At 44.9% G+C, this 56,726-nt stretch overlaps 1 protein-coding gene and 1 long non-coding RNA gene across 3 annotated transcripts; one reads left to right on the top strand and one right to left on the bottom strand.

Annotated features, from left to right (window-relative positions):
* Positions 1 to 1,313: 1,313 nt before the first annotated feature.
* On the bottom strand, positions 1,314 to 1,965 carry Epcip (exosomal polycystin 1 interacting protein). Its single transcript, XM_034515633.2, has one exon. The coding sequence runs from the start codon at positions 1,941 to 1,943 to the stop codon at positions 1,314 to 1,316; it is 630 nt and encodes a 209-aa protein (XP_034371524.1). The 5' UTR covers positions 1,944 to 1,965.
* Positions 1,966 to 15,921: 13,956 nt separating this feature from the next.
* Positions 15,922 to 28,861, top strand: LOC143444091 (uncharacterized). 2 transcript variants are annotated; one of them, XR_013113645.1, is made up of 4 exons: positions 15,924 to 16,150; positions 23,696 to 23,969; positions 24,738 to 27,393; positions 28,746 to 28,861. It is a non-coding gene; the product is annotated as an uncharacterized LOC143444091 (long non-coding RNA). The 2 variants fall into 2 exon arrangements; XR_013113644.1 differs by having other exon boundaries at positions 15,922 to 16,150; positions 23,696 to 27,393.
* Positions 28,862 to 56,726: the final 27,865 nt, after the last annotated feature.

Consider the following 56,726-nt stretch of genomic DNA (forward strand, 5'->3'; position numbering starts at 1 on the left):
CAGGAGTCGGGGATGGAGGGCACAAAGATGCTGAGCAGATGCAGAGGAAATGAAAGGGAAGGCCCAAAGAGCCTTGCCAGTGTCTCTGAAAGTGAAGAGGGACCAGAAAAGAACTCCCCGCAGAACAGTGCTGTGTGCATGAATTTGAGGTTAAATGCATGGGCATGTGTTTTCACTCATGTACCTCTCTCTTGGATCATGCACCCCTCTCTCAGAACCCTAATGCCTTCAGGTAGTGTTAAGGTCCCACACAACCTTCCCAAGTTCATAAACACACTTTCAAATTCCAGTTTCTCAATGCATTTGTTCTTCACAACTATCTGGAAAATATCAGACTGGGCAAACCTGTTGTTTAGAGGAGTTTAGGTCCCCAAACTTCTGAAATCTGTCATTTTTTGAATCAGAATTCTAGACTTACATCACAAAATGAAAAAGAAAAAAAAAGGGGGGGGGCACCATGGTCCACGCTGTGCAGTTTTATTTATAAGTTAGAAGTTTTAAACTTCAAGTTGTTCTGGGGAGTGTGAAGAATGTGGTCCTGCCTGATTCTACCTGGGACAGAATCATCTGCTTGCCAGTCCTATAAACACCAAATACACTACCAGCCATCCGCCCCCAGTGACTGGTCTCTGTTATCAGACTGACCGCTGGGATTGCCACGTTACGATCCAAGAAACCCGTGTTTTATTCTGTAGTAGCCATCGTGTGGAAAGTAGCAATGCTGAAAATGTTTCTATGCCAAAGAGCCTCGTCATGGGAAGGGCAAGCACAAGTAATAGTGTAATTGTAAGCAAGCGTGTTTGCACAAGTTTCTTACAGTATGTTACAGTTTTTCTTAATCCCATAGTGATCTTAATTTATAAGTTAGATTTTATCAAAAGTCTCTATAGGAAAACTACAGTATGCATAGGGTTTTGTCTTGTTTGCTCATTCAGGTGTCCTGGGGTCTTGGAGTGCATGCACACAGGTAAGGAAGAATTACTGCATTCTGAAAGAAGATCCTTGGGGCTATGACTGTACTGAGCTCCAATAAACAGTCCCTGGAACGGACTACTCTCTGCCCCTCTAACCAGACAGCTCTTCCCGGGGACCAGTCGCAAAGACCTAGCGTCTAGCTGACCCTTGGGACATAGTTCAGGAGTCAGATTGCTCTTAAGTGGGACAGAGAGAACCGGCTGCTCATAGGTGTGGCTTTGTCATAAATGGAGGCTAGGAGAAGGAACAGGGACAACTGTCTTAGGACCTTATTCCCAGATTCCTGTTCAAGTGCTCTATTTTTTTTTTCAGAGTTCCTGGTGGATGGACACAGGATGCTAGTAAATAACCGTGACAACATAGCTGCTGTTGTTTGGCACTGGGAACGTTTTAAAGTAAGAAAAATCAGGGAAGTCACTGGTGAGGCTAGAAATATTGTCAATACTGTATGACTTTAAAGATGAGGCCCTGTTGAAAAGAGCCGTATCTAAGAGTGAGATGAGCACACATGTTTGCCAGCCTTTGTACAAGCCTTCCCTTCTGTTGTGGATGAGCAAACTCTGCTCCGGCGAGGAATGCTTGGCCTCAGTATTGATGCGAAGCCTCTTCAGCCCATAGATAGCCAGGTACTCGGTGGGGAAGGTGTTGGAACCACATAGGGAAAGCTTCAAGTCTTGGACCAGAGCGAACTTCAGCAGGTGGCCCAATGTGGCTATATCTGTGAACCAGATGGTCAGATGGCCATGATAGCTGGTTTGTTCCAAGTCAAAAGGCGGGACAGATTTACAGCTGCACACCAGGTTGGCCAAACTGTAGTCACAGTCCCTGATGTCTACGGGGCAGCTGCAGTTCTGAATGGTATTTCCCTTTGTGAAAATCAGTGTGCTCTGACCTTTTGTGAAGTGGCCAAGTGCAAAGATGCCTAGGGCTCCGAGCAGGAGAAGGCAGAAGCTGGGAGGTGGTGTCATTCTTGTCTAGCGTGGACTGGTGTGGTCCTGTTTGTCCCTCATGAGCCAGTCCATTGTAGGTCACCTGAAAGGAAACCGGACGCTTTATCACCACTGCCTCCTTAGAAGCACGCACCCAGTCTCAACGCTGTCAGAGCAGCATTGTCAGCATCCCTGTCTTGCATTTCTAATCAGGCAGGCAGGACTTTAATCTTGGCACTTCATGAGAAGCAGCAGCAAGACTTCTGAACTCTGCTCAGTTGAGACATAAAACTTCCAGTGCTCTGTGCTGACAGTGAGGCTAACCTGCCAAGAGAGAGAGCTGGGGCGATGCCAGCAATGGGGCCACCACATCCTATCCACCCTCAGGGACTTGGAGTCACTTCAGTAAGCACGCCCTGCCAACATGCAGTTACTGCCTACCTGAACATGTACAACCCCCGAGCAAGCACACGCCCTCCTCCCGCTCTGTATCTGACTTCTTGGAATCCAAAGACAAGCAGTTCCTTGTAGGAGTCAGCTAGCCACCTACGCAGGCTGGCTAACCTGCAAAGTGCAAGCAGCAGTGAAGCATTAATGGTAAACCTCCTTACCAGACAAACCCCCTCTTCTCCCCACCCCTCCACACAGTACTGCTTTCTCTGCTCCTACAAACACACTTTTGTACCAGAGTCAGTCGTAACTCTTACAGGATGATGAAAGGACTAGCACCCTACATTTTAATCTGTTATCTGAATGTATCTGCCTCTATCCCACAACAAATTTTATGAACCAATTTTCTCAGGTTTACTGTGAGACCCCCAAACTAAGCAATATATAAGCACTGAAAAACACACTGTAGTGGGAAAATGGGAAGCACAGAGTAACTGGGGGGAAAGACTGGCTGGCTGGCCAGGCATATAACAGACGAGCTGTCCCCTTTTGTGGCTCACAGGGAAACAAACATTGTGGCAGAAGCCATCAGATTTCAGTTTAGCAAAAACACTTGAAGTTTCTCCTGACTTACCTGATGATTAAAGACAAACCAAACATCTGTGTTTATGGAACACCATAGGGATCGGGAGACACTTGGCACGAGCCTGTGTCTGGGATGGTCAGGGTTATGGGCAGGACCACCGTGAGAAGGGATGGGCAAGCAAGAGGAGTATTCTGAGATGTTTGATATATGTGCAAAGATTAAGACGACAGCAGAAAGGACACACTGAGTTGCAAGGTGAGGAGGCCACAGGCACCAAGAAACGGGAAGGAGGCAGAGCTGAAAATGCTTAGACAAGCACATGTCCCGGGAAGGATAAAAACATGTGCTGTGTGCTGCGTGCTGCTGCCATCCAAGCTTCATCTCAGTGGAAGGTGAGTAGGGCTGAAGCGAGACTAGCTACACAGGGTAGAGTACACAGGATGCTCACAGAGATGCAGGAGAAAGATGGGCTGAGTTACTGGAGGGCTGGATAAGCTTTATATAGCGCCTTGCGTTTGCTTTGAAGCAGACACATGAGACTCTTAAAGAGATTATTAACAGGTATATTTTGTAAGAAAAGAGGGCTTTGTGAAGCTTGGGGGTGGGGCGGTGTGCTTTGTGAATAAGAGGTTTGTTTTAAATGGCACTAGAAGGCAGAGATGACCAGCTCCCTCACTTTGTAAGGAACAGGAGGGGGTTTATCAACTACAGGATAATTCTAGACAATCAGTTGTCCCAGATTCTATCAGGTTTCTGGGACTTTATGTCCCAGTGGCCAACACTAGGGATATTGTGAATGTCATTAGCTCTCTCTGACACCCTGCCTAAAAGAGAAAGTGATGGAGACCAGTGAGGAGAGAGTGGCACCGGCCTAGACATGGGAGGCAGTGGCAGCCTCTGTCTGCAGGTACCGGTAGTGTTCAGGGCATGCAGGAAAAAGGAGAGGCAGGAAGGAAAGCATGTTGTTTGCTGGAATGAGGACACCAGAAGTTTCCAAAGAGATTTGACAGCCTCTTCCCAATAGTCAAAGCCCTTACTAGGAATCAGTCACTACCCACTGACATCAAGGAGCCCCAAAGCCAGACTTAAGGAGGCCAGGTGCTAGAAGCTTCACGAAGGGGCTACAGGTTGGGACAAATGTCCCGCTAGTCATTTCATTCAATTTCAACATTTTTCCCTTCAGTTTGCCATGACTTTCTCTCTGCAGGTCTGTTACACATAGACCTCGCACGCCCGGCTATGCTCTAAACAGGATGGGCACACATGAGCTATGTTGCCTATGCTTCATAGTAGTGGCAGAGAGACAAATGTTCCACCATGGGGCACAGGAAGAGGTGGGACCCTGAGAGAAAGATGGGTCCTGTCAAGGTAGGCTGAAGGTTCCAGACCAACAGGACCTCTGGCTTCTCCCTTCCCTCTCCATCCCTTAACACACAGGCTCAGTCTGCTCTGTCCTCTTTGAGGTTTTTCCAAATTCTATCCTGATTATATGGGTATTTTATCCTCTCCCTACTTTAGAAATATCCCCTCCTCAGAATCTGAGGGAATAGGAAGGAACAAGGGAGGTTTGTAAAAAACAACAAAAACAAAAACGAGTGTGCGTGTGCTGGCGCATGCTCGTGCATGTCATAAGCCCATTAAGTATAATTCATATGTATCATGATTTGTTTATTTGTTTTTCTTGCTGTTGTTTTGTTTTGTTGAGACAGGGTTTCTCTGTGTAGCCCTGGCTGTCCTGAACCAGACTGACCTGGAACTTGTAGACATCTGCCTGCCTCTTCCTCCCAAGTGCTAGGACTAAAGGTATACACCACCACGCCCAACTACTGCCCGACTTATAAAACAACACAATTACATTAGGAAAACATTACCATTTAAATGACTTCTTTTAGATTTATGGGGATTACATATGCACAATATTAAGAGTAGCATGTCTCAGGAGATTTTTTTTTTTAAAGAAAAGAAGAAATAGTCCTTTCCTCAAATATTCTTTAGTGAAGCTTGACACCTTCAAACCCAAAGTGTAGTTTAGGCACAGATTTAATGTGGTACACAAATAGTCACTGAAGGAACTGTGGCAAGCTACTGTGATTCCTGCTTAAAGGTATTTTCCAGTGGGAGATGAAGCCGGACCCGATGGGGGGTTCTTGACTGGCCTTGTGCTTTGTTTTTAGTAAGGTGCTTTACTCAAGGTGCAGTAACTCAACCAGTTCTATTGATTGAGCTTAAAAGCACAGCTCAGCAAAGGTCAGCCACAGGAAGTCAGCTCAGACTACCATCTTGAGCACAAGGTAATTGGCTTAATATCTGAAGAATCATGCTGAAAAAAGATAGGCTACAGGCTGACTCTTTTTTTTTTTCTTAAGTCTTCTTCCTCAGTGGGCTGGGTTCTCAGACAAGTTCATACCTTCCAAGATGAGCTTGGTCTAGACAGGTTTTCTCCCAGCTGAGCAACCTTCAGAGAAATTTGTACTTTAGCCTCCAAACCATAAGTTAAAGAAACTTGCCCCCACCACACTTTTTTTTTTTTTTTTTTTTTTTTTTTTTTTTTTTTTTGGTTTCTCCAGACAGGGTTTCTCTGTATAGCCTTGGCTGTCCTGGAACTCACTCTGTAGAGCAGGCTGGCTTCGAACAGAAATCTGCCTGCCTCTGCCTCCCAAGTGCTGGGATTAAAGGCATGTGCCACCTCCGCCCGGCCCCACCACACTTTTTTCCAGTTTACCAATAGATAGAGGCAAAAATGTGTTGCTTTCTTGAGTCAGACACTTAGCCCTGGACCAAGAGTAGGACAAGGGACTCAGGAGGCAGTAGACTGTGTGTGTGTGTGTGGGGGGGGGGTGTTTGCACAAGAGGAAAGCAAAGAACAGCACCAGAGGAAGGCAAGGTAGGCAGAGCCTGTATGCCCTCAAAGCTCATGTGTAAGCTGACCTCCTCACCCCCAAACTCCCAGCAAGCACCGAGAGAATGTGCTGCCATAGTACGCACAAATGTGCTCTATTCAGTGGTTCACCTCGAAGAGTTCATGTCTCAGAAGCTGGGGCTGCAGTGTGGTGATGTTAGAGATGATGGGACCTCTTACAGGCAGAACCAAGATCATTGGGCCACCAAGGGGGTTGCTCTTGGATATCGATGCAGTTCTTGTAGGATTCTGGTTGGTTCCGGTGAGGGGGTTGTTGAGGAAGAACAAGTCTGACCCTCCTAAGTTCTGGCTTTCTTTCTCAGCATAATTTATTTCTCCCACATGCTTCCACCATGGTGCCAAGTTGCCACTGGGCCCTCAGAAGAACTAGTGCAGTGCTGTTTGTACTTTTAGCCTTCCAAACTGTAAGGTAAAGAAACCTTTTTTTTTTTCCTATATAAACCTCTCATCCTCAGATACGTCATTACAATAATAGAAAAAACTGATATATCACCCTTGTGGGGTACACTTAGTATCCTCTTTACTGCATGGCCCTTCATTTCCTCCTCAGAGTCTTGGGTGCTGTGCTTGTGACAGACTCCTTTGCTAGCTCCCCAGATACTGGCTTCAGAATGTGTTTGGGGTGGGAGCTGGGCTGCCTGCTTTCTGCCCTTCCCATCAGTACCACAGCCCAGGCTTAGATCTGACACTGCTCACTTCTTACCCGGGCCCTTATCACCGCTAGCTCTTGTGTTCCCTGTTTTCTTTACTGGAGTCATTTCCCTAATTGCTTTTCCATTTTTGAATAAAAATCCCTTCTGACTTCTAATTTAATAACTTCTGAATTAAAATTTAAAATCACATTTGATTTTTAATTGCCGCAATGATCTGAAGACTGCTACATTTCTCTGGTCACATTTTTGTCCTCTGCATTAAGTTTACAGAATTCAAAACATCATTGTTTATGACATTTCAAGTGTCTTTGGGGTGCAATGTCCAAACGCTCTCCTCTCTCGGCCACAGTATCTCCCCATGAACACTGTCTTCTTACAAACACAGCTCATCCAGTTTGGGACAGTCTTTTTGGAGCCAAGTATAACCATGCTGTAACGGTTGGGTATAACCCTAGAGTGAGAAGGAATCTGTGGAGTTTGTGTATCTGTGTGTGTTTGTGTGTGTGTTTGTGTATCTGTGTGTGTTTGTGTGTCTGTGTGTGTAGCTGTGTGTGTGTTTGTGTATTTGTGTGTGTGTATTTGTGTATTTGTGTGTGTGTTTGTGTATCTGTGTGTGTTTGTATATTTGTGTGTGTGTTTGTGTATTTGTGTGTATGTGTGTGTGTAATGTATCTTTCTGTTTTCTGACTCCTAGCTCCAAACTCTAGTTAGATGTATTCCATGCCTGGCATTCCATTCCTGAGGGGTAGACAGCCCAAGAAAGCAGGGTTTAGGAGGAAGCCTGAAGACAAGGCTCCTCTCTCCTGTGGGTGTGTACTTGATACACCTACCTGAATCCCTCAAAGGGAACCAGTAGTATAGGAAGCAAGAGAAGAAAGGCCTGACTCCCTCCCAGGTAGGTGTGATCCTGAGGGACCCCCATGGTGTGGCCCAGGTCTGTTTTGTGACTGGAAATAACATCTTGAGAATCCTTCTGTCCAAAGGCCTTGCCCTGATCTCCCTGAGGACCTCTGCCATTGGATTAAGAAAGCAGTTGCTGTCTGAAAGCACCTTGAGAGGAACAGAAAGGAGAAGGAGGCTAAGTTCCGCCTGATTCTGATAACAGAATTCACCTGTAGACTCGATACTATAAGATTAAGCGGGTGCTCCTGCCCAACTGGAAACATGAGTCGTCCACAGCCTGTGCTCCAGTGTCATAAATGCTGTTGTGTACACATGCAATAAAATCACTCTGAGAAAAAAAAGGAAGCAAGAGATTCCAAATGGGGATTGGAAGCCACTCATTTTCTCGCTCTTAATATCTCAATATAACTTGTCTAGAAAGTCACATGTCCTGGTTACACATGGCCAAAAGAAGGGCAGAACTCAATTCTCAGAGACAGGAGGCTCTGGGAAGTTTGTAGAATGGGCAGCAAGCCAAGCTGTTAGTGAGGACCAGCTATTGACAAGTAACACATCTCTCCCACCCTGCTCTCGCCTGCTGTTCCGTAAGCATCCCTCACCTATCCTTCCCAGGTACCCAGCGCTGAGAACCCACTCTCAGACAGTGTACAGGACCAACTTTTGGTAGGAACTGAAACTAAATAAAATATTTGTGTCCAAAGGCACTTGCAAGTTACACTTTATCCCTGCCTTGACCCTATTAGAGGGTTAGCAGGGGTTCAGTGGAGAATATTGGAGGGATGAGGGATGAAGACACTATCCTTAGGCTCTCAAAACAAGTGGCCACCTGCCTCAGGTCTGCTTTCCTATGTTCCCATGACTGCCCTTACCCTTTTCCGATGGACTGTGAGGGAAGGCTGGGTATGCTGTCATGTGACTGTTGTATAACACTGCTCTCTGAGCAGAACAGGCACCCCCATCCTCATCAGAAGCAATTCCCAGTGCTCACAAGACCCTCAGGTTTGGGCCCATTGCTGTGCTTTTATTGAAGGAGTGTGTAGGCTCGACCATCAGACCTCACCTGAGAGTTCAGGCAGGCCAGCTACGTACAGTTCTGCCTGAGCTGCTCAGAGAGCACAGTCTTGGGAGGTACCAGAGTACAGAGTGTGGAAGGCTAGGAGGAGGGGGGAGTCCATCTATGCAGCTTTGGGGCGTTATACATTGCTGGTGTGGGACTTTTCGGTGGTGCTGCTCCTTATAGGTAACTTCTTGGAACCCGTGCTCTCTGTGAACGAGTCTCTGGGAAGAACTACACTCTGCCCTGAACCTTCCACAAGGCTGATTAACTGATTAGCTCTTTCACTGTGGCTTACCAAGTTCACAGTGAGGTGCACCCACATGCACCAAGAGCACATCAATGACCGTGAAGAGATTGCAGTGACGCAGGTTCAGAGCCCAATTACAATTCATCTTGGGCTATTTTCAGCCTCCTTAGTAGATTTCTTGTCTGTGTCTGTATCTGACCTAGCATCCTGTGACTAGCAGGTAAAACCTTTGGGATGTGGTAACAGATCACTAACTTCCACCACCAAGATGCTAAGAGTGTCATCAGATAGCATCTGAGGCCTGTGGCAGAGATTTCCACTTTGCTGTCACCACCTGTTGAGTGTCTCCAAGGAACCTGAAAACTCCCTTGATGCATGACCGTCTCTGTTCTGTCACTATAAAGCTCCATCACACCGTGGCCACATTAAACATGGAAGTTGGGGTAACCTAACTCTGTTCCCAGGCCATGGTCCCTCAGATCTGGCTCCAGAATAAATGCTTATCCCATGTGAAACCTGAGTTGTGTCTTTGTGACACCTGTGAGCCAGCCCAGTAGGCTCCATGCTTTACCAAGATGGCCTCAGGTAAGGTGTTTCGAACCGCACTAGTCCCACGTTAGGGGGCCAAAAATGTTGGGGCCCAGGCTGCCCCACTTTGGGCGGCCTAAAATGTTGCGGCCCTCTCCACTCCGCGCTTGGCGGCCACTGTATCCCGGCCCAAGCTGCCGCTCCGGTCCTCGGGTGGGGTTCAGCAAGAGAGATAGTGAGGATGGACTCGAAGAATGGAGACCAGACAGAGTGTGTTTCAATCCTGTTTATTCTTCAGTCTCTCTTCCTAGTCCAAGTCCCAAGTCTTGAGTTCCTAGTTCCTAGTTCCTAGTTGTACTCCTCCTAGTTCCTAATTGTACTCAATCTGTTCTCTTCCAAGTGTCTAATGTCTACTCCTACTCCTAGTGTCTGAATCTCTGTTACTCCAAATTGTTCTCTACTCTCCTGTCTGCCTCTCACCTTTATATGTCTCACTTCTAAGCCATGCCTCTAAGTCGCGCCTTTAAGTCATGCCCTTAGGTCTTGTCTCTAAATCTGATCTCTAAATCACACCTTTAAGTCACACACCTTTGATCTCACACACCTTTAATGTCACACACCCAAGGAAAGTCCTGGGTATCTAAAGCAAGATGTTATCAGAGTGTGCTCAGCTGTTGTAGGCTATTGTAATCCAAGTCTCATGTCAGGGTATATGGCTCAAGATGGCTGCAAAGCTGATAGCCGCTTTCTGCTAAAAGTCAGCTCCCAACAGTAAGGTGGTACTTTGTGTCATTGGTGCTCTATTGGGGTGAGTAGACGTATTTCATGTCTCCCCACACAACACACAGGAAGTTCTCAGAGCTTTAGTGAGGAATCTGAAGCCTTTGAGGTCTTAGCACTTTTCTTTCCTTTGGCTGTGTTCCAGGACTACACTGCAGGGGGGCGGGTGAGAGATGAACAGGGTGTAAAGATATTAAAGGGGGTGATGTCCTCGTTGCTAATATGTCGGAGCTCACAAAGCGGAGAGCTGGTGAACGTGGGCGCTCCTGATGTTTTCCTGATGTGCCAAGTGCTGTCCGCTCCTCTTCATATCCCACAGCAGCACACGGGACGAGCCACTGGATTCTCACTCGGCTCTCCAAGTGCCCGACACTGAGTCACCCCTCTGTGGGTGAAGATCATGCATCTCTCTTTCACTGTGGCTTACAGAATTCACAGTAAAGCAGGCCCCAAGTGCACCATCGTTCTGATGCAGTCTGCATCTGTCTGCCATCATCTCACAAACTTCTTGGTGTGGAAAAAGGAAAGTAAAAAAAAAAAAAATTGTATGTCTCAGAAATTAGAATTTGGGCAAAATTAGCCTCAAGCATACAATTCGAGTCATTACTGAACTCAATTTAAAATGTCTTTGTGACCGGTCATGTTCATCTTCTTATTTATGCTTGGGCCAGCTCGAGAGCCATTCTGAGTTCCATGTCTCTCGGCATCATAACAGATGATAATCTTTCCACACAGGATAGAGGCCGAGCAAAGTAAATGCATCTGTCCTATTCATAAGCACCATTACTGCTGTGTACAAGTTCATTATATGAAGTAAATGCATTCTACCACTAAGCTCTGCTTACCGACTGCAAAGTTTCCCAGTGCCAGAACCACCATGGTATCAGGACGGTATCCGCATGCCCTGTCAGAACATATCCGGGAGCCACTTCAGAGTAACTGGTTCATTTGCTGCACCTTGGACCAACATTTTGATTCAAGAACAGACTCGGTGGCCTAAAGCTTCCCTCTTTGATATTTTTCTATAACAGGTCAAGTCAGATTTACAACCAACTGTGGCAATGGGGAGTTCTGACATGATCAGTGAGCTAACCTTGGAACTGATGGGGTTCATTGTCCAGTTCCCATATCTACTAAAGCAGATGTGTGTGGAATGGTTAAGGGAATTGTGAAAGCACAGACATAACATGGCATTTCTTCTTGGCTTTACCTTGAGTTATTCAGTGTGTGGGGATGTGGATGCCCACTACACAGTGAGTGTGTAGAGGTCAGAGAATAACTTGGGAGGACTGGTTCTCCTCTTCTACCGTGTGGGTCCTGAGGATGGAACTCAATGTGTTTGGCTTGGTGGCAAACACCTTTAACCACTGAGCCATCTCACCAGTTCCAAACACACGATTTCTGATTTCCTGTTTCCACCACAATGATAGGCAGACTGCATAGTAGCCCCTAAAACTGCCTCTGTCCCCAGTCCCTCCCATGTTTATAAATCAGTAAGAATAATTTTGTGAAAACAACCAGTTTGTCAAACGCAATCTACAGATTCAACATAATCCCAACAAAACAAAAATACCTTACAGAGATTGAAAAATGTGTAACTGAGAAAATTTATATTTTATATGGAAATACTAAAGATCTAGGATATCCAATCCTGAGCTGTGGGGAGCCGACAGAAGGCAGCTATCATTCTTGCAGCCATGTTGAGCCATATACTCTGACAAGAGACTTGATTACAATAGCCTACAACAGCTGAGCACACTCTGATAACATCTTGTTTTAGATACCCAGGATTTTCCCTTGGATGTGTGAGACTTAAAGGTGTGTGACTTAAGGGCGTGACTTAGAGATCAGATTTAGAGACAAGACCTAAGGGCATGACTTAAAGGTGTGGCTTAGAAGTGAGACATATAAAAGGTGAGAGGCAGACAGAAGAAATTATTATTAAGGATTAGATACTTGGAAAGGGCACTTGGAAGGGAGCTTGGAAAGAAGCTTGGAACTTGGAGGCACTAGGGACTAAGAACTAGGGACTAGGAACTCAAGACTTGGGACTTGGAGAGAAGAAGAGAGACTGAAGAATAAATTGAATCACACTCTGTCTGGTCTCCATTCTTCACATCTGTCCTCTCTCTCTTGCTGAACCCCGACCAGCGGACTGGAGCAGCTTGGAGCATTGTGGGCTCTAACAATTTAGTCCCCAAGGCTTTTGGCAGAGCAGGTTCCAACACTGACTGAGCTGTCCACGACATTTTGGCCCCCAAACGTGGAGTAGTTCGGCTATCAACATTTTGGCCCCCAACATGGGGCAGCTTGGGCCGGGACACTGAGCGATCAAGAAAAACTCTTGTAGTTACTACCACCCCAGATTTTCAGTTATACTACAGACCTATAGTAATTTAAAATAGCATGGTACTGGCATACAAACAGACACCTTGATCAATGTAATAATACTGAGGGCTCACAGATAGGTCCATATTCCTATAGACAACTGATTTTTAACCAAAAGTTGACTAATTACAATGGGAAAGAGACAGCATCTCCAATAAATGCTGCTGGTTAAATTGGGTAGCTCCATGAAATTGGATCTTTGTCTCTAACCCTTCATAAAACCCAATTCTAAGTGGGTGGAACACTTCAGTGTAAGACCTGCCACCCTGGAGCTGACAGAGGAGACAGTAGACAGTGTGCTTGAACCTATTGACCAAACAGACTCCTAATGATTTCTTATACATGTGGATTAGTGCATCGGCCAAGCCTCGTCAGAGAAGCTTCTATTTGTAGTAGATGGCAGTTGACACAGAGACCCACAATTGGTCAAACTGTAGAGAATAAGTGCGGAATGTTGCTCAGCCCTAAGTGGAACATCTGTCTCACATCTGTATCATACCCCCTCTTCCCAAGACTCAGTAGACCATTGCAGAGGAGGGGCCAGAAAGATTCTACCAGTTAGAGGCAGCGGATGACTGCAAGGGAACAATGCTTTTCAGATACATCAGGGCCGTTGCACATACGACTCACAAGGGTTGTAACACTGTGTACAAGATCTTTGCAAGCTCAAGCCAGACACAATCCCAGCATGGAGAGAGGGGATAGGCACAAACCCACTCTTAGCTGAGGAGCTCTTGGCAATTGGTAGCTGATGGGAGAGGGAGGGAGGGAGGAAGGGTCAGTGTAGCCCCTGGTCTGTCAACCATGCTCCAGTGGAAGACATGCCTTGTAGTATACATGGGCAGCACCAATTAGAATTTCCTTTTTTAAAGAGTACAAAGTTAGATGGGTAGGGAAGAAGGTGGATCTGGGAGGAACTCAGAGAAGAGCGGAAATATGATCAAGGCATATTGTAAGAAATTCTCAGAGAAATAATGAACACAACAAGAAGAGCAAACACCAACAGCTACAAAGGGGAAAGTGGGCATCAACAGTGGGCAATGCCCTCTACCAAGTGAAAGCCTCTGCCATACTAATGGTGACTGAGATCAGGTCAGACATTCTTTGTGTACTTTATTCATGGAATTGTTGGGTTTTATTTTTAGAATAGGTCTCACTATGTTGCTCTGGCTGGTCTTGAGCTCCTGAACTCAAGCGATCCTTCCACAGGAGCAGCTGGCACCACAGGCACACACCTGGCCTTCCACAGGTGCACCTGGCACCACACACACACACCTGGCCTTCCATAGGTGCAGCTGGCACCACAGGCACACACCTGGCCTTCCACAGGTGCAGCTGGCACCACAGGCACACACCTGGCCTTCCACAGGTGCAGCTGGCACCACACACACACACCTGACCTTCCACAGGTGCAGCTGGCACCACAGGCACACACCTGGCCTTCCACAGGTGCAGCTGGCACCACAGGCACGCACCTGGCCTTCCACAGGTGCAGCTGGCACCGCAGGCACACACCTGGCCTTACTTAGTAATGTGAACATGGAATGGGTACATCTTTGTGGCAGATGCTATTCCTGATCCTGAATAACCCTAAAAGCAGTCCCACTCTCATATTAAACAAAATGGAGACAGAGAATAACTTGTCAAAGATCCCAGATCTAGTTAGTAATGGCTCAGACTTTAAACCAAGCATTCCATAAGGAGCCTCAGGGGAAATGCAGACTCCATTGATGTCCCACACCTTATAACCCACTGCTAGACTACAAGGCCTCTAACTGAGCTGTCTATGGAAATCTTACACTTAATGAGATAAATTAAGTGGGTTCTGTTACACATAAACCCTTCAGAAACAGTCTTTGAAAAGGAAACGGGTATAAATGAGTTCAAAGAGAAGCTAACGGAAGCTGAGTGCTGCTTCAGTTAACACAGGTGTGGAACGTGATACGAAAACTAGTGAGAGAGAGAGCCCCAGGAGTCCCTGACTAAGCTTGGTGGTTACCTCTCCTTCCTCTGGACACAGAAAATCTGGCAATGAGCAAGTTTCTTCCTGAAGAGACCTGGAATCCACTGAGGTGATTTACTCACTGGTATTTGAACCCGTGGCTTTGCCCAGCTGCCAACTAAGCAATGTCCCCCAAGTCACACTGACTCCTAACTGCTTACTTGTCTCTTAAAGGCACAGACACCCGCCACTGGGCACCAGATTCTCAAGGCTGATCACGTGCCAGTTTTAAGCAATGAAAAACTGGTGTGGAAAAGAAAGTTGGAAACTACGAGTTAGCTGTTGAAAAGCACCAATTTCCATAAACACGTTACAGAAACTATTAGTCTCTGCCCTATTTCTGTCAGAAAAAAATTAATGAAAAAAATTTGTTTCCCCTCCAAACATATTGCAATATTCATTCTAAAAAAAAAAAAGGTTAAAAACTTAAGAATCACTCTTTTCACACACACACATACACACACACAATTGAAGTCTGGCTTTTCAGTACTTTATAAGGATTTTTCCCCCATAAATATCACATACAGTGTTTTGAAACACTCTCCCCCACCCGAGTATACCAACATATTTTTACTAAAATCTGCCCTAGGATATGTTTACAAAACAATAAAATTGATATAGGAATGTGTACAGACTACTGGGCTTGTATTAAAACACCCATCTTGTCTTAGTTTATCACACTTTTATTATTTATCACACTTTATTTTATTCTTTATCACACTTTTCCCTTCTTTGCATAAAAGCATCGACTTTTTAAAGTCAGCTATCCGATCCGCCTTTTGACACTTATTTAAAAAGTTTACTGTTTGTTTTTCATTTCGAGTTTTCTGAGGAGTAACCGCTGTGACCCCTGGCATGCAAATGGGCTACAGACACCCACTGAAAAGAAAATCAAGGCCCCAAGACATCGTAGGCAATGCTACTTCAGAGTCCTTGATTTTCTTTGTGATTCACTACAGAGACAGGCTCTGCTTGATTCCATTGTTATTAGGTATTAAAGATGAGCAGAAGAGACTAACCAACTGTTTAAAAATAGAAACAAGTTCAGATCCCTATCTATTTGGGATCTAAATGAAAAGACCATTCCACTCTTTGCTTAGTGCCCTGAAAAGTGTGTCCTTTTCCAGGCAGAGGAGGATAGAAAGCTTTCCAGTTGCCTGGAAGCCCAATTTTTGGTGGCACCCACCACCCTTCAGTAACATAGTCAGGAAATGTGGCAGTTCCAGAAGATCACCCTGATAGAACTCCTCCAGTCGTCCCAGAACTTTCTGGCCATACAGCAGAAAGTCTGTTGAGCTGACAGGCGTTTTAAAGAGAGCAGGGGCACTACTTACATCTTGCAGCCCCACAGCAGGGCTTTGCCTGTCCAATCTGCAGACCACGGAGCTCTTCCCTGGCCACCGCGCCTTCGCCCTGGCTTGACAGCTGCTTTAGTCTGCAAGCCGGGTGGAATGCGTGGTCTCGTGGTCTCTCACTTGCTGTTCTTTTCCGTTTCCAGAGGGCCAGTGGCCTGGTGGTTTCCGTGGCAACCGGAAGGAAGCTGGCTGGCCTACCAGTTTTATTAACCAGTAGGAGAGAACCTGTCTCTTTGGGGCTGTAAGCCGGGAAATTTCCAGAAGAAACCGAGGATACTGCTGCTGTAGACTGACCACAAAGGAGAGACACAAATGGAAGAGATTCTACAGCAGCCAGAAATTGGATGGATTGATTGTGGACTGTGGAGACGCCTCGACGACACTTTTATGTCCATGATTTGCTCCACTTTCCTTGGTCTGATGAATTGTTGCTTATGGTAAGTTCCTCAGGTGGTGTAAAACAACGTTTGACTGTGATTGTTCCAAAGAGAACAGGAATTCTTTGCACTTTCTGAGATGTAGTCTCAGGTTTTCTCCTCTTATGAACTCATCTTTAAATGCTAGAGCCAGAAAATAAGTGAACATGAAAAAAAAAAAATCTGTGTCCTTAAATGGTTCAGTCTATTTGGGGCTGCTACAAAATGTCCTAAACTGGGCGACTTAAAAACAACATTTCTTAGTCTTCTGGAGCCAGGGAAATCTAAGGCTCTAGTCTTCTATTCAATGTCAGATGAGAAGGGGCACGTCCTGGCTCATGGACAGTCCCATCCAGGCATGTCCTCACAGCCCCTTCTATGGCTACTAATTTCATTTAGGAAGGTTCCAATCTTGTGACCTAACATCCAGTCTTTAGTGACTGATGAAGACTTGTCGGGGACGCAAAGAATGGAGACCAGTCAGAGTGTGATTCAGTCCCGTTTATTCTCAAGTCTCTCTTCTCTCTTTCCCAATTCCTTGTTCCTAGTCCATGTGCCAAGTCTCGAGTTCCTAGTCCCTAGTGCCTCCAAGTTCCAAGTTTCCAGTCCCTCTTCTGTCTGCCTCTTGCCTTTTATAAGTCTCACTTCTTAAGTCACACCTTTAAGTCACGCCTTTAAGTCTTGTCTCTAAGTCACACCTTTAAGTTACACCTTTAAGTCACACCTTTAAGCCACATACATCCAAGGGAAAATCCTGGGTATCTAAAACAAGATGTTATCAGAGTGTGCTCAGCTGTTGTAGGCTGTTGAAAACAAGTCTCTTGTCAGGGTATATGGCTCAAGATGGCTGCAAGGGTGATAGCTGCCTTCTGTCAGCTCCCCATAAAAACTTACTAGGTATGGGGGGAATCTGCTGGATGGAGTAGGGTCTCACTAATGTGAAGCATTATGGGACCAGAGAAATGTAGGTATAGTCACTTGGATATAGGGTAACACTATTCCAAAAAGAATTCACCTTAGTCTGGGTATCCAACCACCCATCCGACCACCCACTCATCTGCCCACAGGTCCTTGACACACACAAGCACTGTGCCAGGAGTGTCTTGAAGGACACAGAGGTAAACAGGAATGGAAACAGGAGTGACCGTGGAAAACCATGTAAAGGAGGGAACAAAAATAATACACACACATCTTAGAGATGGTTAACCTGCTAGAGCAAAGGTTCAGAGACAGCAGAGTCCCAGAAGGGCCTAGTGAGTGGCTCTGAAAACCATCAAGTCACAGTTAAGACAAAGGGACCTGACAGGAAGTTACTCTTGGTTTGTATTCCTGTTGAAGGTAGTTTCCTCACAACAGAAACACCTCCCTCAGGAGGGAAGGGAGACTTGGGAAGTAAAGGGAAGGCCATGCATCTGGAAGAACAGGAACTTGGAAGATGCTCCAGGGCACCTCCCAGCAGGGCAGAAGCACCGGACAACCATTGGGGAGCAACTGACCAGCCTGTGGAGCTGCAACTTGTGCAGAGCCTCGGTTACGGCTTCCACACCCACTGTGCTGGTCTGGGCTTTTCTGTGATGCAGGTCCTTTTGTGTCACCCCTGTGCCTCATAAGTACCCCTCACCTCTATTCCTGTCAGTAACCCTGGTAAAAAAAAAAAAAAAAATAAATAAATAAATAAATAAAAAGAAAGAAAGAAAGAAAGAAAGAAAACAAAATGAAACAACAACAAAAAAACCCTTCACTGGTTTGCCATTGGATACCGGTATAATTGTTACTTGGGGGTCTGTATGGGTTCTCTTTCTGGAGTAAGTAGTCAGGTGTGAAGTATAACTTTTCATGAAGTCTGTCACACAAATCTCAGCAAAGCGAGCACACACTATTATACAAGCATAGTGGAGCATCACCTCTTTAGACAGTTTTGAAAACTTCATTTGCTCCTTCTGACTCACAGGATGGGGAAGCCATGGGGCAGGAGTGGAAGCCATGATAGCTGGAGTGGGAACCATGGTGTCAGGAGTGGGAGCCATGGTGGCTGGAGTGGGAGCCATGGTGACAAGGGTAGGAGCCATGATAGCGGAAGTGGGAACCATGGTGACAGGGGTAGGAGCCATGGTGACAGGAGTGGGAGCCATGGTGACAGGGGTAGGAGCCATGGTGACAGGAGTGGGAGCCATGGTGTCAGGAGTGGGAGCCATGGTGTCAGGAGTGGGAGCCATGGTGACAGGGGTAGGAGCCATGGCGACAGGAGCCAGTTCCTCACACTCCACCTTCAGGCAGGAAGCAGAGATGCTTAGCTCGCTTTCTCCTTTCTTCCCTGTTATTCATGAGGCTGAGACGTCAGCTGGTGGAATGGCTCCCCCCTCACTGACGGTGGCTTTTCCTCCTATGTTGTCTTTTTATTGACACCCTTCCTAGCCATACCCAGAGGTGATTCCATTGTGATTCCAAATCCATGTTGGCAAAGAAGAAAGATCACATTTCATATATGTTTTACTTAAATGTTAAAATGTTTGTATTATATTTCTCTCTGTGTCTCCCAGTCTCCTTGTCTCCTTGTCTCCCTCTCCCTGTTTCTCTGTCTCTCTGTCTCTCTCTCTCTCTCTTTGTGCGTGTGTGTGTGTGTGTGTGTGTGTGTGCCACAACACATGCTTGGAGGTCATAGAACACTTTGGGAGTTGGTTGTCTCCTACCACGTGGGATCTAGGGATGAACTCAGGGTGACAAGCACCTTTACCCACCAAGTCTTCTTGCTGGCCCAATTTTTTTCTTTTGAGACAGGGTCTCACTATGTAGCCCTGACTGGTCTCAAACTCACAGAGATCTGTCTGCCTCTGCCTCCTGAATACAGGGATTAACCGTGTGTGGAGCATGCAGGGCCAGACTTCATTTAATTTGTAAACTTTTCTCAGTCCTTTGATTAATGGAACTTCAAAACCCACAAAATCCATATGTAGCTTTTTTGGGGAGGGGGATCACCTAAGGATGCCTCTCTGAACACTCACTCAGGCTTAAGTCTGATTCTCTGGTTTCTCCTTAACAAACCAGGTTCTGCTTCATGCTGACTTGTCCTGCAATTCTTTCCCATATTGTGGTCAAGGTCACCTTCACTTGAGTGGAGGTGTCTAAATGGGTGTGTCTTGGGCATGGGAGGCAGCATGGGGCTGTGTCTCTCCCCCTGTTCCTTGTCACATGCAAATGGCTTGGCGTTGCCACATACTCCTTACTATGATACATTGTGGGCCTCAGACCTCACTTTGATACACTGTTTGTCGCAGACCTCACTATGATACATTGTTCACCGCAGACATCACTATGATACATTGTTCACCACAGACCTCACTATGATACATTGTTCACCGCAGACCTCACTATGATACATTGTTCACCGCAGACCTCAAAGGTCAAGGGCCAATAGCCACGAACAGAAACCTCCAACACTGAACAAAAAGCCAACTTTCCCTTTTATAAGTTGTCTCAGGTATTTGTTACAGTACTGTGAGACTAACATAATGCCCCAGCTCAAGCACAGAACAGTACTGTGAGACTAACATAATGACCCAGCTCAAGCACAGAACACAAACCTGTGCCCCCTTCGCCAGCTAGCTATTAGTTTATGAACCCCAACTGTGCAAAAGGCCCAGTTTGTAAACATTTGTCCAAGGCCGAGGGGGCCAGTAGGAGATCTGAGAGACAAACTGCCCAGTCATTAGCCAATCAGTGTAACGGAATAAACAGAGTCACCTACGGAAGGCCAGCAACTGGGCAGGCCACTGAGCTGGATTCCTGAAAATTGACCAGATTGTACGTTCAGTTAGGTGTGGTGTGTTCTGGGGCTGAGTGACCAGGCCCCTGGTCACCCGCAAAGATGAGCAGCAAGAACTGAGTTAGTGATAAGATCAAAATGTATCATGTGCCTGTGTGAAAATGTCAGAATGAAACTCCATCTCCCAAGAGAGTAAGAACAGCCGTGGTTGTGGGAACTGCACCTCCCACTTAAAGCCCCCCATTCCCAGTTGTCTTTATGTCTCGCCTAGTTAAATATCCACATCCTGATAGTTGCCAACCTACCTGGACCATGAATATCATCTCAGATTCTGCTTCAAACCTCTGTGTGTGTGTGTGTGTGTGTGTCCGGTAACATGCCTAGGTCCCAGCCCCAGAGGGACTGTGAATTTCTGACCAAGTCTGCCACCTGCTGGCGATACTTGATTCTCCTGTCAGACCAAACCCCCACTATATATATATATATATATATATATATATATATATATATATATATATATATATATATATATATATATACACACACATACGTATGTATGAATAAAAATGTAACAGATATTTAAAATAAAAAGAATAGCTCTTACCCCCCATGCTGGCTAAGCTTCATGGTGCCAGAGGGTGCATTCAAGCTAAGAATTTGTCATTTAAGTTTTCTACAGGTGTGCACACTATAGGCAATTACACTGGCCAGCCAGTTAAGATGAGCCTGTTGGTACAAGTGTCAAATCTGCCATGGGGCTGCTTGTCACTGGGGAGGTCACAGGCCCTGGTGTGGAAGCTGCTGCTGCTGGTTTGCTAAACGGATGTGATGCACCCGTCCAATTGCCCTTCAAATAGCCATGCTTCTGCCAATAGGTTGATACTGCTTCCAGCTTTACTCAGAGAAGCTTTGGCATCTGCCAGCTGTGATTGCAGAGCCTCATAACTGGCAGGTGCATTGAGAATAAATCACCATTTAATACCATTCCTTAATGGGACACCCGTGCTGCCCCATTCCACAGCTCGGGGAATGTGAGAGAGCAAGAGCTGGATGAATGTAAGAGCTGCAGGGTGGGAGGGTGTGGAATGCTGACACAGGTGTGACAGGGCTGTGGCACGCTTATACTCACAGCAGCTGTCACTACCTGCACCCCATCTCCAGGAGATCCAGATTGTCAAAACATTGTCAAGAATGGGGCACAGGCTCAAGGGCCCTACCCTGAGGATTTAGATACAGGTAACAGGTGATGGGGGACGGAGAGACATTTTCTTCAGTGGTGTAGCCACCGGTGAAATGCCCACTTCCTGTAAACAAACCTCCATCTATGTTCTTGTAAGCAAATCTAAAGCTACTCATCAGGGCAGATACACACATGCAACACATGCATATGCATACACACAGCCATACACACATGCAACACATGCATATGCATACACACAGCCATACACACATGCAACACATGCATATGCATACACACAGCCATACACACATGCAACACATGCATATGCATACACACAGCCATACACACATGCAACACATGCATATGCATGCACACAGCCATACACACATACACACATGCACACATGCATATGCATACACACAGCCATACACACATGCACACATACATATGCATACACACAGCCATACACACATGCAACACATGCATATGCATACACACAGCCATACACACAGCCATACACACATGCACACATACATATGCATACACACAGCCATACACACATGCAACACATGCATATGCATACACACAGCCATACACACATGCACACATGCAACACATGCATATGCATACACACAGCCATACACACAGCCATACACACAGCCATACACACATGCAACACATGCATATGCATACACACAGCCATACACACATGCAACACATGCATATGCATACACACAGCCATACACACATGCACACATGCATATGCATACACACAGCCATACACACATGCAACACATGCATATGCATACACACAGCCATACACACAGCCATACACACATGCACACATACATATGCATACACACAGCCATACACACATGCAACACATGCATATGCATACACACAGCCATACACACATGCAACACATGCATATGCATACACACAGCCATACACACATGCACACATGCATATGCATACACACAGCCATACACACATGCAACACATGCATATGCATACACACAGCCATACACACAGCCATACACACATGCACACATGCATATGCATACACACAGCCATACACACATGCAACACATGCATATGCATACACACAGCCATACACACATGCACACATGCATATGCATACACACAGCCATACACACAGCCATACACACATGCAACACATGCATATGCATACACACAGCCATACACACAGCCATACACACATGCAACACATGCATATGCATACACACAGCCATACACACATGCAACACATGCATATGCATACACACACCCATACACACATACACACATGCACACATACATATGCATACACACAGCCATACACACAGCCATACACACATGCAACACACACATACACACATGCACACATACATACATACACACACCCATACATACATACACACATGCACACATACATATGCATACACACACCCATACATACATACACACATGCACACATACATATGCATACACACACCCATACACACAGCCATACACACATGCAACACATACATATGCATGCACACAGCCATACATACATACACACATGCACACATGCATATGCATACACACACACATACATACATACACACATGCACACATGCATACACACATATACACACATGCACCCATACACACATATTCACATATACACACAGCCACACATATAAACACATATACACACATACACACACATGCACACACATACACACACACACACCCATACATACACATACACCCATACACACACCCATACATACATACACACATGCACACACACATACACACATATACACACATGCACCCATATATACATATTCACATATACACACAACCATACATATAAACACATATACACACATACACACACATGCACACATACTTGCACACACATATACACACACATACATACACACACTCATACATACACACACCCACACACATACACATATACACATACACACACATGCACATACACACGTACACACATACACACATACATACATACATACAAACACACATACACACACCCATACACCTACCCATACATATACACACATATGCACACACACATGCACACACATACACATACACACATGCATATACACACATACACACACATACATACATACACACACATACACACATACATACACACACACATACATACACACACATACACACATTCACATACATATATACACAGGACACAAAAGTACAAAGAAGGAGCATAGTTGGGAAGAGAAAGGGGATTAAGATTAAAAGGAATGGGAGGAGGTAAAGGAAGTAAGAGGGAGAGATCAAATATATTATGTATATGCACATATATGTAATATATATGCATGTATATATAACAGACTAAAATAATTATTATATTTTATATTATGTATTATATATATCAAAATATATTATGTACATGCATGTATATAGGTGCAGGGAGAGATTGAAATACATTATGTACATGTATAAAAGTATAATAATGAATCATTACTGTGTATAATTAATATATAATAACCACAATTAAAAAAGATTTTGTTGTCTGAGAAAAAAAATAGCAAACCCTGGACATTTCATACAACTGTCGTTTTTTTATGACTTGCCCAAGGTAGTGATTTTACAAATGCAGGGAAGTCTCCTGGCTTCAGGTGTCTGAAAGAGCTCAGCGTCTTTGCCCAGTGACACCCTGGAATCTAAGGTCAGCATCCACAGGACCCAAACACCCTGATCCTTCTGCATGCAAAAGCAGAAGCTGCTGCAACTGTGTGAAACTGGCTGATAAAGTCGAGGAAAGAGCATCGTCGCTGGCAAAACTGCCTGGGAAACCACATCCTCCCTGTAAACACATGATGCATCCACGGAAGCGTCATTTGTTATGGAAGGTGAGTGACAACCCCACATGCTGCTGCTAGTTACTCCGAGAAAAATAGAAAGACAAAGAACTACGGAATTAAAACACTACATTTCAAAAACTACAGTGTCCATGAAAACTCATAAAAGATGAACAGTCAAGGAGCCTGGAGGCCAGGGAGGCAGCTTGGGTTGGGAAGCAGCTCTGGTGAGAGTTCTACAGTCAGGAGAATCTGAGTTTGATATCTGTGTAAAAAGGCAAGCATGGGCCTGGTGCGTGGGCTCACACCTTGAATCTCAGCGCTCATGAGGCAAAGGCATGTAGATCTTAGTGAATTCAGGCCACCCTGGTCTATATAGTGAGTTCTAGATCAGCCAGAGGTATACTGTGAGACCCTGCCTTCTCCCTGATCAACTAGTGTCTCCTGGCTACCCACGAAGAAACATACATCTCTGCTTAGGAAAGCAGAGACAAGAACCCAGTCCTATACATGGAGACTTGAGGGTTAGTAGAATATGCATACATAGATAAAATGATTAAACTAAAAAGTCATTTGACTCAGTTACAGATGGGTGATTTTTATTTTTGCTTTTGAGATATGGTCTCTCACAGACATCTGTCTGCCCTGCCTCCGCATCCTGAGTGCCAGAGTAAAGGCACGCACCACCATGTCCAGCCATGCTTGAGGTTTGATTGGAGGGCACATGGACTCTTAATTTGTCATTTATATATTTTTTCTGATGTTTTTCTTCTCTTCATCCTCTAACATTGAACATCATTTTCTCCCTTTGGTTCCCAGGATTGTTAACTGTTTTAGACAATGTCCACCACTCCAAAGACCCCTGCCCACTGCAGCCAGGGACCCCTGCCCACTGCAGCCAGGGTGGCTTTACTGTCATAGGTCAACTGCTCTTACTGATGAAACTACAGAACCCTACAGGACTTGCTAAGAGTCAGGTACTAATTTCAGCACTTCATGAATGCTGTTTATTAATTTTTCTCAAATACCTGTTGTCTTAGGGTTTCTATTGCTATGATGAAACACTATGACCACAAAACAAGTTGGGGAGGAAAAGGGTTTATTCAGCTTACACTTCCATGTTGCTGTTCATCACTGAAGAAAGTTAAGACAGGATTCAAAGAGAGCAGGATCCTGGAGGCAGGAGCTGACGCAGAGGCCATGGGATGTGCTGCTTACTGGCTTGCTTCTCCATGGCTTACACAGCCTGCTTTCTTATAGAACTCAGGACCAGCAGTCCAGGGATGGCTCCACCCACAATGGTCTGGGCCCGCCCCCATCTTTAAGATAACTATGCCCCAGAGCTGGATTTTATGGAAGCATTTTCTTAATTGAAGCTCCTTCCTTGTAAGATGATTCTAGCTTGTGTCAAGTTGGTGGAAAACTAGCCACGGCACCTGTAGCATTATTATTTTTTAATCTCCAGTAATGGAAACCAAAGAACCAATAGTAATTTGCTCAAATTCATGAAGCAAATAAGCCGGACCCAAGCTGTGTGGCCACAGTGTCCTTCCATTCTGTGAAGTTAGAGGATGGTTTTTATATTTCCCTCCAAAGTTTTAAAGTTTGATTTTTTTTATATTTGATTTTTAATCTATTTGTAACTAATTATGATTTAGGTATGCTCAATGGGCCATCCTAGGAGGAATATAGAAGACATTGGTTCTGAGGGTGATTTGAACTGTGCATACCTGGCCCAAGAGGTTTCAGTGGAGAAGAATTTCAGTATGTGATGTAGAGGCTGTTTTTGTGGTATTTTGGTGAAGAATGTGGTTGCTTTTTGCCCTTGTCTGAAGAGTCTACCTGAGGCTAAGGTAAAGAGATTTTTATTAATTGCATTGACAAAGGAAGTCTCAAAAGAGCCCAGCAGAGATTTTATTCTCTGGTTAAGTCTCATGAGGAACATGAGACTTAACTCAACATTCTGATGAGCATAGCAAGCTTAGAAAAAAATACAAAATGTATTGTTCAAGTAATAATAAAGGGGCACCAGGAAGTGAAATGGAGCTGAATCCTGTGTTCAAGGAGATAAAGAGAGTTAGGAAGTGGTGATCTCAGGGCAAGAGCCCACCCAGCTAAGCTTATTGTTTGTATTTACAGTTGAACAAGAAATAGTTTGGATTTTTAATCTGGAATGAACTACAATTCAGAAATAGAGAGCACACTTGTGATTCAGATCTTGAGGCCGGAAGACACATGCTTTTGGTCCGGGTTTTGAGGAACGGTAGACAATAAAAGCTTAGGCCCAAACATGTTGGTACACAACTTTGATCCCAGGAAAAAAGGCAAGCAAATCTCTAAGATCAAGGCTAGCCTGAAACAGAGCAAGTTCTAGGTAAAGAAAAGTTTGAGTCCAGGCAGGGTGGTACATGCCTTTAATCCCAGCATTCAGGAGACAGAGCCATGCAGATCTCTGAGTTCAAGGTCAATCTCCTGAACAAGTTCCAGGCCAGCCAAGCTTAGGCAGTGAAGGAGTTGGGAAACAGAAAGCTGGTGATGATGTAAAAGAACAAGGGGCCGTGTTCCAGCACCAGCAAGCAGCAGAACTCAGCAGCTTTGGCCATGTGGCTCTGGCTTTAGAGTCAAGAATAGAAGGGATGACTGAGACAATTGATGCTGGTTAGCTGGAGCTAAGAAATTAGCAGTGATTAAGAAGAGAGCAGCATCACTGAGGTGAAATCTTCTGGGAAGCATTTTCTGAGAACACAGAGAAACTGTTCCAGAGATAGCCAAGGTTGTACCTCGTGCTGCAGCTGGACTTGGTAATGTGTAAGAGTCACCCAGGTGGTACTGGTTTGGAAGGCATGAAGGGGTCATGAAGAAGAGCTGAGGCTTGGCACTATGAGAGGCCATGGAAGGCCATTGGTAAAAGTGCAGCCTTAGTTGCAATTAATGGCCCAGGACTGAAGGGGTCATGCAAAGTAGCTGGGTCTTGGCACCATGAAGAGAGCCCATGAGAGGCTATTTGTGAAGCCTAGTTGCAGCAGCAGACCCCAGTGTATTGGAGATGTCAGTACCATGGGATGATCCCCAAGAACAGCAGCAGCAGGGGAGTAGAGTCAACCAGAGCCTAGAGTGCTACAGAGGGCAGAGCTGGAGAAGTGAGGTCAGCCCTTTGGAGGAGCCGAGAAGATCATGTGTGGATCTCAGACACTGGATTAAGAAACTGTAATGTTAAAGTTACCTTGGAGACCCCAGTATGTTCGAGATGCCATCAGCTATCTGCTGAGGAAAGCTGCTAACAGGGTGTGAAACCAGTCCAGAAGAAAGAAGTTTGTTGCAGTCAACAGATGAAAGGAGTTGGAGATCTGAAGACTGCATTGACATTAGACTTGGAGGTGCAGAGTCGGCATTTGCCCAGCTGGCTTTTTTGGTCTTGGCATTTCCTCACTGTGATGCTCTGGACTGGCAATGTATATCCCGAATGATGTTGGAGGTATGCTGTGTGCTTTTTGCTTTTGAATTTATAAGGGGATTACAGTTAAGTGATTGAATCTCAGGAAAGATTTTGAATTTTGTACTTTTAACATTGTTGAGACCACTCTAGACTATGGGGACCTTGGAAGTGGGGATAAGTGTACTTTTATATTATGCTATGGCTAAGTGTGGCCCCCATAGACCCGTGTGTTTGAACAAGCCTATGGGGGCCAGGGAGTGGAATGGGGTGGTTTGAATATGATTGGCCCAATGAGTGGCACTATTAGGAGGTGTGGCCTTGTTGAAGGAAGTGTGTCACTGTGGGGGTGGGCGTTGAGACCCTCCTCCTAGCCATGTGGGAGCCAGTCCTCTCCTGTTTGCCTTTGGAACAAGATGTAGAACTCTCAGCTCCTCCTACACCACGCCTTCCTGGACACTTCCGTGCTCCCGCCTTGATGATAATGGACCAAACCTCTGAACCTGTAAGCCAGCCCCCAATGAAATGGTGTCTCTTATGAGAGTTGCCTTGGTCATGGTGTCTGTTCACAGCAATGAAACCCTAATTAAAACACCCACTTAAAGCATTCCATTGCATTCCAAAGTCCTCAAATCTACATTCCTCCAAACAAAAACATGGTCAGGCCTATCAGAGCAATACCCCAGTCCCTGGTACCAATTTCTGTCTTAGCTGGGAGCAGGAAGCATGGCAATGTGCAGGCAGACATGGTGCTGGAGGAGCCAAGAGTTCTGCATCTTGATGCTAAGGCAGCCAAAAGGAGGTTGGCTTCTCTTCCTAGCGTGGGCTTTTTCAGAATTCTCATAGTAATTAGTGTCCAGTTACAATTTCTTAGGTTCACTGAGGTACAACCTTTGAAGTAGAAAGAAGATAAAGTCTTGATCAAATATAATTCAGAGAGAGAGAGAGAGAGAGAGAGAGAGAGAGAGAGAGAGAGAGAGAGAGAATATCAACCTCAAGAATAGAAGTAGTCAAAGTGCTGCTTTCTCCCACTAGATGGCAGTGTTTCCCTGCGAACCAAACCTGACATGCAGGCTCCCTGGCAAGATGGCAGGCTCCCTAGAAAGGGATACAGGACACTTGACAGATGCCTCCACCCAGGCAGCCAACTGAGAAACTGTGCAGCTTCCTTTTATCTGGAAGTTGGTCCCTGAGCCTTGAGACTGAGGTACACCTAGGGGAGCTGAGACTGGCTATAAACGTGGGGTAAGATTTTAAACAAGAACCACTCAGTGAGTGGTCCTGGGAGCAGGTGCCCTTCAGAGGGAGTAGCTGAAGTGGCATTTTCTTTCCTTCTTTCTTTGTGCATTTGTCTTGACAATCTGGATTGTGATGGATGTGCATTGCTGCTGCAGGTTTGAACGAGATTCGGTGAGGACTTGAGGACGGTTCACTCTCACAGTGGGCTTACTGCCATCTTGCCTCTCCTCTAGACACACACGGAGGCAAGGAAGAAGCGAACTTTGCAGAGTTCTTGCAGAGAAGAAGCAAGGCCACCTTCATCACTTGGAATCTATGAAGACAACACTACCTTCAAAAGTGTGCTGGGATCTTGCTGCGTATACAGAGGCCCTTGGTGGTGCCAAAGAAGTGTGTTCCACTACTGCATACTACATACATACATACATACATACATACATACAAACACACATACATGGCCTCACTGTGTAGCCCTGGATGGCCTGGAACTCACCATACAGACCACCAGGCTGGCCTGGAACTTACAGAGATCTGCCTGCCTCTGCTCCCCAAGTGTTGGGACTAAAGGCACCTGCCACCACAGCCAGCCAATATATAATCATCCTAACACAACAAAAATGTCATTTAAAAATGAAAGTGTTTTATGTGGTTGTTAGATTTCTGAAGTAATCCATAACATCGCTGTCTGTTTCATTATTTTATTTTATTATTCTGATAATCTATGGTTATTGGAAAAGTTTGGAAAAATATAACCTCCAATTCTATTTCCAGATACAGCCACTAGCATTTTAGCACTAATTTTTTCTCAGTATGAAAAATTAGTCATAAATATTAGTTATCAGGAGCATTTCTGCTTTATCTGTAACTGTCTTCAAATTAGTAAACCCTGGAGTGAGACTGACTGGTTTGGCTTCTACATCTAACACTGGACTTGGTTCTTTTGTTTGTTTTATAACACAAAGTCTCCCTGTGTAGCCTAGGCTGGCTTCAAATTCCTAATCCTCCTGCCTCAGCTGCCCAAGAGCTTGCTTCTTTTATTTATACAGCAGAGGTAAAGTAATAAATCCTTACCTCATAGCCTTGATTGGGAGAGAATGTCTCCTGTGTGTCTGCTACAATACCAAGCACATGGGAAATGCCTCGGAGATGTGGCTCCATGGTAAAACCCTGTTTAGCATTCACGAGACCAGAGGTTTGATCCCAGCACCACAGAGAAAAAAAAAAGAAGAAGAAGAAGCCCCACAGATATTAGGTTTCTATTGTCATCATTATCAATCAAACACTTTCCCCTACTATGAAATCATTTGTTCTTACAGAGTTTGGAAAATATGAAGAAATAAAGCTGAGAACCCAGGGGCTGGAGAGACGACGCTGTGGATAAATTGGTTACTGTGTAGGTAGGGGGACTTGAATTCAGACTCCCAGCACCCTCATAAAAGCTGGCGTAACAACCTGAGCCAGTACTGAGGGGCAGAGACAGGAAGGTCCTGCTGGGCAGCCAGTGGAGTCAGCACACTGCTTTGGGTTCAGTGAGAAGCCCTGTCTCAAAAAAAAAAAAAAAAAAAAAAAAAAGATGTAGAAAAGCAAATAAGGAAAGACATTCTGATGTCAACCTCCAACCAGAACCATTACAGATGGTTGTGAGTCACCATGTGGTTGCTGGGAGTTGAACTCAGGACCTATGGAAGAACAGGCAGTCAGTGCTCTTAACTACTGAGCCATCTCTCCAGCCCATCATTATATGTTAAAACATGATTTTTATCAACTGAAAGATAATTAATTGCATGAATATTTTTTTCCTCACCAGATTTTTTAACAGAAAATGACATTTGGGGTCCTCAGGAGGGTCCCCGTTAATTCACATAAATAGAGGACTTTGTAATTGGGAGGGATGGGTATGGAAGGTGAAGCTAAGTAAACAAGAATGGGTGGTCAGGAGCATGAAGACTGTGGGGGACACGACGGCCGTGTTCTAGGAGAGGCCGTAGTGCAGGCAGTTCCAGAAGCATCCCTCACAAAGGCCATTCCCACTCCAGTTCCGTGTGCGAACCGCAGTTATTCAGAAGGAGAAGTCCCTCCTCCGCCTGCTGCGTGCTTGTGGTCACTTCGAATTTTGCCATTTCCTCTGTGTGCAGTGGCTGTAACAGGAAATCCCAGAGAAGCAACTGATTTTAGTTCACTGCAAGGAGGGGCCACTGTCCCAGGAGATGGATCTGGAGTCTGACCAGGTGGACATCAGCAGTCCTGGTCCTGAGCCTCAAGGACAAAAACTGAAGGCCAAAGGCCTTGGCACTAACTCCTGGGGGGTGGGGGCTGGAGCATTCTTAGGGTGCCAAATGGCATCGGGCTTGATGTAAGAGTGTGTAGCTACTTCCCACCCCTGTCCCCATGATTTTGTGGGCTGGCCCCATAACTGCAGGCCCCCAGCGCTTACGTTTGAGAGAAGGCTTGAACAGCTAACAGAAAGGCAGGTAGTTCATACTTAAAATGCAGGAAGGTCGTGTGCATACCAGATCAAAGATCTGTCAGGAGCAGGGGAGATGGGTCTTACAGCTAGGCAAATTGTCTCCTCATTTACCTGTTGCGTGTTCTTCGGCACCATCACCGCTCTAGAGCTGGACCAGAAGGCCAAGTCCCCTCTTGGCAGATGGGTAGAGAGGGCTCCATGCCAAATGATCTGAGTGAACCTGGCAGAGCCTAGTGCTGGCAGAAGAGATTGCCCTTTGGGCTCTGATTTCTCCCTCTAGGACTCGGGGACGCTCTTGTATTTTAGCGTTGTTGCCATTGTGGCACTATGTCCCAGTGCTGTCAATATGGCTGCAATTACACACAGACACTCCCACCTTTCCCCCACAGAACCACAGCAACCAGCCCCACACACCCACCCTGCGGACTTTAGAGTGACATGCCCACGCACAGCTCAGCTTCTTCTCGACAGGCTGTTGTTAGTTTTCTATGTGATTCGATGGCACTTGAAGTATGAGGAAGAATGTTTGGACTGTAAGCAATCAGTTACTTTCAACGCGCCACATGTTTCTGAGAGTTTTACTGCTCCGGGGAGGCTTCTAGGCTGGCATCTCCTGTCTCCGCGCATGCTCTCCTGGTGGTGGCTGGAAATGGAAGACATCTGCTTTAAAGCTGTCTTCGTATCCTCATCCTGGTGTAAACATGTCTAAATCCTTCTCTGCCCTGTTTACCTGTTTACTGGAAGCTAACCATGCACGCACAGGTCAGGTTGATGCGCACACTGTGGTTTGCTCTGCTAATGAAACAAACTAGTGGAACCAACTGGCCTCTATGTGTCTCGGAATCAGATTGAGCAATGGCAGGGCTCTTGTGCTCCAGAGGATTTGGGAAATATCAGAGTGAGATGGTAAAACTCGGGGGTTGGGGGAGGGAAGTAAGATAAAAACCGGCACTGGAAATGTATTCCAAATGCTGCAACCCTGGTTTCCTCTTTATAAGATGTAAGAGAGCATCTCATCGCACGAGGATAAGTAAGGATTCAAAGACATCTTTTGAAAACATGAGCTTGGAGCTGGAGGGCCGGCCCGGTGGTCAAGAGCAGCTCATGCAAAGGACTTGGGTTTGGTTCCCAGAATCCTCAGGCCAGCTCACAACTGCCCATAACTTTAGGGGCAGGGGATCTGACGCTCTTTGATTTCTGCTGGAACTGCACTGTGCATAGTGCTGCAGACACACATAGATGCATATAAAATAAAACAAACAAGATTTTAAAAACCCTCATGGAACTATTTTGAAAAAGCTCCAAACTACATGACTATTAAGTGTCTATGTAGAATCATAACTCAAATATGACCTTAATTTAATAGTATCAACAACAAAACATATTCTGTTTGCCTGGAAGATTCCCGATCATAGGATATTGCCATATATTTTGAGAAGAACACAAACTGATGCAAAACTGTGTGAGAGTATGAAACTCCTTTTAAACAAGTCATATGTTTAAAAAATTCTCTGACAATTTCATACAGTGTATTTTGATAACTTACACACACACACATACACACACACACACACACACACACACACACACCCCTTACCCTCTTTCATCCATCCACACTCCCTCCTCTTTTCAGAAAGTTCCTTTCCTGTTTTTGTGTCCTTTTTTGCTTGTCTGCTTTGCTTTATTTTTTGGTGACCCATGGAAATCAATCAGGGTTGCTTGTATAGACCCTGGTTGGGGTTGCTTATTGGAGCTCATGAAGCAAGTTACCAGTGGCCATACCACTGAGGAAAGCCTCGTTCTTCAAGGAGAGGGGGGCCTAGGAGCTGCCCTATCCACCTTGTGCAGTTCTTCTGCAGGGAACCCAGCTGCTGTGAGTGATAATTGCAACAGCCACGCCCTGTCCAGAAGCCAGCACTTCCCAGCACTGCCCGTCTGCCAGTCTCACTGTGTCTTTTACTTCCTCTTCAGGTTCTCTGGGCCTTGAAGGGGGTGATAGAGTTATCTCATTTAGAACTAAACACTCAACAGTTACTTATTCAAAACTCTGTGGCCAGTTATGAGTATTAGTGTGTGTGGAGCTAGTTTTCTATCCACTTGACACAAGCCATAGTCATCTGAAAGGAAGAAAACTCAACTGAGAAAATACTCTGTAAAATCCAGCTGTAGGGCATTTTCTTAATTAGCAATTGATGAGGGTCCAGCTCGTTGTGGATGGTGCTATCTCTGAGCTGGCAGTCCTGAGTTCTTTAAGAAGTCAGGCTAAAGCTAGCCATAGTTGTACACACCTTTAATCCCAGGAGGCAGAGACAAGAGGATCTCTGTGAGTTTGAGGCCAGTATGATCTACATAGTGAATTCCAGGACAGCCAGAGCTATATAGTGAGAACTTGTCTCAAAAATTATATATATATATTCTAATATATATATATGTGTGTGTTTATATATATTCTATTATATAAATATATATTCTATTATAATTTCATTATATATGCTTTTATTATATATGCTTTTATTATATATAATTTTTATTATATATCCATCTGAGCAAGCCATGATGAGCAAGTCACTAAGCAGCACCCCTCCATGGCCTCTTCAGCAGTTCCTGCCTCCAGGTTCCAGCTCTGTTTGAGTTCTTGTCCAGACTTCCTTCAATGACAGACTACAATGTGGAAATATAAACCAAATAAACCTTTCCTCCCCAGTGTGCCCTTGGCCGTGGTATTTCCCATAGTAATAGTCACCCTAAGACAATCGGCTCTGTCATGCGCTGCGAACAGCAGCTCCTCTTACCACCTCTGAGAACAGCACTGGTTTATGAGTATTAATGTAACTACTTAGGAGACAGTTTGACACTGTGTTTAGTTAGAATCCAGTACTAGGTTCCTCTCTGAGGCCTATGACCTCCCCCCACCAACAGCGATTGTCCAGGATTACAATCCCACATGCATGAATTCTCTTCTGGGGAGCAAGCCTCACATCCAACCAGAAAAACATACACCTAGCCCTCAAACCACTACGCCACGATCTCACCAGTGGACACATGGCATCTAGGTAGGTTGATTTTGTAGCTTGTAGGGTTCACAGCTGGGAAAGAGTATTGATGCCCCCTGCCCCCTGGCCCCTGGCCCCTGGCCCCTGGCCCCTGGCCCCCTGGCCCCTGGCCCCTGGCCCCTGGCCCCCTGGCCCCCTGGCCCCTGGCCCCTGGCCCCCTGGCCCCTGGCCCCTGGCCCCCTGGCCCCCTGGCCCCTGGCCCCTGGCCCCTGCCCCCAGCAGTGAGCAGAACACCTGAAGAGGCCCTAACAGGCCTGAGCATGGCAGACACTGCAGACAGGTTTTGTTCTTTTACCCCCTTTACTCACCCTCCTTGCTGAAAACCGTTATATTCCTAAAGCTAGACCCCAAGGTCCATTCCCTTATTTGGCCACTTCCTCCTCCTGAGGCTGACTACCAAGCTCTAGCTATCAAAATACTGAAGTTCAGCAACTAAAATCACTCTTCGAATCACCTATTATCATGCTCAATTAAAATTATCCGACTCATCCTGCTTTTATTAACCGCCATTTGTCTATAGGGCATGTCTGTTTCCCCTGTATCCAGTGGCAGTCCTTCATCTATCCAGGAAAATCTCTCTCCCTCCTCTCCCGTGCCCCCTTCCCCTTCTCCCTCAACCTCTATCTCTTGTCTTTGTCCTTTCTTTCTGCCCTGTGTCTCTCTAGGGCTTATAAACCTCCTTTGTGCGAGAACTTGGTCCTGGGGTGTCTTGAGCTGACTTTGAGGTCCCTACGGCACCGTCAGCACTAGGAGCTAGGCAGCAAGGAAGAAGTGGCCAGTCAATCTCCTCCATGGCTTCTCCAAGTCCTGCTAGCAAAGGCGGTGGTGTTTTTAGTAGCAGATCTTACCATTTACTTCTGGTGGGAAACCAAGGAACGACGATGACTTGGAATGACCGAGGGACGCGTGCGAACTCCCCAACCAAAAACTCGTAAGAAGGGACCCATGCCTGGCATTTTGTTCTGTAATCTGTATGAGCCGTACATTTTAAAAGACGGAATAAGACGAGATCTCTGTATTTAAGTGGAAAAGAGCATCTTCATTTTTACCTGAAAACCCCTGTCTTGGTTGCTACCTTCCCTCCCAACCCCCAGATTTTTTACCAAGTATCATCATACTTGAAACTATGATGCAAGAAGGCAAAAAGCAAAGGGGCTTAAAGTTGCATTAAAACTATTTGTCAGTTTGTTTAGACAGACACACCGCTTCCGCTTCCATTTGACCGGTTCAAATAGCAAAGAATGCTTACGTTTGTTTCTTCCTTACCTACCCCAGGGGAAGTAGTAAGTAATAGAATTTAAGCTTATTTCCACTGGTGTGCAGTGTAGATGGGAACACACACATTGATTTGCAGTGTAGACGGGAACACACGTTTCAAATCCAAACTTCCTTGGCTAGAGCTCCAGCTGAATGATCTCGCCCAGCGGGATGGGGTCTTTGACACAGTGCTCCCCTCTGCTCTGTGGCATGGTGCTGGTCCTTGGTGGGACCAAAGGTCTCTTTTTCCCATCACTGCCACAGGCCCTGCAGGTGGACTTCTGCCTTACAAACACATTGTAGCATCCAGGTTCAGTGGTTCATATTCACAATCCCAGAATTCAAGAGGCTGAGGCTGGAGGATTGCTGTGAGTTTAAAGCCAGTCTAGGATACAGTGTAACACCCTATCTTAGGGTTGTATGGCTGTGAACAGACACCACGACCATGGCAAGTCTTATAAAGGACAACATTTAATTGGGGTTTGCTTACAGGTTCAGAGGTTCAGTCCATTATCACCAAGGTGGGAACATGGCAGCATCCAGGCAGGCATGGTTCGGGAAGAACAAAGTCAGGCCTCTGTAAATCAGTTTCTACCACTATGCACAGTGCTAGACCCCAGCTACCTTAGGTAGACACGTTCACCTGTGACAGGCCCCAATTACCTTGGGTAGATCCATTCACCCTATCTCTGCTTTGCTGCCATTGTTTCTAGACAGGAAACATTTTGTATCTTCTTTAGAGATTTTCCTCTTCAGTCCAGTCAGGCACAGAGTCCCACATTTCCTGATCTCCCTGGACCCTCAGAGGATGCACCACTGGCCACTAGCCAGTGATGGCCTCCTGTTGTTAATTTCAGAGGAACCAAGGACAGCAAGAGCTTAAAACAATAAATTCTTCTCATTAATAATGAAATCTATCCCCCCCCCCCCAAACCTTAGCTTCTCGTGGAAACAATGTCAGTCTCCAGAGTCCTCAGAATCTATCACCCACAGGACAAGAAGATCAAAGATGGAAAGATCTGTGTAAACCATTGTGCATGGATACATTTCAGAGCATCAGCGCAGACGCTGAAACTTGACAAGCATTTTGGTTTTGTGCTTTCTCTCTCTCTGTCTCTCTCTCTCTCTCTGTCTCTCTCTCTCTGTCTCTGTGTGTGTGTGTGGGGGGAATTGAACCCAGAGTGCAGTGGTGGGCAGTGTTCTACCACAGAGATGTGTCCCTAACCTGAAACTTGAATGCTTTTTTTTTTTTTTTTTTTTTTTTTTTTTTTTTTTTAATAGAACTCATCAGGTCTAGAGTCAGGTAAATGTTTTCATGCATGAGTGGCATTTTCTGTCAACCCTTGGGAACTTAACCCCCTACTTACCTTTTTCAAGACAAGGTTTCTCTGTGTAGCCTTGACTGTCCTGGAACTGTAGACCAGGTTGGCCTCTAACACACAGATATCCTCCTGTCTCTGCCTTCCAAGTTCTAGGATTAAAAATGTGAGCCATCACCACCCAGCAAGTTGCCCTCTTTTAAGAGTAACCTTGATGCTGTCTAAAAGCTCACTCATTTTTCATAAGAAAACTCGGTGTTCAGACTTCTTTGATCAAGCGATGCAAGCAGCAGGAGCGTGTCTAATTAGATGACATGTTTTATGACAAGATCTTGCTAGAGAGGGCCTGGAGAATCTTTGGCAGAGTGCTACCCACACATGCAGCCAGAGGGGATGTAAAGCAGTTCAATCCATTTGAAAATCAAGTAGAAATTTAGATCTAAGAACCATAAAAATGTTTTTGTTTTGGTTAGTGATTCTCCTGGCATCTCTTCCGGGCCTCTGGCTAAGCCTGGATGCAGTGTCAGTGGTGCCCTGGCAAGGATACAAAGACCCAGGATGCTGTGGAGTTGAAAATACTCACTAACATTCTTACTTTTGGAAATTTGGAAACAGGCTTAACAATAAGTGGCATTTGTATGGTTTCAACAATTCAGAAACAGCTGTCCCAACAGCCCTTTTGATTTGTGGCAGCCCCAGGAGGTAGCTGCTGTCACCTGTAGTTTGTAGACGCAGAGGCTCCCACTCAGTAGTTAAGGGACACAGAGCACATTCTTGGGGGAAAAGCAGAACAGAATTCCAAGTTTTCTTGCACCCAAAGCTGTGCTGTCCCCCTGCCCATGTGTGTGTGTGTGTGTGTGTGTTTTGTATGTTCTTTTCACCTTCACCAGCAGTAGGGCAAAGGCTAACTGTATGACCTTAATGAGATGAAGATGTACCCTTCCAAATACTCATTATAAAAAGTAACACAACATGGAGAGAGACAGAGACAGACAGACAGACAGACAGACAGACAGACTGACTTGGGGGCTGGGCTGGAGAGATGACTCAATATATATGAGCACAGGCTGCCCTGGCAGAGGCCCTGGGTTTAAATCCCAGCACTCACATGGCAGCTCACAGCTATCTGTAACTTCAGTCCCAGGGGATCCTACGTCTTCTTTTGACCCCTGAAATCAACAAGTATGGCAGAACATACATATAGGCAAAAGAGTCACACACATAAAAGTAATTAATGATAATAAACATTTAAGATTTGGTCGAAAAATACAAACCACACACACCCCAAAATCCCATCTTTGCTGTAATTATTACAAATTATAAGGCAGTGTGGGATTAAGGACTAGAAGGGAAGGGAGTGAAGAATGGGGAATGAAGGCCACGGAGAAGCCGCCTTCTACTTTGATGCCTTTGGGCTCAGAGTTCCACATTGCTGGGAGCCACCTAATACCTTTAGCTTTTAGAATTATTGTTCTCCTGGGTTAAGTAGTTGTACTCGGCTCTACTTACTTTGAGAATGTGAATATAAAAGTACCTAAATGTGACCCTAAGAGATTCCCCTTAGGATTATGGCTGTGTGGATTACCAAATGCCCATGAGAGGTGAGCACTTGGGGGCAGAGGCTGGGCCTCCGTCTCAGCCTACACCCTGCTTGTACCGTCTCAGTGGCACTTGGGAAGCCAGTTATGCGTGACGCCCTGGGAGGTGGCCTTCCCTTCTGAGGTTGACAAAGGAGGGCTTCCCAGAAGGAATGGTGCTGGGCCCTGGGGATCTGCACTGTCCTCAGAGCCAGTGACTGTAGGCTAGATCTGAGAGGAGACATCCCTTTCATCTTCACGGCTGCTCCATCCCCAGTCTTAGCTCATTATGGGCATTCACAAGGCTCCTCCCAAAAAGTAGTGACGGGGTGCCTCTAGTCACTGTTCTCATGACTGACATTGCAACCCTACACAGAGGCTTTGAGAAGTTAGCAAAATCCAGGGAGTGAAAGAAATCAAGACCCAACGTTTCTAAGATGCCACAGGGGCTCTGGCTTGGGGGTGAGGGGGAAATGGTGTGAAACCTGCCCCACCCAGACACCCAGACATGGCTTCTCTCCCAGGGTCTTGGCTGCCACTTGTCACTGATCTCTAGCTTCTGCTGAGAAAGCATGCTGGGTCTTGCCACACACACTGGCTTCGCCATCAAATCAACATAGATGTTAGTTAGCTCCCCTTTGTTACCTGGGGTTTCTTTCCTCAGGCACAGTCACGTAGTTCCTCTGGAATGCTATCAGATCAAGTTAGCACTTTGAGGTACATTTACTATTTCCATAGTCTGACATCTTAGATCACAGGGAGTTGGATAGAGATGTTGGGAGGTCGGGAAGAAAACGGTCTGGAAATAGTGGCCGGAGCCGCGGCTACAAGAACATTAGACACAAGCTTACCATGACTCCCCTTAAACAACCTTCGAAGATTTTGCTGGGAGTTTAAAAGGAAACACCAGTGCTTTCAAAGTGGACGGCAGCCACTGGACATAGTTATACTCAGACAAACTAGTGACTTAAAAGAATCAGATTATGAACGGTTCTGCTAGATTGCCCGGACTCTGCCACTCGCCACCTGAATGACCTTGACAAGCTCAGCTCCCCTATCTGAACTATAAAATGATGACAGACAGTAAGACCTGCCTCCTACAGGTCTGCTGGCAATGAAGGTCATTACATATGCAGAACTGTACAGTTAGCATCTGTCACAGGATGCTTGGGGCTTGTGAGCTGCCTTCCTTAGCACCTACAGCAAACGCAGGGGTTTCTTTCCAGCATCCCCTTCCGGCGGTACTAAAGAGGACAGAAGTGCTACCACCTAAAGGTACCACTTTGATTGTGTCTTCACAGTATGTATTTGTAAGTAGAAGAGAAAAATAAAACACTAGCACATAGGTCAGAAGTTCGTTTTAAAAAAAATCCATAGGAATGCAGGAATAACTGTTTAATATTATGAAATCTGTCACCGACACTCACCTTCTTAAGAAAATCCCATTATTATTTATTTGGAAGCTCAAATTTGTTAAACTCCAACAGCCCTTTGTTTTACTTTCAAAGTTTTAATTAGTAATAGACAGCACACGTTCACATAGAAACACATTGATTAAAAATGTATTACAGTGTTTCATGTTGAAGTGCTAAGAGCATCTTCATATAGTCAGATGAAACTGGCCACTGTGGAGACTACTGGGTATAGTTCTAGAAGTACTATTCATTGCAACTGGAAAAGTGGGCAGATGATTACTTATAGATGATAGCATTATAAATTCCTGACATTCATAAAATCTTATTGAAAAACTGTTAGGAATTAAGGTACCTAAATAAAATGCCTGGTTACAAAGTTGGTTGTACAAAAACCAATAGGCGTCCTGCATATGAATACAAAATAAAGTCGATCATTTCTGAGCCTCATTAACTAGACAACTTTCCCCCGTCCCCACTGTGCCTCCCACCATAGGCTAGATCTCCTCTGGCTTCTGAGCAATGCATCAACAGGAAGGATTCTCTTGGATCAACCACAGTGGCGGCGTGGAGCAGGGCAATCCTTGGACACACACCTTTTTGTAGCTTCAGTAGCCTGCTGGCAGGAACTAAGCGTGTGTCAGTTCTGTTTGGGCCATGTGTGTCAAACAAGAGCCTTTGAAGTTGTTCAAATCAAGAGGATTAGCCATAGTTTGACAGAGAGGGAGAGAGAGAGAGAGAGAGAGAGAGAGAGAGAGAGAGAGAGAGAGACAGAGACAGAGACAGAGACAGAGACAGAGACAGAGAGACAGAGAAGAGACCAGCCCAGAGAGGCAGAGTTCCTATGGCTTTATGCATCTGTTAACCTGGCTTAGACACATTTCCTTGTGGCAACATGGCTATTTGAGGCTCTGTTTGCCTCGAAACTGTCACAGATTTAACCAGTTCTTCATGGTATTAGACCTCTTGAAACCATAAAAAGATATTTTTATCACTGTCTTAATTGCTTGTCAAACACAGAGGGCATGACCATCTGAGCATGGAGTGACTTCTTGGGTCATTAAGTGTGTGCGCAAACCCCACGCAGTAAGCTTCCTTTTTGACCTGCTTTATAAATCCAGCCTGTTGCTTGGTGATCGGCTGTGTGTGGTGGTTCACTTTTTATTTAAAATGGGCTGCAAGGACTACTGTTGCATTTGATGACATTGAAAAAACAATGTTCATGGCATAAGCTAACCAAACGGAGATGCGTTTACAAAAGCTTTTTAACTTAACAAAATATTGATGTCTTTGAAACGACTCTAAGATTTATTCTGAAAATCAACATCCAGATTTCTGAGTGATTTGGTATTGATTTCACAATACGTATTTGATGAAATTTAAGAAGCAAAACCAACTATTCATACATTACTGTTAAAAACCATTCTGTTCTGTGCTTTTGACAGGTGTATTCACCACATCCACAACAAGGGAGAACTGCATTTGACCGTTACGTGATTATTACATTATCAGCCTTCAAACATTTTTGAAAAATTATTTCATGGTCAATATTGCTTCTCTAAGAATTTTGTTAAAGAAACCAACCACAAGAGCATCCTTTGCATACACACCTGATTAGTATTAACTAAAGGGCATTTAATTTGTCAAAACTCTAAATGTATAGATCTGCTTAGGAGCCTGTCCAATCATTTGTTCTGGTTAAAAGTTTTGTGACAGATGCAACATTTTGTTTCCTTTGTTTCTTCCCCCTCAGTTGGATTTGATTGTTTTACATAAACCACAAAATAAAAACATAAATTACTTACTATTTCTATGTTGAATTTTGAATCCCCTCCTCCTCCCCCTTTCTTGCCTTGCTGTCTTCATTTGATGAACATACATTGAAAACCTATTACAGGTTAGCCATTTATACCCCGGGGCTGAAAGTACTGAACAGTATTTCTGTCCTTGGGAATTCATATTCTGATTCTGATGGAAACAAGACACAGGCAACTTAGAAAGGAGAACTCCTGTGTGTCTGTACTCTATCTCCTTGGTTAGACATGAGGCTGGGTCCCGCCCCTTAACTGTCAATCATGCCACTGCACAAAAAGGAGGAAACCCTCTTTTAGATGTTACTCTCACTTGCTGGGAGCAGCAAGCATTTGTAATTCTCTGTCAGCTTTTTTTCACTGTAAAGGACTCTTTGGGAAGAGGAACCTGTCTTCATGGCTTGCTTTGTCTGTCACAGACCACTTCCTTCATCTCAGTGAGCTGTTTTCCCCACCTGTTAGCTGGGCATAGCACTGCTCCATGAAGTCCTAATGTTCAGATGGTGACATCAGTGTTGTCACCATTTACTCCATCCATTGGTAGCACCCTGTCACTCTGGAGCCAGTCCTTTGTCTTATGACAGGTTCACACTTAGGAGTTTTGGTGATTTTACCCATGTGACCAGACTGTACCAATGTTTGTCAGTCCAGCCCCAAGCTCTAAGTTAGTTTTTAAATTACATTATTTATGCATTCATTTACTTATTTGTGTGTGTGTGTGTGTGTGTGTGTGTGTGTGTGTGCTGTACTGTGCACCTGGGGATTAGAGGAAACAACCTGTGGGACTCAGTTGTCTCCTTCCACCATGTGGGTTCCAGGAATTGAACTCATGGCATCAGGCTTGGTGATGAGTGCTTTTACCAGCCATCCCATTGCCTGCTGCTTCTAAGAGAATGCATCTATCACCTCCGTCATTGCCCATGGACAGATACTCCATTCCTCAGCCTTCTGTCATGTTTGCACAACAGTGGTTCTCCAGGGAACTTCCAAGTCCTGAGTGTTGGGCTGGGGCTGCCTTACTGCTCTCTCTTGTTCTAAGGCTTCCAGTGTCAGAGACTGCGAAGGTACTTGGTGCTAACACCCACCAATGGATTACCCAGCCTCCAATTATATAAGTCAGGCTACTAAATACCCCTTTATAGTAACAACTGGCTACTGAGCCTGTTTCTCTAAAGAATCCTGGCTAACCCACCGTCCCAATAGATCACTAGTTGCAAAGACCGAACACAAGGCAGAAAAACTACTTCAAAGCATAGAGTTAGCAAAAACCTGGAGCCATAGCCACATGGCCTTGCTACTTCTTACTTCTTTATCCTAACCACAGAGCCACAGGGAAGGCAGACAAAAAAAAAAAAAAAAAAAAAAAAAAAAAAAAAAAAAAAGGAGCCCTCTGGGTGCACTGTTTTGATTCTGAACAGAGGCTGTGCCTTGTGGCTGCTCCCTGGTGGACAGCCAAGCTCTGCCAGCCCCAGCTGAGATACCACTTACCAGCTGGGGATCTTCAGGGGCAGAGCCTGTGCAACATGTTTACAAGCTGTGTGGCTATTAGCAACATCTTATAGCTCCAGCTAATTAACCAGAGAGTGGCTGATGAGACGCAGCTCTAAAGAGGGCCAAATTGCATCAGTGTTTGGGCTTAAATTGATACCAAAAAATAGCTCACCCCAGGTGTGTTCCCCAAGCAGGTTGCTTGTTTGCTGAGCTTCAGCTACAGTAGGTCCCAAAGTGGCCAGGGTGTCAGGATTATGAGTTGATTAAGGTCATTTAAATTGGCTAAGTGTAGCCGTCATTTCAGCCCAGTGGTAAAAATTGTGGGTGTGCACCAAGCTAGTAGACTCTACCCCATAAGCAACCAGGACACTAGGTTACTACAAAGTGAAAGGGGGAGAGACTCATAATATATTCTGAGCTTGAAATGAAGGAGCTTCCCCTCCAAGACACATGTTTTCCTTTAAAACACCCGTGTTACCCAAAGCAGGAAGTAAAAGCTCCTCCTACTTTGACCGTGACTATCTCTTCACACGCACTGCCATTTCTAACTCAGTGTGAGTTTCTTAAAATTGTATTTCTTTAAAAAACACCCGTGAACACCATAGTAGTTGGAATTAGAAATGGTCCCCCAATAGTCTTGAGCATTTGAACATTTGATCATCCCCATTTGGTTGTGCTGTTCTGAGAGGTCTACAGGACACAACCTTGCTGGAGGAAGTGTGTCACTGGGAGGCGGGCTCTAAGATTAAAAAATCTCCACCACTTCTGGCTCCTTCACCCTGCCCTTGTGTGTAAGACTTGAATGCCCAGCCTCCAGTTCCTAAGAACGTGCTTGCTGTTTGCCGCCACTCCTTCCCACCATAGGACTCCGGTAGGTACACTTTATAAAGGACGAGATAACGTGATTTTGGGTCATTCTCAGCACCGTTCAGAAGATCCCAGTATCCACCCGGAAGCCCATCAGGCACCAGGTAAGATCAGTTCTCAGGGAGGCAGGCAAAAATGCCAATAATAGTGGTTACTATTGGACAACTGGTAAGATATCAATTGCCATGACTTTCACCTTTTAAGAATCGATGTTTTAAAACATTAAAAAGCAGATCCCACCCCGCTTCCAACAACAACGACTACAACGACAAAGACTACGACAGCAACTTTTGCTTCAGGTTGCCCTTGGGCTGTCCTGGTTCTATTCCCCTTTCGGTAGTGATAGAGGGGGGCAGTGAATCTGGCACTTCTCCCGGGCTAGTGACAACAGGGTGACCAGAAGTCACAAAGTACTGTCCACTAATGGAAGATGGAAAGTACCCCATGGCAGCCTCTAACTCCTGCACTGAGGTTGCTGGACCCATCTTATTTGGGGGACACTTTGAGATTGTAAGAGGAGGTGAGTAATGGTACCTTTGCTGCCCGGCCTCATCCCAGTGGGGGGCGGCAGCGTGAGGATTGCTATTTGCTAATTACACCTTGGTGAGCACCATGCTCCTTGGAGGGAAGGAAAGCCGCATCAATGCAAAATAGCAACCAAACAGTGCTCCTGATGCAGCCTAATGACTCTTCTCTGGACGTCCAGACCCATGTGTCTGTGTATTGTAGACCAGGAGGTTCCATCTCAACTTGCCCTGGTGCCTTCACCTGGCTCCTTCACAAAGCCTCCCCTATGTCCACCATCTCCCCCCCCCCCCCCAATTCCTAGAAAAACTACTGCCCTTCTTAGCAGATCTTTCAGCCATGGGCAATTCTTCCTGTCTTCATTTTTAAACCTACCCTCGATCACCTCTGCTCCTTAGAGATGAGGGACAATGAGCATCTTTTCAGTGGGAGGAATGAGTGTGTATCCTCCACCGTGATTATTATGCCAGGATGGGGGGGAAGGAGAAAAGGGGGGAATGAGTCCTTTTCCTGTCCTCCCAGATTGTACTGAGGCTTCAAGCACCACATCCTGGCCTTACATTCAACAATGGCAAGCCCATAGAGAAAGGCAGCCACTTTTATGAGACAGTGTTTGCGAAAGTAAATGGCCTCCCTGTGTGGATTTAGAAGGTTTCAGAGGAGCCTGACAGGCTGCTTGCACAGTGCCAAGCTAACTACTTATGAAAGGGGGCCATATGCTGCCCTTACAACATCCCTTTGGTGCCTAATTTGATGAAACAATGCACCATAATCAGCCGTGAGGACAGCAGCCGTGGTAGATGGAGGGCGACTCACGTGGTCCAACCCTGAGTTTGCCATGCTAATCCCATTACTCGCCTGAGTTGGCTTGTTTTGGGCTACCTTAAAAAAAAGTTATTTCTCTATTGGTCAAATTGCCATGAGGTCTGGAAGATTTAATGTATCATAAGGCTCATTAAATAACCAGCCTGGCAGCACCCACTGCTGTGCTGAACGCTGGCATATGGAGGAATCCTGGCCGAAGACTCGATGTTCACACACACACACACACACACACACACACACACACACACACACCACTCAGCCAAGGCCTCAGGGGACAAGGCCAGGGCATCTGGAGAAGTGTAAAGTATATTGGAAGCTGGTATTGCTTGGTCTTTAATGGCTATATGAGTCAGGAGACCTTACTAAAAATTGAATTCTGGTTCCTCCGGTCTAGAGAGTAGAGGCACAGACCTGATATGTTGCTAACCAGGAGACACTGAGGCCACTGGTCCACACAAGGACCACATCTGAGACACCTAAGTGCTAGACAAACTTGAGAGCAGCCAGTAACAGCAGGTAACACTTCTTAACTAGAAACAAACCACTGCGTTGTCGAAACGGTACCTGTGTTTTATAGTTCACCTGCTTAATCTCTACCTTAAAATTCATGAAGGAAGAAGATAGCCGTGTACAAAGCAATGAGAGAAGTCATGCAGCCTGTAAGAAGTAATTTAACGTCAAATCCTCATCCTTTCCACTGTTTTGATGGCTATTTGTAAATGCCAACCTGCATGACAGAATCTACTGAGAAGAGAGGGATTGCCTAGAATAGGTTGGGCTCTGGGCACGTTTTAGAGAATTGTCTTGTTAACTGATATTGGCAGACACAGCCCACTGTGGGCGGCACTTATTTCTTAGGCAGGAAGTCCTGACCGATATAGGACAGGAGAGAGCTAGATAAAGTAATCAGGTAGCACAAGTACATTTTTCCCCCCTCTGACATTAACTTGGATGTGTGAATAGCTGCTTTAAATTCCTGCCTTGATTTCTCCTCAGTAAAGAAAGGCGGACTAGAACAGAAAGCAGGGATAACCCCTCCCCTCCCCCACGTTACATTTGGTCAACATGATTCATCATAGCAACAGACATGAAGCTACAACAGCTGCTTGATTCTTCTCTCCTGCTGCTTTTTAAAAAGTTTTGTACTGGTATATATTTATTCTACATGACAAGAGGATTTATGAGGTCATTTCGTGCATGTATGTAGCGTTGCCCTGCTTGTTTTCAGAACTACACACAGTCCTTTCACCCAGCAGAACAGATCTCTGGTCCCATCATACTGAATTCGGGCTTCAGACACCTCTTGAGCCAAATTACCACTCAACCCACAAACTCTAACTTCTTGTTTCTGTAGCCTTTTCTCTCTAGAAGATGACCTCAGCCAGACTGGGATACTGATGAGACTTGAATCAAAGCAACGTGTAGCCGTTGCCAAGAGCTGGTATGATCTGAACCCAAACCCTGTCTGGTCATATCTCAGCCCCTTTGGCCCTTCCTGCGGCAGGTGATCTGAATGAAACTCTCCTGTCTTCCCAGAAGAATAACACCAAAGAACAAAACAATCGATCACCTTCCAGAGGGTTCTGGTCTTGAGCCTCCTGGAAGCCCCAATGAAGGCAGAACAATTTCTGTAACTGTTTCAGTTGGTCTGCTTGCTGTCTTACTCTCAGGCCATGGTAACCTGTAGTTTTCCTGTGGAGGTTTGTAATTGGCCCCCATAGGCCCCTAGGAAATGATACTATTAGGAGGTGTGGCCTTGTTGAGGAAGTGCATTACTGTAGAGGTTGGCTTTGAGGTCTTACATACTGCCCACACACACCCAGTGGAGCAGTCTCCTGCTGCCTTCAGAACAAGATGTAGAACTCGCAGCTCCTTCTCCAACATCATATCTGCGGGCATTCCACCATGCTTCCCACCATGACGAATGGACTGAGCCTCTAAAATTGTAAGCCAGCCCCAATTCAATGTTGTCCTTTATAAGAGTGAACTCGGTGATGGAGTCTCTTCACAGCAATGGAAACCGTAAGACATTTACCAATTCAGTATATTTTCATGAGGAGGATATGTTTTTGCAGCTACATTTTAAAAAAGAGTTAAAGTGACCAGGAGTTGTTTTTATTTTTTTTCTCAAGAATCGTGATTCATGGGTAAGGCAGTAGCACTTGGGCATTCAACTGAGAATGGAGAGATGCTTCTGAGAACAGCGTTCACAGACTTACAGGCGCCACTATAACCCACGGAGCGCTCACCCAGATTGTCGTTTTGTACAAGTGGAATAAGAATCCCATGTTCAGATGAAAACATGGTTACAGCTCCACAGTACTTCCTTCCAAGTAAACATGCTGAAGACACAGCCTACTCTTCTGGGGAGTTGGAAGCTGGGGATTCACTCCATTTAAATTTGATCTGCAGTTTCTTCTACTGTCAAACAAGGGACCAAGACATTGAGTCTTAGACTTGTCCCTAAATGTTCAACAAAAGTGAACACTTGTGGGTATTTCTCTTCTGTCTTGGCAAATCTGAGGTTCTAGTATAGCGGAAAGACTGCACATAAATTCAGGAATATGTGTGTATGTGTAGACATGTAAATCTTATTAAAAAAGATTTAATATTTTTGATTTTGTGTATGGCAGAGGTTGAGGAGAATGTGAAGGTGCTTCAGGAAACCAGAGATGTCCGAGTCCCCTGGAACTGAAGTTGTAGCCCATTGTGAGCCACCTATCCTGGGTGCGAGGAACCAAACTCAGACCCTCCACAATGAACAGTACTCCAATGTAACCACCGAGTCATCTTTCCAGCCCCAATATTTTATTATAAGGTTATTTATTGAGCTACAGCCTTCGCCCTTGGTTTTCCAGCGAGCCTTTAGATGCTTCAAGATATGCTAGGTCTTTTTTTCCCCTGCTGTCCCCACCTGAGATTGCTCACAAGCCACTTAAGAATATATACAAGCATCCCTCAGCATCTGCAAGGGGTTGGTTCTGGGACCCCGAGGATCCCAACATCTATGGATGTTCAGGTCGCTTGTACAAAATGGCAGAATATATACAAAGAGCCTGTGGACATGCTCCTGCACACTCTAAGTGATGCCTAGGTAACTTTTAATGCTGTCATATTATACCTGATAGGTATAGAGAGAATGACAAGAAAGAGTACACATGTTCAGAACCAGTGACATCTTCTGAGTATCTTCAGTCCAAAGTTGGTTAAACCTGGGGTTGAACTTTCAAATATAGGGGAGTCTCTCTCTCTCTCTCTCTCTCTCTCTCTCTCTCTCTCTCTCTCTCTCTCTCTGTGTGTATACACTTAAATTTTTCTTTGTAATAAGAAGGCAGATTTGTATATGATTCCTGGACAAGAAACCAGGCACTACTGTGTTACAATGTTTTATTCATCACAAGAACTGTAAGAGAATGCTGTAGTTCCCATTTTATAGATGGGACAGAGAAGGCACTCATCAAACATGGAGACCAACTCAGGTCAAGGAGCGGCTGAGGCTTTGCCATTCTGGAAGTCAGTACATGCAAGTGAAATGCTACCTTCCTCTGTGCAGACTTGCAAACCACACTTGTCCCTGTTATAGGTACAACTCTTTTTTTTTTTTTTTTAATTCTCAACTTTTTTAGTTGTTTCGGTTAAGGCTTTCTGTTAAGCACTGCTTCCCGGTGGCAGCTCCTGTTCCTCATAAGAACAATAGCATGTGTAGACGTTTGCCCACGCCTCTCCAACCTTTGCACAGACTATGGGTCCACCTCAGTCTCGCTGCTTTATGCATAGGAAAAATGCTTCTCTTTTTCGCCCTTTCACTGTCTGTGTTTTCTTAGAACACAGTTCAGAAGTTACCGTCTCTGACGTTGAAATGCCCAAGATATTGTGATGAAGTAGGAAAGAAAATCTTGGGTTCGATGCAAAAGGAATGATGCGACAAAGGCGATGACTGCGGGATTCTGGGAGTAGGAGAGAGGTGGGAAACAGGGACCACGGGGTCTGGCCCTCGGAGCCATGGTGTTGAATAGGCCATTGAGTCGGCGCAACTCTCCTCGACTTAACGGGCCATGATAGAAAAAAAAAAAAGGCTACAGTCTTCAGACGTGTTTGAAGACTATGAAAGGCTGAGGGTTGCGGTTATAGCCCAATCGATAACTTTATGAAAAAAATTGAAACTGATGCTGCACAAGAGTCTACAGGTGCCCCACATTCTGTGGTTCAGATGGTTTCATTAAGAAAAACCAAGCCAGTTCATATTTGGGATGAGGAGCGTCCGTCCTTTTCCTACAGCCCAAGGCCCTTGCTTTACTCAAATAGCTAAAGCCATTGGCTTTGTAACTTGCTGTCGGTTGGACTCTCTGTGCTGTAAAATGCCAGCACCAGGGCCAGCCACAGACAGGGAAAAGGCTGGAAGGACATTTGAGTTGATTCACAATTGCTTCTTGCCGAGTTCCCCAAAGTTCTGGTTTTTAAAAGACCGTGTTTGGGGTGCAGTGTAAAAATGGAACAATGGACTTAATGACATATGGAAAAGAAACTCCGAGGATAACAAGGAATCCGTGTGGCAACGAAGAAAGGAATTCTTAACTTAAGAGACTTAGATCAACCTTGAAGGCAATCGAACTTTTAATCATCACTCTGGTGGTTTTCTCTATAAATTAACACAAAGCTTGTTTAAGCTAATTCAAACTAAAAATTATCATGCAGGGGGAAAAAAAGGAAAGGAAAGAAAACATCGCCTTACCACAAAGTGTTATCCCTCGATGCTTGTGTATTAGTTTAACTTGCTCACCAAACTTTTTAAAAAGAGAAAGTTTATTGAATTTAAGCATATTTGCCTACAAAATGTTTTGGAAATCTAAATGACCTACTTTGGACAGCAAATGCAATTTAAAAGTGCGGAGACCTTGCTTTCAGGTTGAAGCAACAGGTATTAAAATGGATAGAGACGAAGTTTGCGATCTTGCTCTCTGCTCTGTCGCTAAAAATCTCACACTTCCAACGAGTCCTGTTAGTGTTCAGCTGCTTTCTGAGGAGCAGGGTACTGGGGCAGACAGACTGTTTCCCTGCTAAACAATAGTCCTGTTTAATTTAGCGCCTTCAGCAAAAACCCAACAATATCCCACAAGACCATTACACATTAGTTTACCCCTGTCTTTTCGTTTTTTTCATGTTTCACTTTCGGGAGCAGGGAGGGGAGGGGACAAGGCTAAAAACAAACTAATTTTTGGTCATTTTATTCCTTTCGCAAACAGTTTGAAGACTAACCAATTTGTACTTACAAATCTGGGGCATTAGCAGACGGGGACCCTAAATCCGCATGCACACAAGCGGTAACTGTTTGTATGCCAAGCTGTTTGTAAGCCTGATTTGACAGCAGAGAGCTATTCATTCCTTTGTCAACTGTCAGTCTAAAAAACGTTAACCTGCCTGGGTCCCGGGGTATGGGAGCGCTAAGTCTCCCCTCCTTCAACTGTATAATGAACAGACTGTTTCATTAATGAGACAATTCACTCCACAAATCCAGCCCAAACAACTTATTTCACAATTTGTGAGCAGAATTAAATTTCGGGGGAGCTGCAGGAGGGGGGTAGAAGGGAAGGGGGGAGTAGGTGAGTTGTGCACAATATACCAAGGGATCAATGTGTCGGGATAAGTGTCCCAGGCAATTTTGCCAGCGGTTGTGGGCTGAGGCTTGGGAGGCCACGGCATGCAGATCAGCGGATTAGGTGGGGGGAGCACAGCATTAGGTCAAGTGTCTCACGGGGAGCTGATAAACACCCCAAACCTGACAACAGATTTTCCTTTCTTCCAGCACCACTTGGTAAGTGTCAGAGCAAATCTTCTGAATGGCAGTGGAGTTTACTTAGAGGCCTTTCTTCAGGAAGACACTCTGTCCATTTTTCTGAAGCCCATTCTAGGCTGCCTCAGGAATAAATTTGCCCGGCATTTCACAATCACTCGCCACACACACACACACACACACACACACACACACCGCCTTTCCCTCCATATTTTAACTATAAGCCTTTGTCTCAAGGTGTGTGAACCAGTCCCAAAATCCACATCAAGAGTCCCTGAGGTTTCAGAGGCCCCGGGTTTAGCTTTAATACAAATTAAACACTTTGAAGATTATACAATAAAAATCTTTCCCCTCCTTCTTCCCTGTCACAGAACACTCATTTTAAACGTGGCCAATGTATGGACTCTGTTAAATGGGGAAACTATAGGCAGCCAGTGGTCACAGAACAACTCAGTCTTTTAACGTCCTATGTATCCATCGCTGTTAATTCAAACCAAGTAGCCAGTGTGTTGTATTTCTTCTGATTCTGCAACCCGAAAGGGAGAAGCCATGCTTACGGTATTAAGTTGTATCTCTGTGTTAACTCAAAATGCATGATAGAAAATCAATGTTGCAACATCAAACACGGCCTAACTAGGTCCTAGCCGGATGCTTGCTTTCATTTTGAGATGTTCTGAACTGTTTAAGCAGCCTCAAATGTTCCGGAACACTTTGTTGCCTGCAGCCTGACTTTCTTACCTTTTCCTTTTTTTTTTTTTTTTTTTTTTTAAAGGAGAAAAAAAAAAACCCAAAAAACTGCTTTTGGCAGTTTCATGTTTAATTCGGCAGGCCTTGCAAACTCAATGTGAAGTTTTTGAAGTTTAGAAGGTTTTAAAATGATGGACTAGAAAAGGCCTCCAAGAACCAGAATGTCATCTGCCTTTCCATTAAAACTCTTTGGGGTAAGTTAGAAGACGTTTTTCTTTACTGAGTGTTGGGCAGCCTTTCTCTGCTGTGCATTTTGATTTAGCAATGGAAGCTGTGTCTGTGAAATTCTGAGAAGCACTTCAGGATAGAGGACCACTGTGGACGTCTCTAGGAAGTTAACTCTTGATGTCTCTTGTTATTTCTACCTGCTTTACAGAGAATATTTTCTCAGGCATGGCAGCAATTAGCACCCAGATGCTTCCCATTCTGCCTCTGGAATATTACCACGTCATCTTTTTCTTCTCCTCGCAAATGCTTGCTATTTTCATTTTTAAATTAAAATTCTAGCTCTGTTTTCTATGTTTAAAAATACTTAATTCTGCACATTTTAGGTTTGCCTAATCCTCCTGTTTATACTTCTTAGTAGATATTTTCAATTTTGGTTTCAGAGAATTTCCAGACTTAAAAAAAAAAAAGTTTGTTTGTGTGACGTGAATTTGTGTGTAGAATTTTCTCATTCCACATGTATGTGGTTTTGGGATCCGCCTCGGATGGTCAGTTCCTGCTGAGGCTGAGAACTTCGCAGGTCTCTGCTGAGGTGCTCTCAGAGGTGGTGTGCCCTTCCGTGGGGTTCCTGCTACAGTGGAGGCTCCCTTTGTGTCTCTTTTCACCCTTTCGATTATTTTCACTTTATGTGTATGAGCCCTTTGCCTGCAGATACAACTGTCTGCCACTTATGTGCCAGAAGAGGGCGTCAGAGTCACTAGAACCAGAATCACGGATTCCCAGCTTCCATGAGTGCTAGGAATAGAACCCTTGTCCCTGAAAGAGCAGCCAGCACTTGTAACCACTGAGCCACCTCTCCAGCCCCACTTTGTAAGAAATAGAAACGTGCTGTCTCTGAGCGCGGAATGCAACCATCAATTAAGATACTTAGGGGCCTCCCAAGGAACAACTTCTCCCTCACCTTCAAAGACTGGCATGTTTTTGAGAAAATTAGCTTGATGTCTGCTGCTGCTGACAGGTCCTAGGCTAACCAAACACAAGACACAAAACACCTTGCTAGTCAACAGAGCCAGTAGTCCACTGTGATCTGCTATGCCAAGAATCCCATGAATAATAATGAGGACACACCGTCTTGGGCAAACTGGCAAAGAGCCTGCCTAATCATGTGGAAATTCTGCACTGTCACAGTCCCTCCCATCTCCATAAATCTGTTCAGCGCCCTCCTTGTAACAGCATCACTTAACCATCATCCCGACTTCCTGAGGCCCCTCTGAAGCCCCTCCCCAGGCCCTTCCCTGCAGCCCCTCCCAGGGGTCCTCATTGGCTGTGACACTGGCCTTCCCCAGTTCTCCTCTGGAGTTTCCACACATGGAGACCACATTTCCTCCTGTGGAATGTCAAGCAGCTTCTGACAGGATGAAAGACAAAGTAAGTCTACCTACAGACACTCACTCCAAAAACTGGAGTCCACCCTCCCTTCAGTCCTTCCCAAACAGTTCCACCAACTGACCACATATTCAAATGCCCAAGACTACAGGGGACATCTCATTGAAATCTCACCACACTCAGTCAATAAATTACTTAGCATGCAAGCATGAGGACCTGCGTTGGCTCCCCAGCTCCCACAAGAAAGAGTTGTAAGATTACAGTATGCTTGTACTCTCAGCACCAAGGGAGGCAGAAACAGGCAAAACCCTGAGAGATACTTGCCAGCCAACCTGCCTGATCCGTGAGCCTCAACTTAAGAACCAGGTGGACGCTCCTGAGGAAAATCACCTGAAGTTGTCTTCTGGCTTCCATAGACAGAAGCACTCACACATGTGAACACACGTACGTGTGCACACACATGCTCATGCACATGCATGTGTGCACAGGCTAACAATTAGAAGGACTTCCAAGACACCCTTAACACAGTACAGGCTATTGCCAGTACACTTAGTTGCCAGTCGGATTTGTGGTTGGATTGGTTACTTTTCCATTGCTGTGATAAAACACTATGGCAAAGGTAACTCATAAAAAGAAGACATTTAATTGGGCTTAGAGTCTATGATGGCAGGTGACTGGAGCAGCTGAGTGCTCACATCTTAATCCTCAAGCAGGATGCTGAGAGAAACTAGTTCAAAATGACACTATTCCCAAAGTGCCCCTCCCCACACCAATTACATAGCTCTTCCAACAAGGCCACACCTTCGAATCCTTCCCAATCAGTTCCACCAACTGGGGACATAGTATTCACATATATGTTCCTATAGAGGCCATCTAAACTACTGCAGAGATTCATACACTGGCACTGAAGATGCACTTTGGTAGTAGAATCTGGAGAAATCAAGGTGGTATTAAACTGGAAACCTTCTTCTGTTGGTTGCCTATCACAGCATTGTAAGAGCTAGTCTGACTGACAGGAAAGAAAGGATGCCAACAGTTAACCCAGTGAGCTACATTAATAATTCTCCCAGAAAGGTATCAATGCCTGCTGATAACAATATTGACACAAATGTCTTGTGGGTAGCCATCGGTTGGCTGAAAGATATGATCAACAGGAGGGGACTCATGCATGCTGCAATTAGTCTGGTGGAGAATCCATGGCTAGGACTTTATAGACTCAAAGGGAGAGCCTTCTACTGTCATCTTGCTAACTGACATGGTCACTACTTTCTAAGTATTTATCTTTATACTCACCAATTAGATTGGCTCACACTCACCAGAGAAGCTAACTGTTCGACAATGGATGGAAGTTAACATAGAGAACCACAGCCGGGTGGTGGTGGCGCACACCTTTAATCCCAGCACTTGGGAGGCAGAGGCAGGCAGATTTCTGAGTTAGAGGCCAGCCTGGTCTACAGAGTGAGTTCCAGGACAGCCAGGGCTACACAGAGAAACCTTGTCTCGGGGGGGAAAAAAAACCAAAACAAACAAAAAACAAAAACAAAACAAAAACAGAGAACCACAAATGGTCAAAACACAGATAGATGGTTCATCCCCAAATAGGACAGCTATATGGGATCCTTTCTCCTAAGACTCAAAGGACATCATGGAAGGAAGGTGGAAAAGACTGTAAGAACCAGAGTCTCAGGACAGCTGTGAAACACGTCTCCTGGACATGACAGGGATGCTGCTCCCATGAACTCTGAGACAGCTACATGCACACAATCTGCAACAACCACACCTAGCAACATCCCAGAATGGGCGAAGGAAGGGATCACAGGGCCCCAGCACTACACAGGAGCCACTGAAGGAGGGGGTCAGTTTTCATCAGAGATGTGACTCTGGTAGGTTGTCCATGTCACAGTGGACAGCCCACCTCCCATGTGTGAGTGTGGGCAATACCATTAGGATTCAGTGGTCATACATATGTGGAGAGAAAGTGTGCAGGAAGCCGGGAAGGGATGCAGAGGGAGTGAGGGGTAGATCTGACCAAAGTAGAATGTATTTGTGTATGGAGAAAAAAAGATTAATTAGAAAAAGGAGACACACCATAAACAATTGCTTGTAGTTACGGCACCTCCTCCTGACCCCTCATTTACAAGGCTGCTCTGTAGCCTGTAAGCAAAGGACCCTTGCAGCTCAGCCATCCCTGTGTGGCTGGAACACAAGGCTTTTGCTTGAACCAAGGAGACAAAGAAACTTATGGCCTTTCAAAATACTTGCTCTTTAAAATAAAGATTTTTAAAAATATATTTTTTTTGTACTTAAATAGTATAAAATGTGTGATTATGGGCAGGAGTTAAACATTCTTTTAAATAGAGTGGGTATAAATATTTTTAATATTATATAATAGTTGATGTGATTACTGAGGTCATTGATTTTTTTTCTCCTAAATATTCTAAATCTGTTTAATGTACTGTCTTCAATTTTAAAAAATTACAAGGATTGGTACTTTAAAATTAGAGTTCACTTTTCAAACAAAGTATAGAATACATGTTGTTGTAATTTTTATATCTATTTAGTGTGTGTGTGTTACAGAGAGAGAGAGAGAGAGAGAGAGAGAGAGAGAGAGAGAGAGAGAGAGATTATTCTCTCATGTGAGTCCTGAAGATCAAGCTCAGGGAATAAGTCACTAAGTCATCTCTCACGTTATAGTTTTATTTTTAAAGAGGGTTCAAACTGTTAATCTACATCAAAAAATTTTGCTTTATGCAATATTCAACAATAGAAAAGAAATTCTAAGTCTTTATGAGACAAAGCAAAAAATTACTAATCTATACTTAAAATGTATTATATTTTCTTCCAAAATCTCTATATGGTTCAGTCTCCTTTAAAGCTTTTTGGCTTTTTTTTTTTCCTTAAAAAAATAAGCGATTGTTTTTACTTGTGCCATAAATATAAAATTTGGCTACAGAAAGAAGCAAGGCGAAGGAAGCCAAAGGGGAGCACTTTCCATGATTTTATTAATGAGTAAAGGAGAACCATGTGGACCCCCAGTGGCAGGAAAGAGAAACAAAGATGAGAACAAAACTTTTTTTATTGGATATTTTATTTATTTACAACACAGATGTCATCCCCTTTTTCCATTTCCCCTCCCTAGAACCCCCTATCCCATCCCCCCTCTTCCTTTATGCTTTTATACCATTTTGGTTACATGCATGTATTAAGGTCAGTTCTAGGTTGAGGAACTAGCAATACAATAGATGCAAATAGTCAAGGAACAAGCAAAACAATAAACACAAATAGTCAAAGACAAAGCAAGGCATTAAACCCAATTATGTGAACACTCCCGAGATCACTGTTTCTAAAGGCTTATCAGGATGACCAAAGTATCTGAGCCTACTTCCCTGTCCTAGCCCAAGATCATTTTTGTGTCTGAAGCCTACTTTCTTGTTCTAGCTTAA

Source organism: Arvicanthis niloticus, chromosome 12 (assembly GCF_011762505.2).
Source record: "Arvicanthis niloticus isolate mArvNil1 chromosome 12, mArvNil1.pat.X, whole genome shotgun sequence".
In the NCBI taxonomy this organism is placed as follows: domain Eukaryota; kingdom Metazoa; phylum Chordata; class Mammalia; order Rodentia; family Muridae; genus Arvicanthis; species Arvicanthis niloticus.

What these genes read in the sequence shown, in the direction of transcription:
- Epcip (XM_034515633.2), bottom strand. Translation starts at nt 1,943, where the DNA reads ATGACACCACCTCCCAGCTTCTGCCTTCTCCTGCTCGGAGCCCTAGGC.